Source organism: Vicia villosa, unplaced genomic scaffold (assembly GCF_029867415.1).
Source record: "Vicia villosa cultivar HV-30 ecotype Madison, WI unplaced genomic scaffold, Vvil1.0 ctg.001084F_1_1, whole genome shotgun sequence".
Taxonomy (NCBI): Eukaryota; Viridiplantae; Streptophyta; class Magnoliopsida; order Fabales; family Fabaceae; genus Vicia; species Vicia villosa.
This window is the reverse complement of record NW_026705476.1, coordinates 73,110-145,198: the sequence shown is the minus strand read 5'-3', so window position 1 is coordinate 145,198 and position 72,089 is coordinate 73,110. Positions and strand designations below refer to the sequence as shown.

Sequence of the window (72,089 nt, the reverse complement as noted above, 5' to 3'; positions counted from 1 at the left end):
TACTTTAATCTACTTGATGTTGACCCAAAATTGAGAGTTTTAGATTGTGCTTTGATTGTGGTTGACTTTTAGGTCAAACCAATTGATTGTGGGTTACCTGAACCATTGAGGGAGCAAAGCTTTGGATTTGAATCTTGAACTTTGAATCATTGTGAATGGAATATGGAAGGCAAATTTTGGGGTATGACACTTAGCATGCTTCAAACCATATTCATAACTGAGCGATTTGTCCTCTTGGCAATACCATTTTGTTGTGGTGTATAGGGTGGTACAATCTCACGCACTATACCCTCATCATCATAATACTTCCCAAACACAACCGAGGTATACTCATCTCCACCATCCATTTTAAGAATATACAACTTGTGACCATATTGCCTTCCCACCATGGACTTAAATCTCTTGAATACATCAAACACATCATATTTTCTTTTGAAGATATAAGTCCACAACTTCCTACTAAAATCTTCAATGAACGTGACAAAGTACCTATTGCCACCTAATGTGTCTACTTGCATAGGCCCACAAACGTTGGAGTACACCACCTCAAGATGTGCTTTGGTCCTATGACCTGCATCCTTGTTAAAACTCCCTTTGTGTTTCTTTCCCTTCACACATTACTCACACAACTCAGTTGGAATGTTAATGTGTGGCAGCCCGGTAACCATACCATCTTGTTGCAACGCTTTGAGATCACGAAAATTCAAGTGACCGAGACGATAGTGCCATAACCACTCCTATCTAATTGCAGCTGTAGCTAATCACCTATGCTCTAATACTTTCAACTCAACTCTGAAAGTCCTATTGAAAGCCATAGGATCCTTAATGATCAACACACCACTAGCATCGAAAACCCGAAATATCTTATTTTCCAAACATATGTTGTAACCTTTTTCAAGCAATTGTCCACTTCATTGATTTGCACAAACCAATCTTTTATCCCCGTCATATGTGTCGAACAACCGGAGTCCAAATACCATCCATCCTTGCCTTGGGTTCCATCTCAAACCGAAATTATCACATTTAGTTTTGAGCATAAATCTGTCCTGTTTTCTGCACTACTACAGCTGATGTCCCGTGACTTGCAGCTTCTGTCTAGCACCTCTGTATTGCCACCAAACTTCTCGGTAATCATCATTAAGAGTGTGTCTTCATCATCTACCTCTTTCCTTGCAACCTTGGCTTCGTCCCCTTTAGATTCCCACTGTTTAGCATCACACTTTTCTTGGAAATGCCCAAGTTTCTTACAATCTCTGCATTGTATTTTACTCATATCTCTCGGTTTTCCACCTTTCGCGTTGCTTCGATCACCATAACCATTGGAGTTGCTGCTCTCACCCTTTTGTCCCATTGAAACCTTTGAATTTTGTGAATCTCCTCCAACATAGTTCTGACTACGTTGCTTCTCTTTCGAAGCCCATTTTCCTTTCGAACCTTTACTCTTCTCATTGAAGCGAGCTTGCAAAGCTATCTCTGCGTTTGCCTTATAGTTTCCTCTCTCGCCCATTCTTTGTTCATGTGCTTTTAAGGAACTTTGAAGCTCATCCTTGCTCAACGTCGCAAGATCCTTCAACCTTTCAATAGCCACTATAATGTTGTCGAATCTTGATGTCAAAGAAAATAAGATTTTTGACATAACATTTTGCTCTAGAATAGTTTCTCCACACGACTTAATTTGATTTACCATACGCGTAATGCGCGTCACATAATCGTTGATCGTTTCCTTCTCTTCCATTTGCGTTAACTCGAATTGCCTCTTGTGAGTTTGTAACCTCACCACCTTCGCCTTCGCAGCCCCACCATAAGCTTTCTCCATACTTACCCAAGCTTGCCTCGTGGACTCGCAATCACTGACCTTTTCGAAATTATCACCATGAACGCAAGAGTGTATCAAGAAGAGAGCTTTGTAGTCTTTCTTCTTCTCTTCTTTGAATGTAGCTTGATGTGCAGCTGTGGGTTCATCCCCAAGAGGTGTGACACCATTGTTGACGATATCGAGAACTTCTTGATATCCAAACAAAACCTTCATTTGTTTTGACCATTTATCATAATTCTTCGAATCAGGAATCAGTAGGTTCGTAAGGATTCGATCATTGGTACTCATTATTGCAATGGAATTGAATCACAACCACAACTCTTGATGCCAAATGTTAGAACATACAAAACAATTAAGGTGTATCAATGGAGAAAATGTTCAATTGAAGAAGATGAAGATTAAGAAATTGAGAGAAAATAAGAGAGAGAGAGAGAGAGAGAGAGAGAGAGAGAGAGTAATTAAGGGTGAGTGAACAAATTGACATTAACAACAGTGAGGAGTAGTGAGTGATAGGAAAATAGCAAGTGTACTATTTTTGCCTATGTAGTAGTAATGGGAAAATCCCAAGTATCGAATCTCAAGGACCGCTTGATGATACAGAGTTTCACAACAATTTCAATTAAACAAAAAGTAATAGGGGTTTTTGGTTGGTTTTGCAAATAATGTAAGTAAGCAGAATATTAAAACGATGAACAGAGATGAGTAGGTTGCTAGGGGTCGGTGAATGATTCTCCCTGTAACAACTATCCTTCTCAATACAATAACATAGTTTCACAATTGGTTACCGGTTCTCAAGAATATCTAATCCTAAGGCCTTAGTGAAAAGATCTTTGACGTTACAACCTAATTACTATGTCCATAGATAATTATAATTATGATCAAGCATTCCAATACCAAGAATTTCTGGTTAAGATAAAATATCCCTAGTCCTAGGTGATAATTATTATCCTATGTTCTTACTCATGTCAATGAACAATTGTTGTCCAGCTAAATTTGTTCATACAATTACATTATCCGTTTGTCCGATGGTTAAGGCATAAAGAACAGATGTAAAACAAACCAATTATATGAAAACCAAATTGTTATTGCATCAAAGAAATAAAGTTATCACATTCAGAATCAAGATCACCCCCTAGCAATGGGGGGTTTAGCTACTCATAACAATAATAAAAATCATAATTTAAATTGTAGACATTACAGATAAACAAAGGGAATCAGATCTTCAATCGCGAATGCTCATGGAAATCTTCATTCCTTGCTTAGAATCTGAATTCTCCAGCCTCTCCAATGTATTTTCGCACCCAAAACTGTCCAACCCTTCTCCAAACGCAATCTGGTTCTTTTATTACTGTCATTCTGGGCTTTTCAGCAAAACAGGCCCAAAAATCATGTGCACACGCGTGTGGGCACGCGTTTGGTGCTGTGACACGCGTCCTGAGACGCGTCCTGGCAGGGGTAGGCATTTCTTTTGCAATTCTGGCTTCTGGGACGCGTGTGGGCACGCGTCTGGTGGTCTGGGACGTGTCTGGGCACGCGTCTGGTGGTTTGGGACGCGTCTGGGCATGCGTTTGCTCAGCAGACCTCAATATTTCACTTTCACACGCGTCTGAGGACGTGTTTGAGCAGCAGGATGTACTTTTACAGGCTCCACACGCGTGTGGAGACGCGTTTGGCCAGGCCATGTGCTTTTTCATCAGTTTCTTCATGTTTCGCACTGATTTTCTCCACTTCATTCATTTGAGTCTGCAAACAATTAAACACACAACTAAAACGTAAAATGCGGAATAAAGAAATAAAACACTAATTAAAATACTTAAAAAGCAACAGAAAATAATGGTAAAAACATGTGTAAAAACCACTGATCAGTGAGCCCCTTTTATAGTACAAAGTTACAAGTGATATAATCATCAAAAGCACTTAAAACATAAATAAAACAATTCAGCTTCAGTGTAACCGGGTACGGAAAACAGTGTAACCAGTTAGGCCACTACAAAGTCACTTCTGTTTTCTGGTATCCGGGCCGTAACTGGTTACGTAACCGGTTACGCCAACTGATGTGCTAAAAAACCAGTACATTCAACAAACATCCCAATAACATTCCTTCGCAAGACTAACCAAATGGATCCCGTTAATTACAACCGATGTGAAGGGTGCTAATACCTTTCCCTTACATAACCGACAAACAAACCCGCATTTGGTTGCAATGACAATTTCGTTCGTCTTTGAGGGTCATATTGATATTTTCTCTTTTTCTTTTAAAATAAATAAAGTCATGTGGTGACTCTGCTGTATATCGAATGTACGATACGCTCAGGTATTTTTTTTCCGCGCTACAATAGTTACACTTGTATTCTAAAGAACCAAGAGCAAGACTGTTACAAATAGATGTGGGTATACCATTATTGGAAGCACATAAATTAATATGTCATTTTCATATTTACTAAGCACGTAAAAGTTTCTAGCTGTTTGTATTTTTTGTGGCATGGGTTGTGTTGCACCCCAAAATTTGCCCACTTATTTATTACCCAACTTGGCTTTCATATCACATTTATATACATACCTCATCTAGGTCATCCATTCACATATCCATTCATTTCATTGCTACTGTCCCAAGAAATTGATAAAAACAAGCTGAGATTTGGGAAAGTTGTGCTCAAAGGAGAAGTCAGGTCTAAGGTTGATGTGTGAGACATCTCCATTGACATCTTCCTAAAATCAGGGTTTGAATATTTGCAAGTCAGGGCATTGGAAAGAAGATACAATCTCCAAATTCATCAGATCCCTCAAAATTAGGGTTTTGATCAAAGTCAACCCCGTTAACTTTTTGGGCAACCTGTAATCAGGAGATGATTTTCGAGTAAGAAATGTGTTTGTCTGGAGGAAACATTTACTGGATTTCTTTGGTTGAAAACTGACTGAGAATGGGATTGGAGATCGGTTAATCGGGAAATTTATCTGAGGCTGAAAAAGTCAAACAGTTGACTTTTTGGTCAAAATCTGGGCCAATATGCAAATGTTGACTTTTGGTGGAAATCGGTCAAAGAAAAGTCAAGGAAATGAATAAAATCATGTTTTAACTAAAATTTACCATTTTGGGAAGTTAGTTAAAATGAGAAAATTCGAAAATGGAAACTTCTACAGTTAGTGAAATTTCTGGAATTTTGAGAATGGTTGACCAGTTCACTTCGCGGCCTGATTTCACGTGGATCTATGCATTATTTCAGAAAATATTCAACATCAATATTGTTCATCTCTTGGAGATGAACAACTTTGCAGTTAAGTGTGTTTTTATTTGAAGCATGGATTGAGAGTTATAGGGATGCAAAGTATGAGGATTCTCACTGAATCAACTCAAGCTACCAAACAAGTTTTCTCGCTAGCGCAAGCATTTGAACAAACAGGTGGCGTGCCATATCTAAGCCCAAATCCAGGAAAATACAAGCACTTATTTGAATAAAATCCAATATCAACCTCTTGCCTCCTATGTCCTCTTTCGAATGGATCAAGAATAAAAGATTTTGGTTATGTATGGAATCAGATATCGAGCCTCAAAGTTATGCCCCTGCAAAATTAGGTTTTGACGAAAGACATCAGCCAAGGGTGGGTCGCGCGCTAGCAAAATGCAATATTGAGGTATCCAGTTCTAAGGCCAATTTGAATAAATTCCAGCCATTTTTACAACTCAAGTACAACATGGGATTTGTTCTATCCTAGCTCTAATTTCCAATGATGTCAAGAACGTGGCATTTGGTTGAAGGAACTGTGAGTTATAAAACCTCAAAGTCTTGCGTGTGAAAACTGCACATGGATAAGCAAGGCATGCGTATGTCTAATAGCAGCCATGCAGGGTGAACTTCCATGGTAATTCTCAAAAGCTACAAACATCTTCTTGCCTTGGTTCTAACACTAATCTTTTGTTCCCTTGTGAGATCTTTCCATTGACATAAAGAATGGATCAAATGGTGTGCTGGAGGTTATGTTATTGTGACCTGAAGTGGGCTGTATGATCAATCATCCACCAAAAGTATTGGCTCAGCTTCGCCGCAGTAAGTACCGGTCACGAGTCAGTAAGATTTCAAGCCTGAGTTTCCAGTAGTTGTAATCAGTATCTTGAAGGGTACTCAACAACAAAGTTGCTCATTGTCACACCTACTTCATGTTGATCTGGATGTTTCACTTTGAGAGTGATCACAAGCCAAGTTATTAGAGTTAGAAGGTGAACACGTGACAACGGATTCGAAAGGTATGCTAGCTGTCCAAAAATGTTCCACACAGTAATGAGTGCACATTTGGAGCAAGTCATGATGTAGCATAGTACGCTCACGTGATACGCCATAGTTATCCATACGACAACCCTACAAATAATAAAGCCACATGCACACTGAGTTTGAAAGGAGAATAGAAAAGCTACCCTACACCATACCTCACCATAACACCCTAACACCCTCACCCTATATAACTCAAAAGACCTTCACAACTCGAGGACCACTCTTCATTTTCCATATTCTTTTTTTTCTCCCTTCCCTCTACACATCACTCCCATGGTTCTCTCTCTCTCTCTCTCCAAGAAGTTAGTTACATCCTCCAACAAACTCAACCACCGTAACAAACTTGAAACAACAATCTTCATCTCCTTCACCAACCTTCCACTTCCATCATCATCTTCTATCTCTTATCACCACCATTACCAACCTTGGTCAAGCTCCAACAGTGATTCAACCATCATCATCAAGATCTCTACATAATCATCATCATCATCTCTCTCACTTTGCGAGCTCAAGATCAACAACCTACTGAGTTTACTTCCCATTCGAAGGAGCCTATCTCGAAGCTAACGTCATCATTCTCTCCATCGCTAAGGAAGGAAGCAGCAGGGAGTTTCTTGTTTCTTTCTGCTCAAGATTCGCAACAGGTAACACTCTAAGCCTTTTCAGCATCTGGTAGGGATTTGTATAGGCGTGGATTGATGTGTGCACTAGTTTGCAATTTGCTATGGTTCTCGAGTTTAATTTTGCTTGTACATAAGAGATTTGTCGCCTAGCCGTTTGCCTTAGGTGTCTGAGTTTGTGGCTTGATTATGAATGATTTAAGATGTGTGGCGTGCGTTTTAATGGAGGTTTGGTAGTAGTTAAGGTTTTACGAATGCGTTCGGTTTGAGCTTTAGAAGGGGATTCACTAAAAACTAAAGGTAGATCTGTGATCTACGTGAAAAAACGAGCCAGATAATGACGAAGTTTTTAATTTCTGGATTTTTTTCGTGAATCTCGGCCGCCGGAATGGTCGGAGAAGATGACCGGAGCTCTGCTCCAGCGTCTGTGTTATTTGTAGTTTCCTCTCCCGTCGGCATACGTGGAGTAGCGCCATTGGCTCATGTCCATGCAATATTCTTTCTTTTGTCTTATTCAAATGATTAATATGTGATATGGCGCATTTTGATTGGCTGATGTGTTGATTTTGTCTTTTTGTGACTTAAATGAGATAGGACCAATTCATATGTTTGTATAATTCTTGCATGTACGTTCACAAAAAACCATGTGATAATAACCATGTGTCACATTGAATAAATGAAGTGATTAATAAAAAGAGAATAAAAAGGACGATGGGCCATGATTTTTGTTTTAAGATCATTAGGGCCCGAATCAGTTTCTGATTGTACACCCTTTCCACTAATGCAGTCTCATGTTTAAGCATTTGGGCCTAGCCATAGCGCTTTTCACACCCCCAGTTTCAGGCCCAATGCGCCTATTAACCAGTTACCAGTTCATTTGCCTTTTGCTAATTCACCCCCTCTGCTGGTGATAAAAACAAATAAAAATAGTTTTTTTTAGTGCTTTGCTTGTTAATTGATTTTTGCCTAAATAAAAATTGTAAAAAATAGTTTTTTTGACTAATTAGAATTTTAGGAAATACTTAGTTGTTTTTATTAGATTATAATTGTTGATTTCCTTAATTTTTGATTGGTTCACTAATAAAAATACATAGTTTTCTAGTCTTAATTCTTTAAAATAGCTTTTAGGTTAAATAAAAATATGATTCGCTTGTGAATATTTTCCTCTTTAGTTTAGATTTTTAATTCTTTCTTTTTGTGAATAACTTCATATTTTGAGAAATGTCTAAAATACCCTTAGTTGTTAAAGTTGACTTTAGTCAACTTAAACAACTTTCTTCTTAGTTAATTCCCTTTAGATGTTAGGTTAATCCTTAATTAGGAATTAGACTTGTAGATTAGAATAACTTAGATTAGATATTAGATCTAGTTCCCCTTTTTCATTTCTTTTTTCTTTTCAACATTAAAACACTAATAAATAGAGATGTGAATCACACCTTACTAAAAGTGGGAGAGAAATGAGTGGGATTTATCCCCTAATCTGTTTCTCAATCACTTAGTGGGAGAGAAATGAGTGAGATTCATTCCTTAATCTGTTTCTCGATCACTACCTAATGGGAGAGAAATGAATGGGATTCATTCCCTAATCTGTTTCTCGATCATTACACATTTTCATGTGATTCAAATAGCAAATAAAATCCCCTTAAAAAATACCCAACCAAAAACACTTAAAACACTTAATAAAGGCTCTAATTAAAACAAAGTAATGAAGTGGTGCGAAACCTTGTATTGGGTTTTGTTCATCATGTAGTTACATAAAAAACACAAACCCAAGTTCATTCTGCTGCTTAAGAACGTGTTGAGTCCAGTCCAGAATTAGGCGTATAAGTCTCCAAAGGTTGAGCATCGTGGATTGTGACCTTAACCTCTGTTCAACTAAAAAACACAAAACAAATGGAAACTATGGAGCCGAACTACGGTAGCTCTGATTCCTGGTAAGGGATACGTAGGCATTGGGTCGCGGGGCCTAAGCGAGCACACTTGTAAATAATTCCTTTTTTTCCCCATATTTCTTTTGCATTCATTCGCATTTAGGTTTTAGACATAGATATACACCCTTTAGATAGAAACAAACATAGGTGGATACCATCGAGTACGATGGGCGTGAGGGGTGCTAGCACCTTCCCCTTGGGTAACCCGACTCCCATACCCTGTTCTCTGGTCGAAAGACCTTGTTCTTATTTGAGTTTGGTTTCTTGGTATTCCTTTCCCTCGATGGGATAAATATATTAGTGGCGACTCTGATCCATTTTTCGCGGTAGCGACAGCTGGCGACTCTGCTGGGGATGTGATAGACCTGTGCTGGTCCATTCTTAGCGAGTCGATCCTAGCCTTTGATTGTTTTTTTATTGGGTGTTTCTTTGTTTGCTTATATGTTTACATCCTATATGTATATGTTTGCATATCATGTTTATTTTCCCGCTTGCATATCGTGTTTACTTTTCGCATACATTTGGACTATATTATGGGTCCCCGTGGGGACCATATATTTTCTCTGTTTGCAGGTTGGGTAGGATGTTCTATGAGGTAAAAGGCCCAATACCCAGGCCAGAGTTGACACATAGGATACCTAGGATAGAGTGGATAGTCATCACGCCAATAGAATGTCAGGTTCTGTTGATTGCGATCATGAGACCCACGACCAAGTGAGATTCGAATGAGATATCATTGTTGGCATGTATTTGCAACAATGATAGTGTTTCAGGAGAATTGTTAACGGTGGAGACCTTTTGACCTACCTTGACCTAGCTTCACCTGTGAGTGGGGTGGGATATACATAACAGGTACCATTGGTGACTATTCTGTTCTGATGGTGACTATTGTTCTTATGGTTATGTGGTACCTATGTCGGACCTTTGATCTCATGACATCTGGCCTATATCAGTTATTTAGAGGATTGTATAGTGGTTACTCGGATTATATGGACCTTGATCCCATGTTTTTGCATTGCATAACATCATTACTTTATCCACTTCATTTGTGGGTGATTCTAAAGTCAATTTCCAAAAATAAAGAGGAAACGAAAAAAAAAAGTAGAAAAACAGAAAAGATGGAAAAGAAAAAAAAAAGATACTATATGCAACAAAAAAAAAAGAGAATAAAAGAGAAACAAAAGTTGATGAAAAGACTTTAGGATCCTTAGAAATGAGACATGCATTCATACTATCATTCATTTCATATTTCTCTCAGAAGCTTATTGGGGCCCTTTCTACTCAAATTCTGACTTCGGCAACAAATAGACTTCTCACCGCTATGTGCTTAAAAGTTAATAATGGAACAACTTCGTGAATATGTGAATGAGATGAGTACAAAAATGGGGATTAACCTGATCCAGTGTATGGAGGCTATTCAAGCATTTCTCTTTGACAAGAAGAATTGAGACAAGTTCCTTAGAGGCCAAATGACAATGCTAATCTCACCCATGATAAGGTCTTACAAATCAGAATGTCTAAAGTACTGTAGAGATTCCTATTACTGTTAAGGAGGGAACCCATCATGAGAATAATTTGGGAAGTGAAGTCTTCAAGTTTCCGATCATTGAAATAATAAAAAGATACCACCTCTTGAAGACGAGGTTGAAAGCCATAAAATATTGTGACTCCGTTGATTTAGACATTGTTGGATTGTGTCTAGTGCTTGATGTCAAGAGATGCAAAGGTCATTTATTCTCTCTCTGGATAGTTTGGACATGCAAGCCAAAGTGGTAATTGTAACGCCCCGAATTAATTAATTATTTAATTAAATTGATCGAGGATTTATTCATTGGAATTAGTCGAAGTCGGTATTTATCGGTATTATTCTAAAGGCGTAAATTGGATTAATATGTTGATTTGAGCAGTTAAGTTATGGTCAGATTAATTAGTCGGATTAGTCAGAGAAGTACAATTGCGAGTTAGTATTGGGCCTAGTTGTGTGGTTATTTATTTATGTGTGTTATTTGGCTTAATTGAGTAATTAAAGAGAGATTATGAATTGGGCCTAAGTGGAAAGAATATAACACAATGGATGGGTTATGGGTTAAGCCCATTAATGAGAAAAGATAGTAAGAGTTAGGGTTTTAGAGATTAAACCTCATAACTCATTTTGGGGAAAAAGAAGAGAAAGAAGAGAAAGAAGAGAGGAAGAGAAGAAAGTTATGGCATGAAGAGAGGGATGACTCCATTGAAGTGAAGATTTTGCTAAGGTAAGGGTGGGGTTCTTACTCTCTAAGGGTTGGCATGATGATGTATATGGTGGGTTAGATTGTATGTTATTCTCCATGGAAGTTGTGTGTAGAGATGTTAGGATTTATGAACAAATGTGTAAATTTTTGATTTAAAATGTGTTTTAATTGATGTTTGATGATTGTTATGATGTTAGAAGATCCATAATATGTGTTGTATTTGTGTTTATAACATATATTCCATTGTTGTTCATGATGGTTGGTGTTTTCAGCTTGATTGGGTTGAGTTTGGGGGTTTTTGGATGGGTTTCGTATGCTGTTTTCTGTGTTTTGGGGGTTTCTGAAATCGCCAGTTCGCGCCGCGAACCTCTGTTGGTGCCGCGAACTGCCTGGCAGAAAGTTAGGAATTTTTGAATACGCTCAGTTCGCGCCGCGAACCCTGTTGGCGCCGCGAACCCTGTTTTGCATAAATTTTTCCAAACTTTGAAATGATGTAACTTTTGATTCGTAACTCCGTTTTAGGCGCCGTTCGAAGCGTTGGAAAGCTAACGCAATGAACTATACCATGATGCAATAAAATGATTCATAGGATCTATTCTCCTATTATGTTTATTTGGATTAAGTGATGAACTATGTTGTGTTAACATGTGAAGTATGTTCTTTGCTATGAATCAATGTAACCATGTTGCGGTATAACTTGCTGTATGTTTTCTTATGATGATACAATGTTATTGAGATGATGATAAGTACCTTCCTTATGATGAATGAGATAATGATGTATGTGAAGATATGCATAATTGATAAAGATGTTGTATGCTATATGTGATTAATTGTGCGTATTTGATATGTATGAGTCGACGATGATGCCATGTGATGAATTAAGAATATATATGTCTTTATTAGGAAGTTGAATATAACGTGTTATGATGATTACTTGAATTAAGGATTATGAAGAATTTGTTGATGTTTGTTGTTGTTGTGCAATATAATGAATTGTTGTTGTTGTAACATGATGAATTGTTGTTTTTGTTGTAACATGTTGATGTTTGTTGTTGTTGTGCAATATGTTGAATTGTTATTGTTGCTATAACATGATGATTTGTATTATGTTGATAAGAATGAAGTTGAATAGATGTTGTATGTTGATATGATGTGATGACGTGATTGAGATGTGGTAAAATACTATGATACGGTTATTGCCATAGGACCTTGGCATTGAGTTGATGTTGTTTAGTTGATATGGTTATATTGTTTAAGTTGATTATGTCGTTCAAGTTAATTATGTCGTTTAAGTTGATTAAGTGGTTTAAGTTGTGTTTGTGGATGTGCATCATTTGAGTCGCATCCATTGCATTGTTTAAGACGGCCCTTGTGGCAAATGTTTGAGACGGCCATTGTGGCAAATGTTTGAGACGGCCATTGTGGCAAATGTTTGAGACGGCCCAATGGCAAACTGTTTGAGACGGGAGTTTTACTCCAATGGTACCACATGCATATGCATAAGTTTGAGTCACATTCGAGTCATTTTTGAATTGCATTTGAATTGTGTTTGGATTGTTGAGATGACGAGGTGTTTGTTGTGACGTGATAATGATATGTTTGTTGTGATGTATTTGATATCATACTTGTATATTTGAATATGTGATTAATGACATCGTTTCCGTTTTGAAAGTTGTATTATATTGATAAGTTGTTTTATGGTGAAACTTGTTGTGAGATGTTTTGTGATGCGAAGTGGTGAAATTATGTATGATCTATATCTCTGATATTATTTATCATGCATTCCTTTATATTGTAAGATATCTCACCCCTTTGCTGATATTTCCCCTACCATGGGAAATGGGCAGGTACTCAAGATTAGTCGTGGATGTTCGAGGTTATTGATGTGAAGTCTTTATGTTGCTTTATGGCTAGTCGAGTTGGTGTCCATTGCTCTGATACGTAGCACTCGGGGGGATTAGTGGATTATTACTTGATTGTTGTATTCCATGATGACATTTGTGTTAAGTTGAATTGAAAGGTGTTTATAAGTTTAAGTTGTAAGTGGTGAATGAAGTTTTGTTCCGAATGCTATGTATCTTTATTAAATGCAATATAAGTATGTTTGTTTGGTTAAGTCGAATTGTGACATCCCATCGTTTGATGAATAATTTTAAATGCACTCTGATTTTTGCTTATAATTGCAGGGTAGATTTGGGGTGTTACAGTAATCATCACTTGTACATATGTGGAAATTTCTTGGGGCTCCCGACCGAGGGATAAGCAAGACGTATTCTTATCTTAAGTATTACACCAGTCACATTGCTCGAATCCCTAAAGCATTACAAATTCTTGTGCAACTTTGTCAGAATCTTTTTCCATGTGGTAATCAAGAGTGTTTTGCAAAGGCATTTCTCGTTCTCAAGCTGTTTGTTATACCCCAAAATTTGCCCACATATTTTTCAAGAAAACTCCAATCTGAAAATTAAGGGTCTCATATAATCATGGATTTTTATTTCAACAAATATCCTGACCATATGAAATACTTAGTTTTTAGAATTTTTCTTATACAGTAATTTGGCTTGCAGTTGAATTTATTCTTACGCAAACACCAAATACTGTTTATTACTTCACACATGCTATTTATTTATTTACAGATAAATAGTACTGACACAATTGGTACAGAGTTAAATCTTTTTGCAGGCGCAGAATCAGGAAACTCAGACTGTACTGGTAACAGTATATTAGTTATTTATTATGTCTATGTTTTTCTAACAAGTCATGTAAATAAACTTTCATTTTTCACATAAAACAAAAACAAAAAACAACAAAAAAGAAAATTAACTTTGACTGTTGATTTTTCACTCTAACTGCTACATCAATACCTGAACAGTCAGTTGACAGCCAAACTGCTGGCAGTACAATTCTCAGTGTTTTGTACCATCAATCAAATCAATCTTTCACAATTCAAAATTCCAAGATTTTTGTTCTAGAAGTCCTCTGAATATCACGCGATTAGCAGAGACTCAACACTGCACAAAAATCAGGTACGCTTAACTGTCTCCTACACAAACAGTCCCTAATCAGGGTTTTTTCTTGTTTTTACAGGAGCAACAAGTTTTTGAGAGCTCAAATGGATTTCATACACATCCATATATCTCAAAGTACCATCATACAAATTTTCAAACTTCAATTCACTCAGACGCACCGTCAGCAGCTCAAACAGTCAACAGACGACCCGTTTGACCAAAAAAGTCAACAGACAGTCAAAAATGAAATTTTTTGTCAAAGTCCATATTTTGTCAAAGGATTCATCATTTGATCATTGGATGATCATAATTCATCAAGGAAAGATCAAAAATCAACAAAACCCTAAGATTCAAAATTAGGGTTTTTGCCTGAAAAGTCAACTCAACTTTGACTGATCATAACTCTCTCATCCTTCATCCAAAAAATTCAAACCAAAGCTTGTTTTGAAGGAAATTCAATTATCTTTCAAATGCCATTGATCCCATGGTCATTGGATTCACCATTTGAAAAATATGATCAAAGACATTACAGGTCATTTTCAAAGTCAACAAAAAGACACTTTTTTGAAAAGGACACACAAGGAGCTTCAAAAATCATTTTGACATGAGACCAAAGGCATTGGTTAGAGGACTCTTTGAGGTTTCCAAAAAGTGCAAGATCTCCTTCATATGACAAAAATTGAAGGATTTACACCTTGTTGAAGTTGGCTAAATTTTGGGAAAATACATGAAATCAACATTGATCAAAATGGCATTTTTTCCAAATGGGGCCAAGTTTTCAGCATTCAAACATCATTTCCATGATGATATGGGCCTCCCACGACCAAGACTAAGCCCATACCTTTTTTTATCCATTTTTGCATGATTTTATCTTATTTTAAGATTAAAATTAAAAGGAAAATGCATGGATAAATGGTAGCTTACAATTCAAGCATGACTCATCAAAGAATCTCCATTTTTCTGCAGCCAAATGAAGTACAAGGCAAGTGCATTGAAGGAGAGCAAGACTTGGTCAAGTTTTCAAAGATTTTTAATATTTAAAAATCAAACTTTCAACAAAGCAATCAATGCTCTTAGCTTCACTTCCAAGCAGCCCTTGGCCTATAAAAGAAGTGGAATACATCAACAACAAGAAGACCCACGAAATATAGCAAGAGTATAGCAAGAAAACTCATCAAATTTCTCAAAATTTCCATACACTTTGTAATTTTCAAATTCAATATTCCAATCAATATCAATACAAACCAATCATTCCAATCATCTCCTGGGATCTAATATAGTAAGTTAAGATCATAATTCATGGTTACATGTACATAAAACTCATGCTTTAAAAAGTTACATATTCATGTATTTTTCTAACTTTCGAATCTCATAACTAAGCATGTTTTAATGCCAACTAACGCTTCTAACAAGTTGCTAAGATGGTTTAGGGAAGATTTGAACCCTTACATGCAAGTCTTAACGTGAGAATACACATGTGCCATTCTTGAGGTTCCAAATATGTGAACTTTCGAATCCCATGATGCAGGCGTTTTTAGCCAAAACTAATGCCACCATCGTGTTCAGGAGGTCATTTTAAGTCGACCTGGGTGCCCCTTGTTTTTGTTAATGACCATTTTTGTAGGTTTTTGAAAGCATGAAAATCTGAAGCAAAATCCGCAGGTAAAGTTGTAGGAAAATCCGCAGCAAATTCCATAGGTAAATTGAAGAAGATGATGAATAGTGATGAGGACCCTTTGACTGCACGCGTGGCCTGTCCTCATCTTTCTATTCGCCAGTCAACTGAACGTGGGTCCCACGCTGGACTCTCAAAGTCAGCATGATCTCATGCTACACCTCTAATCACGTGTGCCATGTGACTCAAAATCTCAGCCCTTGATCTCCACTAAAAATCAATCCAACGCATCAGACAAGCAGCCCTATACCATGGACTCTCAGATTAACCACACCTGATCAGTATCCTTTTATTTTCTATTTTTATTTTAATTTCTTTGCAAAATTAATTAAAAATAGTTTTTAAAATCCAAAAAATACACAAAAAATATTTTTAGACTTCTAAAATAATATATTATTTTCTGAAATAAAAATATTTTATTTTCCTTCAAGATTTCAATATTTTGCATAATTAATTAGTATATATTTATATATTTGCTTTTTAATTATTCTAACCAATCAAAAAATCATAAAAAAAATTGTTCTTTATGTTAAATATTGTTTATATATTATAAACTAATTTTGTACATATTTTGAATAATTTTATCTTTAAGTTTTAATTATTTGTATAATTATTTGCATAATTATGTTTTAATTAACTTAAATCAATTTCAAATCAATTCCAAAAATTCCAAAAAAATTAGTTTTGTTTTAAAATTAATTGACAAATATTTTGTACATATTTTAAACTTAATTTCTAGGTTTAAATCTATTTTCATCTTTTTTATTCATTTTAATTTAATTAATCATGCATTAATTATAATTAAAACCAATCATAAAAAATCCAAAAACATGCCTTTTATTTTTCTTGCAATTTAAATTCCTAGATAAATGTATAGGATGTCAAATTCATGTAAATAGGCTAGTTTACATTTCCTGCACAATCGATGTAATAGCGTAGATTTACTTTCCGCACTTTACATTTCCGCATTTTAATTTCCAGCACATATAAACTGCGTGTATGTCAAAGATAAAATTGAACTGTTAGATCACTAACTTCAAAGATAAATATCTGAATTCAATCACAATCACACTTGCACCTCTTCAGGTAATCCCTTCTCATTCCTTTCAAAATCAAAGTCAAAATTCCACTGTTTCGAGTACAAAATCGAACCATGCGTTTGTATCCGGTGAAAGGATAGATTTTTAAAGGAAATAGGATAAAGACCTTACAACTCAGGGTAGACCTCCTAGTTTGCTTGCTCAAATCAAAACAAACAAAATTCTCATACACTGTTGTTTTTCAAAACAAAACTTTCAAAAAAAAAGACAATACTTTGTATACATCCAAACACGGATTAATACAAAGTTAACGTTCTTTTCAAAACATCTTTCGAAAGATAAACAAGCATTTTGTATACATCCACACACGGATCATTACAAAATTCAAATTACAAAGGTATTTGAAACCACATATGAGCAATTTCAGAGCAATTGAAAAGTGATCGAAAAACAAGTGAGCTAAGCAAACTTAAGAGCCCATGGATAACCATGGATACAAAGGGTGCTAACACCTTCCCTTTGTATAACCTACCCCCTTACCCAGAATTTCTTAAAGGTCTTTTTTCTGTTTCTTTTATAAACCTTTCCTTAATTGGATAAAATAAAAGGTCGGTGGCGACTCTGTGAATTTTCAAAAATGCGAAAGCATTAAGCGACAAAAAAGAGTCAGTTCACGTATCTCTACATATCAGAGGTATGGCCCGGAATTAAAAAAATCGGAGGTCCACAGAACTGGCGACTCTGCTGGGGAGATACTTTCAAAAACAAAATGTTTTCAAAAGGGGTTACCTTAAGAGAATAGGTCGATGTTTTCAATTGTTTGACTTGATTGCTCTATTTTTCAAAGGTTTGTTTGGGTATTTTGCTTGTGTGAAAGATTCTAACCCGAATCTCGATATACCTTAAGTATATGACAATAGACCAAGGAAACTGTACGGCATGTACCGATACGGTTAATCTGGTAGTCATCGTTAGTGCGATACTTTGGTTTATATTGATGTCCCTTGAAAATGATCAAGGAGTATATTAGGCTTCCGAAATGTCATTAAACACTAATTTGTCTTAGAACCTTTTTAGTTGAACTTGACTTGTGGCCTATTAAGTGGCTAGCTTTGAAATTGATCGAAGTTAGTTATCCTCGAGGAATATTTTGATCGGCCGCTCGAGCGCCGTATTGAGATGTTACTTCCAAGGATCATAGAACCCGAATACTATTCTAGGACAGGTTTTAACCAACTCAACTTCAGTGGGGAGGGTATTGTTAGAACAAGATTTGTTCTTATCAATTATCTTAGTTTTGATGATAAAAATAATATGAATTTTGCTTAAGATAATATGGTACTCTAATCCAATGCAATTTCCCTTTCAGGAAATATATAAAGAGTACGCATAATTCAGCGCTCAGAAGTTGTGTCTCAAATGGTTCAGCATGCAACATCAGAACATGGTCTGGCAAGACATCAGAAGATGGTCGAAGCAGAATCAGAACATGGGTCTATGGAAGCATCAGAAGAACATGAGATCAGAAGCACTGAAGATCAGAAGATGGTATCACGCTCAGAAGCACTTCAAGGTCAGAAGATCAGAAGATGCTATGCACCAAGCTGTTTGACTCTGATGATATTCAAACGTCGTATTCACAAACATCAGATCAGAAGGAAGTACACGTGGCAGACTACGCTGACTGACAAAAGGAACGTTAAAAGCTACTAAAGGCTACGTCAGTAGACACAGCGTGAACAAGGCTCGAGGTAGTTGACAAAAGCGTATAACATTAAATGCGATGCTGTACGGAACACGCAAAGCATTAAATGCATTCAACGGTCATCTTCTCAACGCCTATAAATATGAAGTTCTGATGAGAAGCAAGGTTAACGATCCTGAACAAAAACAATTCAAATTAACTTGCTGAAACGCTGTTCAAATCAAAACTCAGAATCTTCATCTTCATCAACTCACTACATTGCTGTTGTAATATCTTAGTGAGATTAAGCTTAAACTGTAAGAGAAATATCACAGTTGTGATTATAGCTTTTAAGAAGCATTTGTAAACTCTTGAATTGATTACATTAAGTTGTAAGGAACTAGAGTGATCGTGTGATCAGTATACTCTAGGAAGTCTTGGCAGTTGGCTGAGCAGTTTGTAACTAGAGTGATCAGGTTGATCAGAATACTCTAGAGGAAGTCTTAGGAGTGAACTAAGCCTAGAGTGATCGTGTTGATCAGTAGACTCTAGAAAAGTCTTAGGAGTGATCTAAGCAGTTGTTCCTGGAGTGATCAAGTTGTGATCAGAAGACTCTGGAAGACTTAGTTGCGGACTAAGTGGAAAACCATTGTAATCCGTGCGATTAGTGGATTAAATCCTCAGTTGAGGTAAATCATCTCTGCGGGGGTGGACTGGAGTAGCTTCGTTAACAGCGAACCAGGATAAAAATAATTGTGCAATTTATTTTTATCGTCCAAGATTTAAAGTTACACTTATTCAATCCCCCCCTTTCTAAGTGTTTTTCTATCCTTCAATTGGCATCAGAGCGCCGGTTCTAAGGTGCAAGCACTTAACCGTGTTTAGAAAAGATTCAGGAAGAGAAAAACGCTTCATTTAAAAGATGGCTGGTGAAACTCCGACACCTACACCTGCATCTACATCTGGCTCTGCTGAGCAATACAACGGTAACAATGGTTATACTAGACCGCCGGTATTTGATGGTGAAAACTTTGAATACTGGAAAGATAAACTGGAAAGTTACTTTCTGGGTCTAGATGGTGATCTATGGGATCTTCTAATGGATGGTTACAAACATCCAGTAAATGCCAGTGGCGTGAAGTTGTCAAGGCAAGAAATGAATGATGATCAGAAGAAGCTTTTCAGGAATCATCATAAATGTAGAACTGTTTTGCTGAATGCTATCTCTCATGCTGAGTATGAGAAGATATCTAACAGGGAAACGGCCTATGACATATATGAGTCCTTGAAAATGACTCATGAAGGAAATGCTCAAGTCAAGGAGACTAAAGCTCTAGCCTTAATCCAGAAGTATGAAGCCTTCAAGATGGAGGATGATGAAGACATTGAAAAAATGTTTTCGAGATTTCAAACTCTGACTGCTGGATTGAGAGTTCTTGACAAAGGATACACCAAGGCTGATCATGTGAAGAAGATCATCAGAAGCTTACCCAGAAGATGGGGTCCTATGGTGACTGCATTCAAGATTGCAAAGAATCTGAATGAAGTTTCTCTGGAAGAGCTTATCAGTGCCTTGAGAAGTCATGAAATAGAGCTGAACGCAAATGAGCCTCAAAAGAAAGGTAAGTCTATTGCATTGAAATCAAATATCAAGAAATGCACTAACGCTTTTCAGGCCAGAAAAGAAGATCCTGAAGAATCAGAATCTGAAGAAGAAGATGAACTGTCCCTGATCTCCAGAAGGCTAAATCAACTCTGGAAGACCAAGCAAAGGAAGTTCAGAGGCTTCAGAAGTTCAAGGAAATTTGAACGTGGAGAATCTTCTGATGACAGAAGATCTGACAAGAAGAAGGTCATGTGCTATGAATGCAATGAGCCTGGACACTACAAGAATGAATGTCCAAATCTTCAGAAGGAAAGTCCCAAGAAAAAGTTTCATAAGAAGAAAGGTCTTATGGCAACCTGGGATGAGTTAGAAGATGATTCAGAAGATGAGCAGGCTAACTGTGCGCTGATGGCGACAGAAGATGACGGATCAGAATCTACATCAGAATCAGATTCTGAAGAGGTATTTTCTGAACTTACTAGAGATGAGTTAGTTTCCGGTTTAACTGAACTTCTGGAATCCAAGTCTCAGATTTGTATTAAATACAAAAAGCTGAAAAAGCTATTTGAATTTGAAACAAAGAGGCTTGAATTGGAAAATTCTGAATTGAAAGATAAACTTTTAAAATTATCCAATGATGTTGGATCTCCTTCTAATTCAGAAAAATCCATTCCTAGTCTAAACCATATTCTGAAAGAATATGATTTAAGTTTCAGGAAGTTCTTATCTAGAAGTATTGGCAGAAGTCAGCTAGCTTCTATGATATATGCTGTGTCTGGAAACAAAAGAGTCGGCATTGGTTATGAGGGTGAAACCCCATACAAACTTGAACCTGTTGATGAAATGAAAATTACATACAAGCCATTGTATGATCAGTTCAAGTATGGTCACTCTCATGATATTAGGCACACTTCACATGCACAAAGTTTTCACATAACACACACCAAAAAGCATGTGACACAACCTAGGAAATATCATGAAACTCACATCAAGAATTATCATGCTGTTCCTCCTATTGCTTATAATGTCAACCCAAGTTCAATCAGAACTTGAGAAAATCTAACAAGAAAGGACCCAAAAAGATGTGGGTACCTAAGGATAAGATTATTTCTATTGCAGATATCCTTGGCTGCAAGAAGGACAAAGCACAACATGTCATGGTACCTGGACTCTGGATGCTCGCGACACATGACAGGAAGAAGGTCTATGTTCCAAGACCTGGTGCTTAAGTCTGGAGGAGAAGTCAAGTTTGGAGGAGATCAGAAGGGCAAGATAATTGGCTCTGGAACTATAAAGTCTGGTAACTCTCCTTCCATTTCTAAAGTACTTCTTGTAGAAGGTTTAACTCATAACCTCTTATCTATCAGTCAATTAAGTGACAATGGTTATGATATAATCTTCAATCAAAAGTCTTGCAAGGCTGTAAATCAGAAGGATGGCTCAATCCTATTTACAGGCAAGAGGAAGAACAATATCTATAAGACAGATCTGCAAGATCTTATGAGTCAGAAGGTGACTTGTCTTATGTCTGTTTCTGAAGAGCAGTGGGTCTGGCACAGAAGACTAGGTCATGCTAGTTTGAGAAAGATTTCTCAGATTAACAAACTGAATCTGGTCAGAGGACTCCCTAATCTGAAATTCAAATCAGATGCTCTTTGTGAAGCATGTCAGAAGGGCAAGTTCTCCAAACCTGCATTCAAGTCTAAGAATGTTGTTTCTACCTCAAGGCCATTAGAACTCTTGCACATTGATCTGTTTGGCCCAGTCAAAACAGCATCTGTCAGAGGAAAGAAATATGGATTAGTCATCGTAGATGATTATAGCCGCTGGACTTGGGTAAAATTCTTAAAACACAAGGATGAGACTCATTCAGTGTTCTTTGATTTCTGCATTCAGATTCAATCTGAAAAAGAGTGTAAAATCATAAAGGTCAGAAGTGATCATGGTGGTGAATTTGAGAACAAATCCTTTGAAGAATTCTTCAAAGAAAATGGTATTGCCCATGATTTCTCTTGTCCTAGAACTCCTCAGCAAAATGGAGTTGTAGAACGAAAGAATAGGACTCTTCAAGAAATGGCCAGAACCATGATCAATGAAACCAATATGGCTAAGCATTTCTGGGCAGAAGCAATAAACACTGCATGCTATATTCAGAATAGAATCTCTATCAGACCTATTCTAAATAAGACTCCCTATGAATTGTGGAAGAATAGAAAGCCCAACATTTCATATTTCCATCCTTTTGGATGTGTATGTTTTATTCTGAACACTAAAGATCATCTTGGTAAGTTTGATTCCAAAGCACAAAAATGTTTTCTTCTTGGATATTCTGAACGCTCAAAAGGCTACAGAGTATACAATACTGAAACATTGGTTGTAGAAGAATCAATCAATATCAGGTTTGATGATAAGCTTGGTTCTGAAAAACCAAAGCAGGTTGATAATTTTGCAGGTTATGATATTGACATATCGGAAGTTGTTGAGCCAAGAAGCAACGCATCAGAAGCAGAGCTTCTCAGAAGCAAAGAATCTGAAGATCAAGTATCAGCTTCCCTGGAGGATCTAAGCATATCTGAAGAACCATCTGTCAGAAGATCATCCAGACTCATCTCTGGTCACTCAGAAGATGTCATTCTTGGAAAGAAGGATGATCCAATCAGAACAAGAGCATTCCTTAAGAACAATGCAGACTGTCAATTAGGTCTTGTATCTTTGATCGAGCCAACTTCTGTTGATCATGCTCTAGAAGATCCAGACTGGATAATTGCTATGCAAGAAGAACTAAATCAGTTCACAAGGAATGATGTTTGGGATCTTGTTCCTAGACCAGATGGATTCAATATAATTGGTACAAAATGGGTCTTCAGAAACAAGCTCAGTGAGAAAGGTGAAGTGGTAAGAAACAAAGCCAGACTGGTGGCTCAGGGTTATAGTCAGCAAGAAGGGATTGATTATACAGAAACCTTTGCACCAGTGGCCAGGTTAGAATCTATTCGTCTACTAATTTCTTTTGCCACTCAACATAACATCACTCTCTATCAAATGGATGTTAAGAGTGCCTTCTTAAATGGTTATATAGATGAAGAAGTTTATGTCCATCAACCTCCTGGTTTTGAAGACTCTATGTCTCCTAATCATGTTTTTAAACTTAAGAAATCATTATATGGATTGAAACAGGCTCCCAGAGCTTGGTATGAACGCTTAAGTTCTTTCCTTCTGAATAATGGTTTCACTAGAGGAAAAGTGGACACTACTCTCTTTTGTAAAACCTTTGAAAAGGATATTTTAATTTGTCAAATATATGTAGATGATATTATTTTTGGAACATCTAATGCTACACTTGGAAAGGAGTTTGCTAAGTCTATGCAGGCTGAGTTTGAAATGAGCATGATGGGAGAACTCAAGTATTTCCTTGGAATACAAATAAATCAAACATCAGAAGGAACATTTGTTCACCAAACCAAGTATGTGAAGGAACTTCTGAAGAAGTTTAATCTTCTGGACTGCAAAGAAGCCAAAACTCCTATGCATCCAACATGCATCCTAGGTAAGGATGAGGTAAGTAAGAAGGTAGATCAGAAGTTATACAGAGGTATGATTGGATCTCTTCTATATTTGACTGCTTCTAGACCTGACATTCTGTTCAGTGTTTGTTTGTGTGCTAGATTCCAATCAGATCCTAGAGAATCTCATTTAACTGCTGTTAAGAGAATTCTAAGGTATCTGAAAGGTACTACTAATGTTGGTTTAGTTTACAGAAAATCTAAAGAATACAACTTAGTAGGATTCTGCGATGCTGACTATGCTGGAGACAGAATTGAAAGAAAAAGTACTTCAGGAAGTTTCCAATTTCTTGGAAGTCATTTGATCTCCTGGTACAGCAAGAAGCAAGCAACTATTGCTCTATCAACAACAGAAGCAGAATATGTCGCGGCTGCTGGTTGTAGTACACAGATGCTCTGGATGAAGAGTCAGTTAGAAGATTATCAGATATTTGAGAGTAACATTCCTATATTCTGTGATAATACTTCTGCTATATGTTTATCTAAGAATCCTATTCTTCATTCAAAAGCTAAACATATTGAGATAAAACATCATTTCATAAGGGACTATGTTCAGAAGGGTGTTATTTCTTTAAATTTTGTTGATACAGACCATCAATGGGCTGATATCTTTACAAAACCCCTGGCTGAAGATAGGTTTAAGTTCATTCTGAAGAACATCAGTATGGATTTATGCCCAGAATGAGAAGATGAGAAGTTCTCATGTATGAGTATCTTCTGAAATGAATATGGAACATTTTTTTAATCAGAAGTTCTGATTGAAATCTTTTAGAAATTATGATTCGGTTATTACTAACGTTTCATTGTCTAAGTTGATTCAGAACCTCTTTTAAAGCAAAACAGCTGTTACGTTTTATCTCGGGATGGTAAACCTGTCGTTACTATTCATGGATAAGCGCGCGTGCAGTTGAAGGGACGCCGACCATAGGTAACTGTGCTAGTCACCTCATTTGTCTTCATTATCTCTCCTCACGTCACGTAACATTAAATGCTAGTCATCATTCGTTTCATTTTATTTTCTTTTAAATACTCTTCAAAATGGTTTTTTGGTCTTTGTAGTTTCCTTTCCTTGTTGCATCTGTTTTCCTGCATTCCTTTCTTGTAAACTTTTTTGTTTATCAATGAAAAAGTTTCTTTGATTTACATTCCAGTGATTCTTTTGTCGCTTTATACATCTGAATTCTTTTTAAATATTCTTTTTGATGTTATGACAAAAAGGGGGAGAAGATAAATGATAAATGATTTGATTAAATCTATCAGTTGCTGGGTAAAGGCTCCCACACATTCACTAACAAGAACTGCAAGTTCTATATGGTTTAAGTGTTTTGCAGGTACAGAAAAGTGAAGTGAATCTTCAGAAGCAAACACTAGAGGCAAAACCATAAGAAGCGTTATTCTGTAAAAGGAATAAGCTCTTGGAAACTGAAGCAAGCTGAGTGCTGTCAAGCTTCAGAGATCAGAAGCAAGAAAGAAGAATGAATCAGAAGCACTGATAATAGAATTTGAATATCATTGTCTATCCTGTTCTGACTAAATTCTATTTGCTCTGATACATATAATGTTATGGCTCTGATACATTATTTGCTCTGATACATTATTTCAGCCTATATGGCTCTGATACATATAATGTGCTCAAACATACATTTTATGTTCTAACTCGTTCATGCTGACTTTTGTCGTTTAGTTTTTGTTCTGTAACATTTCAGGATGTAGAGATGCTCTGATGATGCTCTGGTACATTCAACAATGTTCTGATACAAATCTAGCATGAAGTGATGTTGGTAGACATTCAAAGTTCTGAAGCTGTCCTGAATGGAAGCAGAAATCAGAAGCTGTGAATGTTCTGAAGATCAAAGAAATTCAAGTTCTGAAGCTGTCCTGAATGGAAGCAGAAGTCAGAAGCTGTGAGTGTTCTAAGGAACTAAAGAAATTCAAGTTCTGAAGCTGTCCAATGGAAGCAGAAGTCAGAAGCTATGAATTCTCTGAAGACAGAAGCTTATATGATCGTCTCTACCGAAATAATCAGGGAAGTCTTTTATCAAAGTTCTTCGAGTATTTATTTCAGGGGGAGATTATTTATCTCAGGGGGAGATTGTTAATCTCAGGGGGAGACATATTCATATGCTTATGCTATAGCTGTGTAATTTGTCTTTTGCCGTCTACTCTTTCTGATCGCAAATTCATATCATTTATATATGTTTTTGTCATCATCAAAAAGGGGGAGATTGTTAGAACAAGATTTGTTCTTATCAATTATCTTAGTTTTGATGATAACAATAATATGAATTTTGCTTAAGATAATATGGTACTCTAATCCAATGCAATTTCCCTTTCAGGAAATATATAAAGAGTACGCATAATTCAGCGCTCAGAAGTTGTGTCTCAAATGGTTCAGCATGCAACATCAGAACATGGTCTGGCAAGACATCAGAAGATGGTCGAAGCAGAATCAGAACATGGGTCTATGGAAGCATCAGAAGAACATGAGATCAGAAGCACTGAAGATCAGAAGATGGTATCACGCTCAGAAGCACTTCAAGGTCAGAAGATCAGAAGATGCTATGCACCAAGCTGTTTGACTCTGATGATATTCAAACGTCGTATTCACAAACATCAGATCAGAAGGAAGTACACGTGGCAGACTACGCTGACTGACAAAAGGAACGTTAAAAGCTACTAAAGGCTACGTCAGTAGACACAGCGTGAACAAGGCTCGAGGTAGTTGACAAAAGCGTATAACATTAAATGCGATGCTGTACGGAACACGCAAAGCATTAAATGCATTCAACGGTCATCTTCTCAACGCCTATAAATATGAAGTTCTGATGAGAAGCAAGGTTAACGATCCTGAACAAAAACAATTCAAATTAACTTGCTGAAACGCTGTTCAAATCAAAACTCAGAATCTTCATCTTCATCAACTCACTACATTGCTGTTGTAATATCTTAGTGAGATTAAGCTTAAACTGTAAGAGAAATATCACAGTTGTGATTATAACTTTTAAGAAGCATTTGTAAACTCTTGAATTGATTACATTAAGTTGTAAGGAACTAGAGTGATCGTGTGATCAGTATACTCTAGGAAGTCTTGGCAGTTGGCTGAGCAGTTTGTAACTAGAGTGATCAGGTTGATCAGAATACTCTAGAGGAAGTCTTAGGAGTGAACTAAGCCTAGAGTGATCGTGTTGATCAGTAGACTCTAGAAAAGTCTTAGGAGTGATCTAAGCAGTTGTTCCTGGAGTGATCAAGTTGTGATCAGAAGACTCTGGAAGACTTAGTTGCGGACTAAGTGGAAAACCATTGTAATCCGTGCGATTAGTGGATTAAATCCTCAGTTGAGGTAAATCATCTCTGCGGGGGTGGACTGGAGTAGCTTCGTTAACAGCGAACCAGGATAAAAATAATTGTGCAATTTATTTTTATCGTCCAAGATTTAAAGTTACACTTATTCAATCCCCCCCTTTCTAAGTGTTTTTCTATCCTTCAGGTATCACCTATCAGCTCCATGCAAGCCTTTAAACCTAAGGCTAATGTTTGATTTGTTTTTGTGTGCCACATGTTTGCATCATAAGCATATCATTTTTGCACCAAACACTTCAAGGATCAAAGAGTTTACCTTTGTTTTTGCAGGTAATGGCTCCCGCCACCAAAGATTACATCCGAATCAACATCTCAACGGTACCATCTGAACTAAAAGACTTAGTGTCAGAATTCCCCAGGAATGTTCAATTCACTGAAAGGCATGGTCACCTACTCCATTTGGTTACCTCAAAATTTGAAGAAGACATGACACGGGTCCTGTTCCAGTTCTTTGACCCTGAACATCATTGCTTTACCTTTCCTGATTACCAGTTGGTACCCACTTTGGAAGAATTCTCTGAACTAATGGGATTGCCTGTTCGAAATCAATTACCTTTCACTGGTTTAGAAAGGATTCCAAAACCTGAAGTCATTGCTGCTGCTTTACATCTGCGAAAATCAGAAATCGAGTCCAATTGGGAAACAAAGAGTGGAGTTAAGGGTTTGCTTGCCAAGTTCTTGTTGGAAAAGGCTCGACTACTGCTAGAAAACAAAAGTTATCCAGCTTTTGAGGAAGTTATGGCACTTTTGATCTATGGGTTGGTTTTATTCCCTAATCCCGACCAGTTCATAAGTGTACACATCATCAACCTTTTCCTAATCCGTAACCCGGTACCAACCTTGCTGGGAGACATTCTACATTCTCTACACACTCGTACCATGAAGAAGCGAGGAACTCTCATGTGCTGTATACCACTACTGGCTAGGTGGTTTACATTTCATCTTCCCCGATCGGTGTTGAGAAATGAACAAAGAATGCATTGGTCTCGCAGGATTATGTCTTTGTCTCATTCAGATATCCGGTGGAACAACTTCTTTCAAAGAGACATTACTATCATTGATCATTGTGGAGAGTACCCTAATGTGCCACTCCTTGGCATCAAAGGAGGCGTCACTTACAATCCCTCTTTAGCTCTACGCCAATTCGGATATGCAAGGAGCAACGGTCCTCATGACATGATTATCCATGGCATTGTGTTTGATTACGAGAATGATTCTCATAGACACCGACGAAGGTTCATACATGCATGGGGCAGTGTCTATAGAATAGAAAGCAAAACTCTGGGGCAATGGAATTCTATTCCTATGGAACCCTACCTCAGATGGGTCCGCACTCATGCTCAGAAACTCCTTATGCCATATCCTGCTGTTCTACCTGTGACTATTGAACCAGAGGTCGAAAGATATGAACCTCAAGTTATTCTACACCCGGACATGCCAACTGACCTAGAAGAGTTGCAAAAATCTTGGGTTCAACTCAAAGAGGAAAGAGACACCTTCAAATCATACTGTCAAGACTATGAGAGAAGGATATTGGAGCTCACCGGACAGCTTCAAGAAGAACAGCAGATCAACACATTCCTGGGGGCAAAGAGAAAGCGTCCACGGGAGACCTGAAGGATCATTTATTTTATTTCTGTCTTGTAAGCCCAAATGAGGCAAAGAAAAAAAGAAGCAAAAAAAAAGAAATAAATTGATTAACTAACGTTTGTTTCTTCTTTAACAAATCTAAACTCTAAGATCCTTGAAACATTGCACACACATTTCACTTCATGCATTGCATATACATTTCATACATTGCATTCATATACATTGCATATACATTTCATACATTGCATACACATGGCATCCAGTCATACACATTGCATAACAGGTTCACATGACGGATTTCTCATCTTCTCGCTGTTTATTTCAGTCAGAAGAGATGGAATCCGAAATGAGCATCAAGAATCTCGAAGCACAGAATGCCCAAGTTCAAGTGGCAATTCTGGAACTGGCAAAGGGGCAGCAAGAACTGAAAGCCCTGATAATCAAGAAGAAAAAGAAGCCCAAAGGATCTGTAGGCGTGAGTCACCTGAAAAGGAAGATCAAAATCCCAGTCAAAAAGTTCAAAAAGCCACCGATCCCTGAAACAGTCGGTGATGATGAACAAGAAGACAATCAAAGCAACCAGGGTTCTGCTAAACCCTCTCTCTCTTCAAATGAAGAAAATGATCATTCTGGGGACGAACCGGATAATGAAAAATACCAACAGCTGGAAGACCGTATGAAAGCTATGGAGATACAAAAAATACCTGGCTTAGATTTCAATGATCTGGGGCTCATCTCGGATGTTGTTATCCCTCCAAAATTTAAAGTTCCTGTCTTTGCAAAATATGATGGAGTTTCTTGCCCGAAACTACATCTGAGATCCTATGTGAGGAAGATACAACCTCATACAACGGATAACAAATTGTGGATTCACTTCTTCCAAGAAAGTCTGTCGGGTACACAACTCGAGTGGTACTACCAGCTGGAAAATACCAAGGTTCATACTTGGGAAGAATTAGCTGCTGCTTTTTACAAACAGTACCAATACAATGCTGATCTTGCGCCAACCCGTACTCAACTAAGGGGCATGTCTATGGGACCAAAAGAAAGTTTCAAAGGATATGCACAAAAGTGGAGAGATATGGCTGGAAGGGTTCAACCACCCTTATCTGATCGCGAACTAGTTGACATGTTCATGGGCACTTTAACTGGCCCTTTCTATAGCCATTTGCTGGGAAGCTCATCATCAGGTTTCACTGACCTGATACTGACCGGAGAACGTGTCGAAAGTGGCATTCAAAATGGAAAAATTCAAATAGGTTCCTCCTCTGGTACTACAAAAAGGCCCATCAGCGGGAGAAATGAGGTCAATGCAACACAAATTCAGAAAAGTCGCAAAAGTGAGCAGCATCAATCTGTAGGGGCAGTTCTGATCTCCACATCTGCACCTCAAAAAGATCAACAGCCAAAATATACGCATCGACCAGATGCACCAAGAAGAAATTTCACCAAAATCAACATGCCAATTTCTCAGGCATTGCAGCACTTGCTAAAAGCAGATCTGATCACCTTAAGAGGTCCTCCAAGGAATGTCAACACTTCCTCTCCGAATTATCGCCCTGATGCGACATGTGCCTATCACTCAAACTATCCAGGACATGACGCAGATCACTGCTGGGCCCTGAAAAATAAAATACAAGATATGATAGATGCTGGTGAAATTGAGTTCGATCCTCCAGAAACTCCAAATGTCATCACTGCACCTATGCCAAAGCATGACAAAACTGTTAACGCTATCCTGGACACTGTTTACATCTATGATGTGAACGAATTATCAACTCCACTCTGCGAAGTCAAAGGAAAGCTAATCCGAGCTGGTTACTTTCCAGGGTGTGACCCCGACTGCTTTTACTGCTCCTGCCTGCCCAATGGTTGTGAAAATCTGAGGATGGGAATTCAAAAATGGATGGATCGCCGTATCATTATGTTTGAGAGGCTCCCTTCTATGGACGTGCTGTGCGAAGTCTTTGCAAACGGGATAAGAATAGAGGATGTCTCAGTGATCTCCAGCTTACCATTCAAAATCTCTGCCAAGACTCCATTCAAAATTTCTGCTACACTCAAAGTGGCATCAGTAGTCATTGCTAGTCCAACTCCATTTCCATACTCCTCAGACAAAGCTGTCCCATGGGGATATGACACTAATGTTTACATTCATGGAGTTAAGCAGGGTACCTCGACTGAAGAGACCGCAAAGTTAACTACTCCAACTGTGGGTAATATTGTGGGTACCAGCAAGATCACGAGAAGTGGAAGAATCTTTTCACCAGAAATTTCTCCAAATGTTGCTGCTGGTCCAGTCCGAGTCCCAGTTCCTAATCAAAATGTCAACGCTCGAGGCAAAGAGCCACAAGTTGAACAAATTCAAACCCCGGTGGAGATCACTGCTGAGGATCCATCAAAGCAAGAAATGGAGGAAATATTGAAAATCATCTGCAAGAGTGATTACAATATTGTTGAGCAACTGGGGCACACTGCTTCAAAAATCTCAATGCTATCTCTGCTAAAATATTCAGAAGCTCATGCCAAAGCTCTGATGAAGTTCCTGAAAGCTGCGCATGTGCCTCAAGAGATCTCAGTCGACCAATTTGAGAATTGTGTTGCCAATCTAACCGTGAGCAATGGTCTCGGTTTCTCTGATGTGGATCTAACCCCTGCTGGGAAAAATCACAACAAAGCCTTACATATCTCCATTGAATGTAATGGCACCACTCTATCTCATGTGCTAGTAGATAACGGTTCTTCTCTGAACGTGTTACCGAAAACAGTACTAGAAAAGCTTGACTTCGAAGGAATTGTGTTACAACCAAGCGATGTTGTGGTAAGAGCCTTTGACGGGTCAACCAGAACGGTATACGGAAAAGTGAATCTCCCAATCAGAGTGGGTTCTCAAATCTTTGATTCTATCTTTTACGTAATGGAAATTCACCCAGCCTACTCCTGTTTACTTGGACGCCCTTGGATACATGGGGCAAACGCTGTAACTTCTACCCTGCATCAGAAGTTAAAATATCCAGTAAAAGGAAAGATTGTCACAGTCTATGGCGAAGAGGAATATGTGGTTAGTCACCTAAGCAATTCCAAATATGTCGAGTTGGAGGACGAATTCATCGAAACTCCATGCCAATCATTTGAGGTGGTCTCTCCAGATGTCTCTACCACCAAGCATATTCCTGCTACTCCAACTACAACTATGGCTTCTCTCAAAGATGCCAAAGCCATGATTGAACAGGGTGATTGCACAGTATGGGGACAGCTTCCCGATATACCCTACAAATCTGACAAGCTAGGCCTGGGCTATGATAGTGAAAATCAAAAGAATGATCAAAGTCCTCGTTCTGGAGGATTAATGTCACACTTCGTCAGCCAAGAAGTAAACGCTATTGAAGATGAAGGAGTGTTCTTGAACCATATCATTCAGCCATATCCAGATGAAATTCCACCCATTTCCATGGGAATGTGGGATGCTGTGGGAGAACCAAACGGCGGGTATAATTATCAGTATGCCGAACCTCAGAATTCTTATATTGCTATGGAGGACCTTACCCCGACTGGATGGGGTGATGAAGTTGGAAATGATCAAATTTTCACAAGTCCCGCCACTGAGCAATATCAAAATCCACCCAAAGAAGTATGGGACACGCTAGGAGAACCCAGCGGCAAATATGACTATATGGTGAAATATTCCGCTCCTCCGAGCTCACAAATTGCCATGGAGGACATTGTCCCAACTGGATGGGATGAACATTACGATGACAATTTCGCTCTTGAAAAAGCCAGGGAAATACCAAATAACGAGGGTTGCTTTCTGTCAGCATACACTCCTCACCAAGATGCACAAGTCTCTATTCAAAACATCATCCCGACTGCATGGGACGGCCTTATCGAGCATCTCGCTCAGCCAACAGAGATATCTCAGCCTGGGCTCTCGTATCCAGCAGAGTATATCCCTTATCCCGAAGGATCACCGGCTCATTTTCCCACTAATGAAATCAATGCTGTGGAAGATGAAAAAGACAACTGCAACTGGAACAGCTGGGTACCCCCTGCTCACAACAGTGGATTGAACAACTGGAAAGCTGAGGATGTGATCTCCTTTGACCAGGAGTAAATGCCATTTCCTGTTTTCTTTGTGTATAATGTGCAAAGATAAAAGTGGTTCCTGAACAATCGAACCATGAGCTTGAAAAGCCGTGTGCCTTAGCACACTGGTCCTTCTATAAGGGCTTATCATATCATGATCATGTGCATTCAATAAAATCATGGGACGCTTGCATATTTAAATTTTGTGATCCTTTTTCCTTCTTTCTTCGCTTTCTAATAGCTATGTTTTTTCTTCACACATACTCACATAATTAACTTGCAGATTCACATACACTCTGGATCCAGTCAACAACGATTCTGCTATTGCCCGTCATGACTTTGAAAATCCGATCTACCAAACTGAGGACGAAAGTGAGGAAGATTGTGAAGTGCCAAGAGAACTTGCAAGGCTGCTAGAACAAGAAGACAAGGCCATACAGCCTCACGAGGAGCCAATTGAGGTCATCAACTTGGGCAGCAACGAAGAAAAGAAAGAAGTCAAAATAGGGGCTGATTTAGAACACAGCGTCAAGCAAAGACTGATTCAAATGCTGCGAGACTACGTCGAGATATTCGCCTGGTCCTATGAGGATATGCCAGGCCTTGACACGGACATCGTAGTTCATCGCCTACCAATCAAAGAAGGTAGCACTCCAGTCAAACAGAAACTACGAAGGAGTAGGCCTGATATGTCAAAAAAGATCAAAGACGAGGTTGAAAAACAGTTCAATGCCGGATTCCTAAAAGTTGTAAGTTATCCTCCTTGGATAGCTAACATCGTCCCTGTACCTAAAAAAGACGGGAAAGTCAGAATGTGCGTGGACTACAGAGATCTGAACCGGGCAAGTCCCAAAGATGATTTCCCTTTACCACACATCGATGTACTGGTTGACAATACCGCACAATGCAAGGTATTCTCCTTTATGGACGGATTCTCAGGGTACAATCAAATCAAGATGGCACCCGAAGACATGGAAAAAACAACCTTCACAACACCCTGGGGAACCTTTTGTTACAAAGTAATGCCCTTTGGTCTGAAAAACGCAGGAGCAACCTATCAACGTGCAATGGTAGCGCTATTTCATGATATGATTCATCAAGAAATAGAGGTGTATGTCGATGACATGATTGCAAAATCCAACACCGAGGAAGAACATTTGGGTCATTTACACAAGTTGTTTGACAGACTCAAGAAATACAAGTTGCGACTGAACCCAAATAAGTGTACCTTTGGAGTAAGATCCGGCAAACTCTTAGGTTTCATCGTCAGCAGCAAAGGTATTGAGGTTGATCCCGCCAAGGTTAAAGCCATTCAAGAAATGCCTATACCTCGTACCGAGAAACAAGTCAGAGGATTCTTGGGACGTCTAAATTACATCGCCCGATTTATTGCCCACATGACTACTACTTGTGTGCCGATCTTCAAACTGTTGAAGAAAGATCAAGTGGAAAGGTGGAATGACAAATGCCAGTTAGCCTTTGACAAAATCAAAGAATATCTCCAAAAACCTCCAATCTTGTTGCCACCTGTGGAAGGCAGACCTCTGATAATGTACCTAACTGTGTTAGAAGACTCAATGGGGTGTGTACTAGGACAACATGACGAATCCGGCCGAAAGGAGCACGCAATCTACTATCTTAGCAAAAAGTTTACCGATTGTGAAACAAGATACTCACTACTCGAAAAAACTTGTTGTGCCTTAGCTTGGGCAGCTCGCCGACTAAGACAGTACATGCTAAATCACACCACTTTCCTAATCTCCAAGATGGATCCCATCAAATACGTGTTCGAAAAACCTGCTCTCTCTGGAAGAATAGCGAGATGGCAAATGATCTTAACAGAATATGACATTCAATACACTTCACAAAAAGCAATCAAAGGAAGTGTGGTAGCTGATCATCTGGCTCATCAAGCAGTGGATGATTATCAAGCATTGAACTTTGACTTCCCAGACGAAGACATTATGCTAGTCAATGACTACAAACAACCAGGACCAGAAGAAGGACCCGAGCCAGGATCCCGGTGGACTATGGTTTTTGACGGAGCTTCTAATGCACTTGGCAATGGCATCGGAGCTGTGATCATTTCCCCCGCAGGAGGTCATACACCATTCACTGCCAGGTTATGCTTCAATTGCACTAACAATATAGCCGAATACGAAGCATGTATTCTGGGTCTTAAAGCTGCAATCGATCTAAGAATCAAATTCCTGGAAGTCTACGGAGACTCGGCCTTGGTAATCTACCAAGTCAAAGGGGAATGGGACACAAAGCACCCGAATCTAATTCCTTACAAAGAATATGTGCTGAGTTTGATTCTTTACTTCGAAGAAATCACTTTCGAACACATCCCACGCGAGGAAAATCAACTAGCTGATGCTTTAGCTACCATGTCATCCATGTTCAAAGTCAGGTGGGACAACGAGGCGCCTATGATCACCATCTACAGGCAAGATGAACCATCCTATTGCAATGAGATCAATACCGAAGGAACCGAGGAAAAACCATGGTTCCATGAAGTAAAAAGATATCTCGAAGCTCAGGAGTACCCTGAAGGGGCATCCATTAACGACAGAAAGTTTCTAAGGAGATTTGCTGCCAAATTCTTTCTAAGCAATGGAACCCTATACAAACGCAACCATGACTCGACTTTACTTCGCTGTGTAAACAAGAAGGAAGCGGAACAGATCATGGAAGAAATACACAATGGTACCTTCGGTACTCATTCCAGTGGACATACAATGGCTAAAAAGATCCTGAGAGCAGGTTATTACTGGTCTACCATGGAAACAGACTGCCATCATCACTCCCGAACATGTCACAAATGCCAGATATACGCTGACAAAGTACATGTACCTCCAGTTCCATTAAGCGTCCTGACGGCTCCTTGGCCTTTTGCAATGTGGGGTATTGATATGATTGGAGAAATCAAACCTACTGCCTCCAACGGACATCGCTTTATCCTGGTCGCTATTGACTACTTCACAAAGTGGGTAGAAGCAGCTTCATTTGCTTCTGTCACCAAAAATGTGGTGGCCCGGTTCATCAAATACAATCTCATTTGTCGGTACGGCATCCCTGAACGGATTATCACGGACAATGGCACAAATCTAAACAACAGAATGATTACTGAACTTTGCACACAGTTCAAAATCAAGCATCATAATTCCTCTCCATATCGACCAAAGATGAACGGCGCGGTGGAAGCTGCCAACAAGAACATCAAGAAAATCATACAAAAAATGACAGTAACCTACAAAGACTGGCATGAGATGTTGCCTTTTGCTCTTCATGGTTATCGCACATCTGCGCGTACTTCAACAGGGGCAACTCCATTCTCCTTAGTCTATGGTATGGAGGCAGTTCTTCCAATTGAAATTCAGATTCCTTCCCTAAGGATTATGAAAGAAGCCAATCTAGACGAAGACGATTGGATTCAAACACGGTTGGACCAGATAAACTTGATTGATGAGAAAAGGCTCGCAGCTATTTGTCATGGTCAGCTATACCAAAAGCGTATGATCAAAGCCTTCAACAAAAAAGTCAAAAGTCAAGCATACCAAACTGGTGGCTTGGTTGTCAAACGCATCATCTTACCACAAGGTGATCCCAGAGGCAAATGGACTCCCACCTACGAGGGACCATTCATAATCAAGAAAATATTCTCCGGCGGCGCCATGTTGCTTACCACCATGGATGGCGAGGATTTCCCACACCCTGTGAATGCTGACATAGTCAAAAAATACTTCTCTTAAAAAAAAAAAAAAAAAAAACAGCTCGCTAAGTTGAAAACCTGAAAGGGCAACTTAGGCAAAAATGAGCGTCTCGGTGGATTGAAAACCCGAAAGGGCGGTCCAGGCAAAAATTAGAGACTAAACAAATACTATCCCGGTAGGCTGAAAACCTGAAAGGGCGGCCTAGGCAAAAGTTAGGGAATGAAGCATACAACTGTGTTCCGTTCAGCTGCCTACTCACCATCAAGATTCAACACCTCAAAGACACCGATCAGTCTAATCACTTTCTTCCAACAAGTGAGGGATGAGATGCTCGAAGACAGATTGGCAATAGCAGAGTTGAAACTTGACTGGATCATTTTCACATAGCTATTTATCTTCATAAATATTTTTCAAAACTTTCTGACAGTTTCCTACTTCTAGGATTGTTGTCTCCCTGTGCTAACCCGCCTATCATGGCTCTTTTCAATGCAGCTCTTTCAAAAATCACTATTTTCATTTTTTTCTGTTTAAATACGTAAGCATCCCAATGATAATTTTGAATGAACATATGCATTTGAATATGATTGATGTTTACCAGGAAAAACAGGAATGGCATTCAGGAAATGTCCCGATCATCTGGACATCATTCCATCAGAAGGAAATCACCAAGAGAAACGCATTTCTCAGCAAATTCCTCAAAAAGATTTTCTCTTCAAAAGAAGTCTTATTCCCCAGCAGGTTTGTTCCAGATTACTATCTTCAGAAGGTGTGATCCCCGCACCCGGACTTGGTCAGATAGTGCATCGGAGGATTATGCATCTTCCTCATTCCCATTTGAAAGGGCATCAGAACTTCCAGTTACCTTTGGTTCCCCAAGCAGTAGTCAAAGATCCTTCAACGGGATACCCGGGTTCTCAAAGAATTTCCCCAGACGAGGGTACTCAAGCAAGACAAAAGATCATCAACGATCACAATACATTCATGTCCAGCTGACTAGTGGGAATTTATTTTTCCAATTAGAAGCTTGACATCACATTCATACATTCATACATTCATACATTCACATATTCATATTCATACATCATACATCATGCATCATACATCATACATCATGCACAACATAACATGCATATTTCTCCGGGAATATCTCACATTTACATGCATCATAAACATTGCATATCACTAACTTGATTTTTCAGGTAGGCAGATATCTTCAACAAAGATGTTCTCAATCACATGCAGTGTTCACCTGAATTCCATGAACGGTTCTCTCAGATATAATCAAGCCAAAGATTCATTCTGATCACTCACCAACTCAAAAACAGACATCACAGATCTAAAGTTGATACCTCAGACGGTTCCAGAACGATCTAGCATTACAAATCTAAAGCGATACCTCAGACGGTTCCAGAACGATCTAACATTGCAGATCTAAAGCGATACCTCAGACGGTTCCAGAACGATTTAACATTGCAGATCTAAAGCGATACCTCAGACGGTTCCACAATGATCAACTTCCAAAATCTAAATCGGAAAAACTTTGGACAAGTTCCGTAACGATTATCTTCCAAGACTTAAAGCGGTAACCTTGGACGGTTCCGAAACAGTCAACACAAAGACTTTCAAATCCTTCATCAAGATATAATCAATGGATTCATTCTGATGAACAAACCCTCAACCCATTTACCAGGTGGCATCTGAAAGCCCATCTCAGGTAATGTTTCAATCTGCCAACAACATTTCGCAGACGACATTCAAATGCAACTTCCAACATCTCTTCTGATCAAGGTAAGTGCAAATTTTCAGGGCATCTAAATATTCAATCATCTTCTACCTTCAGATTTCAGACAATCTCTTCAGGTTTAAGAAGATTGAATAGGGGAAACTGTTATACCCCAAAATTTGCCCACATATTTTTCAAGAAAACTCCAATCTGAAAATTAAGGGTCTCATATAATCATGGATTTTTATTTCAACAAATATCCTGACATATGAAATACTTAGTTTTTAGAATTTTTCTTATACAGTAATTTGGCTTGCAGTTGAATTTATTCTTACGCAAACACCAAATACTGTTTATTACTTCACACACGCTATTTATTTATTTACAGATAAATAGTACTGACACAATTGGTACAGAGTTAAATCTTTTTGCAGGCGCAGAATCAGGAAACTCAGACTGTACTAGTAACAGTATATTAGTTATTTATTATGTCTATGTTTTTCTAACAAGTCATGTAAATAAACTTTCATTTTTCACATAAAACAAAAACAAAAAACAACAAAAAAGAAAATTAACTTTGACTGTTGATTTTTCACTCTAACTGCTACATCAATACCTGAACAGTCAGTTGACAGCCAAACTGCTGGCAGTACAATTCTCAGTGTTTTGTACCATCAATCAAATCAATCTTTCACAATTCAAAATTCCAAGATTTTTGTTCTAGAAGTCCTCTGAATATCACGCGATTAGCAGAGACTCAACACTGCACAAAAATCAGGTACGCTTAACTGTCTCCTACACAAACAGTCCCTAATCAGGGTTTTTTCTTGTTTTTACAGGAGCAACAAGTTTTTGAGAGCTCAAATGGATTTCATACACATCCATATATCTCAAAGTACCATCATACAAATTTTTAAACTTCAATTCACTCAGACGCACCGTCAGCAGCTCAAACAGTCAACAGACGACCCGTTTGACCAAAAAAGTCAACAGACAGTCAAAAATGAAATTTTTTGTCAAAGTCCATATTTTGTCAAAGGATTCATCATTTGATCATTGGATGATCATAATTCATCAAGGAAAGATCAAAAATCAACAAAACCCTAAGATTCAAAATTAGGGTTTTTGCCTGAAAAGTCAACTCAACTTTGACTGATCATAACTCTCTCATCCTTCATCCAAAAAATTCAAACCAAAGCTTGTTTTGAAGGAAATTCAATTATATTTCAAATGCCATTGATCCCATGGTCATTGGATTCACCATTTGAAAAATATGATCAAAGACATTACAGGTCATTTTCAAAGTCAACAAAAAGACACTTTTTTCAAAAGGACACACAAGGAGCTTCAAAAATCATTTTGACATGAGACCAAAGGCATTGGTTAGAGGACTCTTTGAGGTTTCCAAAAAGTGCAAGATCTCCTTCATATGACAAAAATTGAAGGATTTACACCTTGTTGAAGTTGGCTAAATTTTGGGAAAATACATGAAATCAACATTGATTAAAATGGCATTTTTTTCCAAATGGGGCCAAGTTTTCAGCATTCAAACATCATTTCCATGATGATATGGGCCTCCCACGACCAAGACTAAGCCCATACCTTTTTTTATCCATTTTTGCATGATTTTATCTTATTTTAAGATTAAAATTAAAAGGAAAATGCATGGATAAATGGTAGCTTACAATTCAAGCATGACTCATCAAAGAATCTCCATTTTTCTGCAGCCAAATGAAGTACAAGGCAAGTGCATTGAAGGAGAGCAAGACTTGGTCAAGTTTTCAAAGATTTTTAATATTTAAAAATCAAACTTTCAACAAAGCAATCAATGCTCTTAGCTTCACTTCCAAGCAGCCCTTGGCCTATAAAAGAAGTGGAATACATCAACAACAAGAAGACCCACGAAATATAGCAAGAGTATAGCAAGAAAACTCATCAAATTTCTCAAAATTTCCATACACTTTGTAATTTTCAAATTCAATATTCCAATCTGAAGGATAGAAAAACACTTAGAAAGGGGGGGATTGAATAAGTGTGACTTTAAATCTTGGACGATAAAAATAAATTGCACAATCATTTTTATCCTGGTTCGCTGTTAACGAAGCTACTCCAGTCCACCCCCGCAGAGATGATTTACCTCAACCTGAGGATTTAATCCACTAATCGCACGGATTACAATGGTTTTCCACTTAGTCCACGACTAAGTCTTCTAGAGTATTCTGATCACAACTTGATCACTCCAGGAACAACTGCTTAGACAACTTCTAAGACTTTTCTAGAGTCTACTGATCAACCTGATCACTCTAGTTACAAACTGCTCAGCCAACTGCTAAGACTTCCTAGAGTATACTGATCACACGATCACTCTAGTTCCTTACAACTTAATGTAATCTATTCAAGAGTTTACAAATGCTTCTTAAAAGCTATAATCACAAACTGTGATATTTCTCTTATCGTTTAAGCTTAATCTCACTAAGATATTACAACAGCAATGTAGTGAGTTGATGAAGATTCTGAGCTTTGATTGAATAGCGTTTCAGCAAGTTTATTTTCGTTCAGAGTTGTTAAGAATTGGTAACCTTGCTTCTCATCAGAACTTCATATTTATAGGCGTTGAGAAGATGACCGTTGAGTGCATTTAATGCTTTGCGTGTTCCGTACAGCATTGCATTTAATGTTATACGCTTTTGTCAACTACCTCGAGCCTTGTTCACGCTGTGTCTACTGACGTTGCCTTTAGTAGCTTTAACGTTCCTTTTGTCAGTCAGCGTAGTCTGCCACCTGTACTTCCTTCTGATCTGATGTTTGTGAATACGACGTTTGAATATCATCAGAGTCAAAACAGCTTGGTGCATAGCATCTTCTGATCTTCTGATCTTGAAGTGCTTCTGTTGCGTGATACCATCTTCTGATCTTCAGTGCTTCTGATCTCATGTTCTTCTGATGCTTCCATAGATCCATGTTCTGATTCTGCTTCGACCATCTTCTGATGTCTTGCCAGACCATGTTCTGATGTTGCATGCTGAACCATTTGAGACACAACTTCTGAGCGCTGAATTATGCGTACTCTTTATATATATTTCCTGAAAGGGAAATTGCATTGGATTAGAGTACCATATTATCTTAAGCAAAATTCATATTATTGTTATCATCAAAACTAAGATAATTGATAAGAACAAATCTTGTTCTAACAATCTCCCCCTTTTTGATGATGACAAAAACATATATAAATGATATGAATTTGCGATCAGAAAGAGTAGACGGCAAAAGACAAATTACACAGCTATAGCATAAGCATATGAATATGTCTCCCCCTGAGATTAACAATCTCCCCCTGAGATAAATAATCTCCCCCTGAAATAAATACTCGAAGAACTTTGATAAAAGACTTCCCTGATTATTTCGGTAGAGACGATCATATAAGCTTCTGCCTTCAGAGAATTCATAGCTTCTGACTTCTGCTTCCATTGGACAGCTTCAGAACTTGAATTTCTTTAGATCCTTAGAACACTCACAGCTTCTGACTTCTGCTTCCATTCAGGACAGCTTCAGAACTTGAATTTCTTTGATCTTCAGAACATTCACAGCTTCTGATTTCTGCTTCCATTCAGGACAGCTTCAGAACTTGAGTTTTCTGGATCTTTTAGAACATTCACATCTTCTGATTTCTGCTTCCCTCGGATAGCTTCAGAACTTTGAATGTCTACCAACATCACTTCATGCTAGATTTGTATCAGAACATTGTTGAATGTACCAGAGCATCATCAGAGCATCTCTACATCCTGAAATGTTACAGAACAAAAACTAAACGACAAAAGTCAGCATGAACGAGTTAGAACATAAAATGTATGTTTGAACACATTATATGTATCAGAGCCATATAGGCTGAAATAATGTATCAGAGCAAATAATGTATCAGAGCCATAACATTATATGTATCAGAGCAAATAGAATTTTGTCAGAACAGGATAGACAATGATATTCAAATTCTATTATCAGTGCTTCTGATTCATTCTTCTTTCTTGCTTCTGATCTCTGAAGCTTGACAGCACTCAGCTTGCTTCAGTTTCCAAGAGCTTATTCCTTTTACAGAATAACGCTTCTTATGGTTTTGCTTCTAGTGTTTGCTTCTGAAGATTCACTTCACTTCTCTGTACCTGCAAAACACTTAAACCATATAGAACTTGCAGTTCTTGTTAGTGAATGTGTGGGAGCCTCTTTACCCAACAACTGATAGATTTAATCAAATCATTTATCATTTAATCAAATCATTTATCATTTATCTTCTCCCCCTTTTTGTCATATCATCAAAAAATAGAAAAGATTCAGATGAATAAAACAGAACACATGGAGGAAGAAGATGATGTCATTAAGGTTCAACCATTGGGTACAGAAGTACAAAATGAAAAGATCAGATGCACAGAAACAAAACAGATGCAAAGAAAAGAAAGAAACAGCATAGACTCAATCTAAGATGGCCCTAGTCTTGACAAGATCTTGGCCAGCATCTCTTTCATCTCGTTGTTGTGTCCTTCTTGCCTCTCAATGAAAGCATCATACTTGTCATTGCGTGAGCTTTGCTCATCCTGTCTCCTCTGAATTTCTTCCAGCGTTTTTGCAAGACGAGAAGGTTCATCAGAAGAAGCTTCACAGCTTTGATCCACAGGAATGACAACTTGATCTGCAGCTTCCATAGAAGTATCATTTGCTGGGATATCCTCAACAGGGTCTGATTCAGCAACATGATCTTCAGCATCTGCTTCTTGCATAGAAGCATCTCCATATTCTGCAGCAGGAATTTCCGAGTCTCCATTCTCAAGTGCCTGAAGAATGGCAGCTAGATTCCTTGGAGCAGAAGGACCTTCAACTTCTGGTGGGTCAACAACTTCTGGAATGACCAAGTTTGGATCTTTCTCAGACGGGTTTTCCCTCAGATAGTCAAAGAGAGTCTTGAAATCTCCTAGCAGAACAGGATAATCAGGAACAAAGATAACCATGTCCCTGCATGGGTTTGCTTCCATTGCAGCAGTCAGTCTCAACTGTTCCATCTCATCCACAAAGGGCTTCTCCTCAGCAGCAACACAATTTCTGAGAGGATGAATGAGGAGGAAGAGGTGGTGTAGGTCTTTGAAGAGGGGGTTGATTGAGGGGAACCGTCAAGGGGTTGATACACTTTGAGAGGGTCATAGGAGATCCTAACTCTTTTAGGTTTGGTTTCTGGTTCAGCAGATGCCTTTCTCTTTGGTTTCCTATCATTGTCTTGATTCCCAGAGCTTGACGATGGATTCATGATGAATTTTCAGATATTGGAAACTGCTAGGGTTTATGATATGAAAAGAGAGAGAGAGACGAAAAAGAAACCGAATGCAGAGAGAGAGAAATATGAGAGGGAAAAGAAACGTTTGAAGAGTATAAAAAGAAAACTGAAAGAGAGTAAATGATGAAAAGCATTTAATGTTACGTGACTTGAGGAGAGATAATAATGACAAAAGACGTGATTTGCACAGTTACCTAAGTAGACGTCCCCTCAACTGCACGCACGCTTGTCCAGAAATAGTGAACACGTGTTTACCATCTGGATAGCCAGTTATAGCTGTCTTGCTTTTAAAGAGATTTTGAATCAACTTAGACAATAAAACGTTAGTAATAACTGAATCACAATTTCTAATTGATTTCAACCAGAACTTCTTATAAAAGTAATTTCATTTCAGAAGATACTTATATATAAGAGTATCTTATCTTCTCATTCTGGGCTTGTTTCTGAAGATTTATTTTGTCCCGATTATATTAAATCCATCTGGTCTAGGAACAAGATCCCAAACATCATTCCTTGTAAACTGATTCAGTTCTTCTTGCATAGCAATTATCCAGTCTGGATCTTCTAGAGCATGATCAACAGAAGTTGGCTCGATCAAAGATACAAGACCTAATTGACAGTCTGCACTGTTCTTAAGGAATGCTCTTGTTCTGATTGGATCATCCTTCTTTCCAAGAATGACATCTTCTGAATGACCAGAAATGAGTCTAGATGATCTTCTGACAGATGGTTCTTCAGAAATACTTAGATCCTCCAGAGAAGCTGATACTTGATCTTCAGATTCTTTGCTTCTGAGAAGCTCTGCTTCTGATGCATTGCTTCTTGGCTCAACAACTTCTGATATGTCAATATCATAACCTGCAAAATTATCAACCTGCTTTGGTTTTTCAGAACCAAGCTTATCATCAAACCTGATATTGATTGATTCTTCCACAATCAATGTTTCAGTATTGTATACTCTGTAGCCTTTTGAGCGTTCAGAATATCCAAGAAGAAAACATTTTTGAGCTTTGGAATCAAACTTACCAAGACGATCTTTAGTGTTCAGAATAAAACATACACATCCAAAAGGATGGAAATATGAAATGTTGGGCCTTTTATTCTTCCACAATTCATAGGGAGTCTTATTTAGAATAGGTCTGATAGAGATTCTATTCTGAATATAGCATGCAGTGTTTATTGCTTCTGCCCAGAAATGCTTAGCCATATTGGTTTCATTGATCATGGTTCTGGCCATTTCTTGCAGAGTCCTATTCTTTCGTTCTACAACCCCATTTTGCTGTGGAGTTCTAGGACAAGAGAAATCATGGGCAATACCATTTTCTTTGAAGAACTCTTCAAAGGATCTGTTCTCAAATTCACCACCATGATCACTTCTGACCTTTATGATTTTACACTCTTTTTCAGATTGAATCTGAATGCAGAAATCAAAGAACACTGAATGAGTCTCATCCTTGTGTTTCAAGAATTTTACCCACGTCCAGCGACTATAATCATCTACGATGACTAATCCATATTTCTTTCCTCTGACAGATGCTGTTTTGACTGGTCCAAACAGATCAATGTGCAAGAGTTCTAATGGCCTTGAGGTAGAAACAACATTCTTAGACTTGAATGCAGGTTTGGAGAACTTGCCCTTCTGACATGCTTCACAAAGAGCATCTGATTTGAATTTCAGATTAGGGAGTCCTCTGACAAGATTCAGTTTGTTAATCTGAGAGATCTTTCTCAAACTAGCATGACCTAATCTCCTGTGCCAGACCCACTGCTCTTCAGAAACAGACATAAGACAAGTCACCTTCTGACTCATAAGATCTTGCAGATCTGTCTTATAAATGTTGTTCTTCCTCTTGCCTGTAAATAGGATTGAGCCATCCTTCTGATTTACAGCCTTGCAAGACTTTTGATTGAAGATTATATCATAACCATTGTCACTTAATTGACTGATAGATAAGAGGTTATGAGTTAATCCTTCTACAAGAAGTACATTAGAAATGGAAGGAGAGTTACCAGACTTTATAGTTCCAGAGCCAATTATCTTGCCCTTCTGATCTCCTCCAAACTTGACTTCTCCTCCAGACTTAAGCACCAGGTCTTGGAACATAGACCTTCTTCCTGTCATGTGTCGTGAGCATCCAGAGTCCAGGCACCATGACATGTTGTGCTTTGTCCTTCTTGCAGCCAAGGATATCTGCAATAGGAATAATCTTATCCTTAGGTACCCACATTTTCTTGGGTCCTTTCTTGTTAGATTTTCTCAAGTTCTGATTGAACTTGGGTTTGACATTATAAGCAATAGGAGGAACAGCATGATAATTTTTAATATGAGTTTCATGATATTTCCTAGGTTGTGTCACATGCTTCTTGGTGTGTGTTATGTGAAAACTTTGTGCATGTGAAGTGTGCCTATTATCATGAGAGTGGCCATACTTGAACTGATCATACAATGGCTTGTATGTGAGTTTCATTTCATCAACAGGTTCAAGTTTGTATGGGGTTTCACCCTCATAACCAATGCCAACTCTTTTGTTTCCAGATACGGCATATATCATAGAAGCTAGCTGACTTCTGCCAATACTTCTAGATAAGAACTTCCTGAAACTTAAATCATATTCTTTCAGAATATGGTTTAGACTAGGAGTGGATTTTTCTGAATTAGAAGGAGATCCAACATCATTGGATAATTTTAAAAGTTTATCTTTCAATTCAGAATTTTCCAATTCAAGCCTCTTTGTTTCAAATTCAAATAGCTTTTTCAGCTTTTTGTATTTAATACAAATCTGAGACTTGGATTCCAGAAGTTCAGTTAATCCGGAAACTAACTCATCTCTAGTAAGTTCAGAAAATACCTCTTCAGAATCTGATTCTGATGTAGATTCTGATCCGTCATCTTCTGTCGCCATCAGCGCACAGTTGGCCTGCTCATCTTCTGAATCATCTTCTGACTCATCCCAGGTTGCCATAAGACCTTTCTTCTTATGAAACTTCTTTTTGGGATTTTCCTTCTGAAGATTTGGACATTCATTTCTGAAGTGTCCTGGCTCATTGCATTCATAGCACATGACCTTCTTCTTGTCAGATCTTCTTTCATCAGAAGATTCTCCATGTTCAAATCTCTTTGAACTTCTGAAGCCTCTGAACTTCCTTTGCTTGCTCTTCCAGAGTTGATTTACCCTTCTGGAAATCATGGACAGTTCATCTTCTTCTTCAGATTCTGATTCTTCAGGATCTTCTTCTCTAGCCTGAAAAGCGTTAGTGCATTTCTTGATATTTGATTTTAATGCAATAGACTTACCTTTCTTTTGAGGCTCATTTGCGTCCAGCTCTATTTCATGACTTCTCAAGGCACTGATAAGCTCTTCCAGAGAAACTTCATTCAGATTCTTCGCAATCTTGAATGCAGTCACCATCGGACCCCATCTTCTGGGTAAGCTTCTGATGATCTTCTTTACATGATCAGCCTTGGTGTATCCTTTGTCAAGAACTCTCAATCCAGCAGTCAGAGTTTGAAATCTCGAAAACATCTTTTCAATGTCTTCATCATCCTCCATCTTGAAGGCTTCATACTTCTGGATTAAGGCAAGAGCTTTTGTCTCCTTGACTTGAGCATTTCCTTCATGAGTCATTTTCAAGGACTCATATATATCATAGGTTGTTTCCCTGTTTGATATTTTCTCATACTCAACATGAGAAATAGCATTCAGCAAAACAGTTCTGCATTTATGATGATTCCTGAAATGCTTCTTTTGATCATCATTCATTTCTTGCCTTGTCAGCTTTACGCCACTGGCATTTACTGGATGTTTGTAACCATCCATCAGAAGATCCCATAGATCACCATCTAGACCAAGAAAGTAACTTTCCAGTTTATCTTTCCAGTATTCAAAGTTTTCACCCTCAAATACCGGCGGTCTTGTATAACCATTGTTACCGTTGTATTGCTCAGCAGAGCCAGATGTAGATGCAGGTGGATTTGTCGGAGTTTCACCAGCCATCTTTTAAATGAAGCGTTTTTCTCTTCCTGAATCTTTTCTAAACACGGTTAAGTGCTTGCACCTTAGAACCGGCGCTCTGATGCCAATTGAAGGATAGAAAAACACTTAGAAAGGGGGGGATTGAATAAGTGTGACTTTAAATCTTGGACGATAAAAATAAATTGCACAATCATTTTTATCCTGGTTCGCTGTTAACGAAGCTACTCCAGTCCACCCCCGCAGAGATGATTTACCTCAACCTGAGGATTTAATCCACTAATCGCACGGATTACAATGGTTTTCCACTTAGTCCACGACTAAGTCTTCTAGAGTATTCTGATCACAACTTGATCACTCCAGGAACAACTGCTTAGACAACTTCTAAGACTTTTCTAGAGTCTACTGATCAACCTGATCACTCTAGTTACAAACTGCTCAGCCAACTGCTAAGACTTCCTAGAGTATACTGATCACACGATCACTCTAGTTCCTTACAACTTAATGTAATCTATTCAAGAGTTTACAAATGCTTCTTAAAAGCTATAATCACAAACTGTGATATTTCTCTTATCGTTTAAGCTTAATCTCACTAAGATATTACAACAGCAATGTAGTGAGTTGATGAAGATTCTGAGCTTTGATTGAATAGCGTTTCAGCAAGTTTATTTTCGTTCAGAGTTGTTAAGAATTGGTAACCTTGCTTCTCATCAGAACTTCATATTTATAGGCGTTGAAAAGATGACCGTTGAGTGCATTTAATGCTTTGCGTGTTCCGTACAGCATTGTATTTAATGTTATACGCTTTTGTCAACTACCTCGAGCCTTGTTCACGCTGTGTCTACTGACGTTGCCTTTAGTAGCTTTATCGTTCCTTTTGTCAGTCAGCGTAGTCTGCCACCTGTACTTCCTTCTGATCTGATGTTTGTGAATACGACGTTTGAATATCATCAGAGTCAAAACAGCTTGGTGCATAGCATCTTCTGATCTTCTGATCTTGAAGTGCTTCTGTTGCGTGATACCATCTTCTGATCTTCAGTGCTTCTGATCTCATGTTCTTCTGATGCTTCCATAGATCCATGTTCTGATTCTGCTTCGACCATCTTCTGATGTCTTGCCAGACCATGTTCTGATGTTGCATGCTGAACCATTTGAGACACAACTTCTGAGCGCTGAATTATGCGTACTCTTTATATATATTTCCTGAAAGGGAAATTGCATTGGATTAGAGTACCATATTATCTTAAGCAAAATTCATATTATTGTTATCATCAAAACTAAGATAATTGATAAGAACAAATCTTGTTCTAACACAATCAATATCAATACAAACCAATCATTCCAATCATCTCCTGGGATCTAATATAGTAAGTTAAGATCATAATTCATGGTTACATGTACATAAAACTCATGCTTTAAAAAGTTACATATTCATGTATTTTTCTAACTTTCGAATCTCATAACTAAGCATGTTTTAATGCCAACTAACGCTTCTAACAAGTTGCTAAGATGGTTTAGGGAAGATTTGAACCCTTACATGCAAGTCTTAACGTGAGAATACACATGTGCCATTCTTGAGGTTCCAAATATGTGAACTTTCGAATCCCATGATGCAGGCGTTTTTAGCCAAAACTAATGCCACCATCGTGTTCAGGAGGTCATTTTAAGTCGACCTGGGTGCCCCTTGTTTTTGTTAATGACCATTTTTGTAGGTTTTTGAAAGCATGAAAATCTGAAGCAAAATCCGCAGGTAAAGTTGTAGGAAAATCCGCAGCAAATTCCATAGGTAAATTGAAGAAGATGATGAATAGTGATGAGGACCCTTTGACTGCACGCGTGGCCTGTCCTCATCTTTCTATTCGCCAGTCAACTGAACGTGGGTCCCACGCTGGACTCTCAAAGTCAGCATGATCTCATGCTACACCTCTAATCACGTGTGCCATGTGACTCAAAATCTCAGCCCTTGATCTCCACTAAAAATCAATCCAACGCATCAGACAAGCAGCCCTATACCATGGACTCTCAGATTAACCACACCTGATCAGTATCCTTTTATTTTCTATTTTTATTTTAATTTCTTTGCAAAATTAATTAAAAATAGTTTTTAAAATCCAAAAAATACACAAAAAATATTTTTAGACTTCTAAAATAATATATTATTTTCTGAAATAAAAATATTTTATTTTCCTTCAAGATTTCAATATTTTGCATAATTAATTAGTATATATTTATATATTTGCTTTTTAATTATTCTAACCAATCAAAAAATCATAAAAAAAATTGTTCTTTATGTTAAATATTGTTTATATATTATAAACTAATTTTGTACATATTTTGAATAATTTTATCTTTAAGTTTTAATTATTTGTATAATTATTTGCATAATTATGTTTTAATTAACTTAAATCAATTTCAAATCAATTCCAAAAATTCCAAAAAAATTAGTTTTGTTTTAAAATTAATTGACAAATATTTTGTACATATTTTAAACTTAATTTCTAGGTTTAAATCTATTTTCATCTTTTTTCTTCATTTTAATTTAATTAATCATGCATTAATTATAATTAAAACCAATCATAAAAAATCCAAAAACATGCCTTTTATTTTTCTTGCAATTTAAATTCCTAGATAAATGTATAGGATGTCAAATTCATGTAAATAGGCTAGTTTACATTTCCTGCACAATCGATGTAATAGCGTAGATTTACTTTCCGCACTTTACATTTCCGCATTTTAATTTCCAGCACATATAAACTGCGTGTATGTCAAAGATAAAATTGAACCGTTAGATCACTAACTTCAAAGATAAATATCTGAATTCAATCACAATCACACTTGCACCTCTTCAGGTAATCCCTTCTCATTCCTTTCAAAATCAAAGTCAAAATTCCACTGTTTCGAGTACAAAATCGAACCTTGCGTTTGTATCCGGTGAAAGGATAGATTTTTAAAGGAAATAGGATAAAGACCTTACAACTCAGGGTAGACCTCCTAGTTTGCTTGCTCAAATCAAAACAAACAAAATTCTCATACACTGTTGTTTTTCAAAACAAAACTTTCAAAAAAAAAGACAATACTTTGTATACATCCAAACACGGATTAATACAAAGTTAACGTTCTTTTCAAAACATCTTTCGAAAGATAAACAAGCATTTTGTATACATCCACACACGGATCATTACAAAATTCAAATTACAAAGGTATTTGAAACCACATATGAGCAATTTCAGAGCAATTGAAAAGTGATCGAAAAACAAGTGAGCTAAGCAAACTTAAGAGCCCATGGATAACCATGGATACAAAGGGTGCTAACACCTTCCCTTTGTATAACCTACCCCCTTACCCAGAATTTCTTAAAGGTCTTTTTTCTGTTTCTTTTATAAACCTTTCCTTAATTGGATAAAATAAAAGGTCGGTGGCGACTCTGTGAATTTTCAAAAATGCGAAAGCATTAAGCGACAAAAAAGAGTCAGTTCACGTATCTCTACATATCAGAGGTATGGCCCGGAATTAAAAAAATCGGAGGTCCACACTGTTGCTTCATATCGTGTGTCATCTCCTCCCGAAATTTCCTCCTCAGAAGCCTTTGCTTGTCAATAAAGACAGAAATAATATGGGAAACGAACCGATGTAATTTCAGTGCCTTATGCTCAGTTATATCCCTGATTGTTGGTATTTCAGTTGGTGTTTTGGGTCTTCCTCACCACATATAGCTCTCCTGAGTTCGATGATGATGTAATATGTAACATCCCGAATTTAATTATTTGGCTAATTAAATTAAAATAAGGATTTATTTAATTTGGACGAAGTTTGATAAGTAATTGGATCGTCGGTGTTAGTAAGAAAACGTGTTCGGATTATTAAGTAAAGTTGGGATTTATCGGTTAATCGAAGAATTAATAAAGTGGAATATGTTGGAGAAATAATATTAGAAATAATATTATTATTGGATTTTTATTTAATTGAGATAAACTCGGATTAATTGGAAAATAATATTAAGGGTAATAATATTATTTGTTGGAGCATAATTATTTATTTGAACTACTCTTTTTCATCAATTGGTCCTAATTAGTTAGGAAGTGGAATTATATGGGTTAAGCCCAATATGAATAATATAGTAAGGGTTGGAAGAGTAGAGGTATCATAACTTTGTTCATTTGCAAAAGAAGAGGAGAAAAGAGACTAAGAGAGGAGAAAGGAGAAAAAGCTAGGGGAAGATCAACAAGGGAGAAAGCTAGGGTTTGAAGCACATTGAAGAGGTAAGGGGGAGAATCCTTATTATTATGGGTTAGTATGATTGGGTCAATGGGTAAATTGACATGATTAGGTTTTGCTGTTGTTTGAATTCATGAAAAATATTATTGAATCGTGTCATTGCTGCTGGAAATTGATTTGGTGGATATAAATGGATTTTGGTGTGTTTCATATAAATTGGAAAACAAATTTGAAATGAATTGAGTATGCGTAGTGTTTTTGTGACGTCGTCGTACCATTGAGACGGCAGTGCCAATGATGGACTTGTATCGTGACGGCCGGCACTAGGTCCGGTGAAGTATTAGCATATGACGTGCGGCATTGTGTGATGCTTTCAATACATTTAGTTTAATTAATGTTTTCATTTCATGAGATGTCAATGTGGTGTTCTATCATTTGTTTTCTTTTTCAATATTCCATGCTATCATAAGATTACTTAAGTATGTATATAAATATAAGGTGAGATATTAGATAATTGATTAAGCAAGAGGGCACTCTCAAAGTTATTGAATGTGACACTACTAGTACTAGCTTTACACCCATACTGTTCTGAATAATAAATTGAATGGCATAAAGGTTGGTTCCTCTTATAATTGATATTATTTATTCACGTACAAATGTTATTTCTATAATACAAAAACAGTCCTGTTTGACCGAATAGTGGAATTAAGCGGTATAATTAGTTGTCCGGAATTTAATAAAAATTTACGTGGTAGCTATTTTTAATTAGTAAATTAATATGGTGGTGTTATTTTGTTGAAAATGTGATATTTACGAACTGACCGAAATAGTGTGAATTTAAATATTTTTTTATATTAAAATGTTGGTTTTGTAATAGAAAATGAAATAGTAAATTGGAACTAGTGTAATTATTAATTGGTTAATTTACTTAATAGTTGAATTAATTTCATTAAGTATAATTGATTGGAATATAATAGATATTGAATTGATTATTTGTTTGTCGGTAACTTACGGTATTTTGGAAAGTTGATCGTAATTGTATTCTTGGTCAAATACTAACGAATTGATACTTGGTTTGGAAGCGTATTCTTATATTTTGTTGACGATATGAATTAACATGAGATAGTATGATTTACTAGTGTTAATTGTATTTTGTGAATCATAATTGAATATTGTTTCTACTATGTGGATTGATATCAATGTGTTGTGAATGTTGTGTACAATTTGATATATTATTCATAGAGTTGAATTATTATGGGTATGCGGTAAGTTAAGATTGATGAGGTAATCTTAATTGCATAGTTGGTTGGTAATTGTACATTCATTCATGGCATAGTCGGCTTTATTGTGGAAGCGGTGAAACTGTGGGTTCACATGGTGATAGACGGTGATCCTTGATTGGAAATAGACGTAGCATACGTTAATCCTTGATATGGATTAGGCGTAGGGGCTTTGATCTTGTCCGAATCGGAAGCGTGGCTTGGATTCTAGATATTGAATCGGAAAGCGGTGAAACTTTGGGATCACATTGAGGTACCACATGCATAGTGTCACATATCTTGCATTGAGTCACATTAGAGTTATGTGATAATTGAATATGTGAAATTGATGTTGTTGTGATACGTGTATGAGCTTGATAATTGAAATGGGTGATGTTTGGATACATACTTGGTTTAATGTGTGAATATGTGATAATTATAGTTATGTGCATAGTTGGAAAATATCGTATCGAAATTGGAATATCACACTTTTATACTTGTTGAATGCTTAATATATGTGAATATATGGAATAGTATTATTTTACATGATTAGCAAGGTGTGATAGATTCCTATAATTGTTGATTTAACCATTATATCTTATTATACTTTCTTCATAATGATTCGTATTCTCACCCTTCTATTTTAATTTTGCCCTCATTTGGTGACATGCAGGTTCTGGAGATAGTAGCTCGCGTGTGATCTTAGTCAGAGTTTCTTCCGAGTTTTTTGGAGATTAGGAAGTAAGTCGACGCTCTGGTCATGTAACACTGGGTAGACTAGTTATTTGAACTCATGTTTCTATTCGGTTATGTATTACGTTTGATTTGAGAACATGTTATGTTACTACTTGTTGTTTGATAGGCTCTTAAGCCAAATATTATGAATTATGTTTTAATTTATGTTGATATGATTATTGAGACTTGATCATGGTATGGGACATGGATCATTTTATGAAACACATGAGTATATAGTAGTTTCCGCTGTGAATGCATATTCTGGATAAAATATGATTAATTGAGAAGTGTTATTTGAAATGACCAGGTGTATCATATATTGTAAGTAAATGCTGTCGGTTTTTAAAGGCTTTTAGTTTTTGAAAACATCGATGTGACGCCCTTTTGTTATATGCATGCTTATTCTCTGATTATATGCTTACTTATTTTGGGGTTTAAAAGGGGTGTTACACAATATTCTTTCAGTCATGATGGTGATTACCGTTCTAACATCTATGCTTGGGGCTCCCGACAGAGGGATAAGCAAGACGTATTATTATCTTGAGTTGTGCACCATTTGCATTGCTCGAATCCCTAAAGTAAGGTAAAAACTTACAATTCTTGTGGAGTAGTCTGAAGTGTTCTGTAATACCAAACGGTAAGGCTAGGTGATTACCATGCTGGGGCACCTGGCCATTTAATTGAAGATCATAAGACATTCAAGGGCAAAGTTCAGGTCCTCGCTGATTTCAGAACAACCACATTCACTCCAAGAGGTTTAAGCTTATATTGAAGTCTCAATGGGGTATCAAAACTGCAGAAAATATTCAAGAGCAATAAGTCCATACAGAGTCAAGTCTCCTCAATAATGGCTAACAAGTCTCTATTGCATTCTCATTTGTAACATTTTATTGTTTGCTTAAGCATTGCTAACATGTAGAAATTTGTTAATTTCTGAATGAAAATCATAATACATTGTTTATGTTTGTCTTGAAGTAATCCATTCGTTTTCATTCATAAAAGGTTTTGGCATTACGATACCAACTTTTACTAATCCTTTGCCTAGGCAAAAAGCTTAGAGAGAATGATGAAAAATAAAAACGCAAAAATCTCCAATTGTGTGCTTTTGAATAAAACCCTACTGATGATGTACAGGCATCGTTTCAAATCCCCAAACACAGGAGATATAAGGGAGATAGACCCTCGTTAACCCCTTTGAGCCTTGAAGTAGGAGTTTCTTTTCTGGAAAAAAAACCCTCATTTTTAACCTTGGGGCAGGGTAGTGTTCAGTTAATCTAACCGAGTGTTCAAAACTTATAAAGGATATGCATCTAAGGGTACAACAATGGTTATCCTTCAAAAGGTTGAGAAAAGTCAAAACCCTGATGGTTATCCTTCACTTACCAAGAGGACAAAAGATGACGATACCACAATGGTAATCCTTCATCAATCATGGAATGAGGCAGTCGCAATCACTTCCAACGAATCAAAGACAATGCGAGGTCACACGACTTGTTCAAAAAAAAAAGAGAAAAAAATGATGAAAAAAAATGGCAAAAAAAAATGATGAAAAGAAAAAGGGATGAAAGAATATAGCAATAAAAAGAAAAAGGATGGTGAAAATAAAGAAAGAACAAAGTCGTGTGATAATGAATCAAAAGAGTAAAAGGTGAGCGACTGCCAACTGTTTCGAAATTCCTTGTGAGGGATGAGCACCCACATTGAGTTAATTGAAATTAGGACTGGAGGACATCACGGAGGGGGTGGGTACCAAATAATTTTGAGCCTAAAAATCCTTTGTTTCTGAAAACCATGAACCAGGCCAAGTTACAACCCTTAAAAGTCTTAATTGAAGTAGGGATTATTTCGAAAACACACTCTGAAGAGATAGCGTTTATATGACTCCCAATGAAGCATAACACATATCTATGTTGGTATTGTATGCCCGCCTTACATTTCATTCACAAGAGGTGGCCACCTCATTGCATAAAAAGTTTTTAAACTTCAAGACTAGCATAGGCTTTGCATTAGAATGATCATTCTCAAAATTAACATTCTTTTGCATACAAAACATTTGCTTAAACATCAAGGAAGTTTCCATGATGAGAATCAGCAAAGAGATTAATCATGTCAAAGTAAAGAGACTTGAGAACTCCGTAGAGTAAAAAGCAATCACTTTAGAGACTGATTATCAAAGCAAGTTGTTTGAAGGCTCCATTGAGCATGTGCAGTTTGATGCCCTCGTTGTTTGATCATTAAGGGACAAGTTCCTGAGAACTCTGTAAAGCCTGATCAGTTTGATATTGTCGTTGATTGGCTACCCTGAGGGGAAAGGGTTGAATGCTCCATTGAGAAAATCAGTTGATACCTTCTTTGATTGATTACCCTGAGGGGAGAAGTCTGAATACTCTGTTGAGTAGATGTATTTTAATTAAGTACCCTGAGAGAAGAGTTTGAAGACTCCATTGAGCATGATAAATTTGCTTCCATAGTTTGGTTGACTTCAAGGGATGTAAACTTGAGGATTCTGATAAGATATACATAATCAAGGGCAGTCACGACAGGGAATCTCTCCCAACATCAGTCAATCATGGTCAATCAAGTCGAGGAATCTCTCTCTTGATTTCAATCAATCTGAAGTAGTGACGTCGAGGAATCTCTCAAGCTCACTCAATTTGGGGCAGTTGCGTCGAGATTCGACGAATCCCTTCAAGGACCTGATGATTTAGAGGGACCATTTCAAATGCTTGAATATACTGGGGCAGATTATCTCAACTGATTGTGGTGTAAGGATCCTTTAGAGGCAAATGTCTTCATAAATCAGATACCTTCTTAAGTCAGGCAGTCAGGGGCATAATCTTTTTGGTTTGTATTGAAGGAATCGTCATTCACTTGTAAAGTGCAGTTGGCCATCACAAAATGGAGAAGTATCATAATGCTTTCCCCAACAAGTTACTCTCTCCCCAAGTATAGGAGTTTATTTCTCCTGAGAGTTGGTTCCATTCCTCAAGCCTAGGAGTTTATTTCTCCTGGAAAAATCTCTCCCCGAGTATAGGAGTTTATTTCTCCTGAGAGTTTGTTCCATTCCATGAGCATAGGAGTTTATTTCTCCTAGGAGTGTTCCAATCCTCCCAACAAGGGTTCCTTATCCGGATTTCTAATCCCCACCATGGTGAATTGAGGGAATCTCCTCAAGCTGAAAATTCTCCAAGCAATGGCACATGGTGAAAACTCATAATTATTCTTCAAGTCAACAATCCGAAGTATATCCTGCAAGTTAAAGTCCAATGTCTATTGGCACCCCCACAGAGTTCTTAACACTAAGGGGATTCTCCCTGGTGTTTACCTATCTCGAGGTCAGAGACGAAGCTCGATCGACAAGTCAGCGGAATATTCTCTAAAGGGCCCTCGTTATCTCTGCATATAGTAATCATTACATTCACCTTGCATCTACAAAAAACGCTAGCATTTCCATGAATATGGAGCATTACGCCATGAAAAAAAATCAAACATGCATAAGCCAAGTTTACTTGTGCTCCAAAGGCACAAGTTAATATACATCCCCAGAAGGAGTCTCACTTTCTCTCCTAGTGTGGAATGGATACAGAGTCATTCTTCATCAAGATCATTACATTTTTTGGTTATTTCCCGTTTGTTGAGCTCAATCGTTTGGATAACCCATACTTCGTGTGTGGCAATTCAAATGATTGTCACTCTTGTAGAATTACACCCCTCCTTTTGGCATGAGGGAACCATGTAGTTCTTATGTTCCGTATGTAAAAATACCTCTTTCAAAATCCAGTGTTTACTGGCATCATCTAATAGAGTCTGGTCGTCACTAGTCCTCTCTTTGTATTCACTTTTTGTGAGTCCCCTTACTGCCTTTTGCATAAGGGATACCTCTTGCTTCTTACAAGTTTGCCTTGGTTATTTTCCCGTATGCTGCGTGCATATTAGAGTGCGAATGAGGGTGGGCATTCAACCCATCTCATTTTTCAATCATTGGGGTAATCATACTTGGTGTGTGGCAACTCAAATGAATGCCACTCTTGAAGAGTACACCCCGCCTTATGGCCTGAGGGATCCATGTAACTTTTATGCTTCACAAGCATCAACATCTCCGTGAATGTTCAGTGGTTATTGTCATCCGCGTGTCGAGTCTAGTCGTTACTAGTCTTGTTTTGGTTATTTTCCCGCATGCCGCGTGCATAATAGAGTGCGAATGAGGGTGGGCATTCAACCCATCTCATTTTTCAATCATTTGAAATCCATACTATGTGTGTGGAAATTCGAATGATTGCCACCCTTGAAGGGTTACACTCCGCCTTTTGGCCTGAGGGATCTATGTAATTCTTATATTTTGCAAGCATCAATATCTCTGTGTTTTTCAGTGTTTACTGACGTCTACTGGTCGAGTCTAGTGGTCACTAGTCTCCGTGGTTATTTTCCCGTTTGCCACGTGCAATTGAAGTGAGGGTAATATCGCACATCTCGATCATTTGGATAACCATACTTGGTGTGTGGCAATTCGAAGGATTGCCACTCTTGAAGAGTTACACCCCGTCTGTTGGCCTGAGGGATTCATGTAATTCTCGTGCTCTGCAAGCACCAGTGCCTTCTTGAAAGCCCAGTGTTTACTGGCATCCCCTGATTGATTCTAGTCGTCACTAGTCTTCTTCGGTCAAGTCCAATGATTATTGGCATATCTTTTCAGATATAGAGTCACCCTTCGGCTGTGTCTCTTTTTTTTTGAAGTCTAATTGAGGTTAGCAATTTGGTAAGATTCCTCTTCGGCTGGTTTCTTCCTTTTGGAGTCGTCCTTCAGCTACATCTCTTTGTTCAAGTCTAACTGAGGTTAGCAAATTAGGATCGGATTCCCCTATGGCTGGTTTAATCCTTTATCGAGTCACCCTTCGGCTGTGTCTCTTTTTTGAAGTCTAACTGAGGTTAGCAATTTGGTAAGATTCCCCTTCGGCTGGTTTCTTCCTTTTGGAGTCGTCCTTCGGCTACGTCTCTTTGTTCAAGTCTAACTGAGGTTAGCAAATTAGGATCGGATTCCTCTTCGGTTGGATTCATCCTTTATCAAGTCACCCTTCGGCTGTGTCTCTTTGTTGAAGTCTAACTGAGGTTAGCAATTTGGTAAGATTCCCCTTCGGCTGGTTTATTCCTTTTGGAGTCGTCCTTCGGCTACGTCTCTTTGTTCAAGTCTAACTGAGGTTAGCAAATTAGGATCGGATTCCCCTTTGGCTGGTTTCATCCTTTGTTGATTCACCCTTCGGTTGTGTCTCTTTTTGAAGTCTAACTGAGGTTAGCAATTTGGTAAGATTCCCCTTCGGCTGGTTTCTTCCTTTTGGAGTCGTCCTTCGGCTACGTCTCTTTGTTCAAGTCTAACTGAGGTTAGAAAAATAGGATCGGATTCCCCTTCGGCTGGTTTCATCCTTTATCGGGTCACCCTTCGGGTGTGTCTCTTTTTGAAGTCTAACTGAGGTTAGCAATTAGGATCGGATTCCCCTTCGGCTGGTTTCATCCTTTATCGAGTCACCCTTCGGTTGTGTCTCTTTTTGAAGTTTAACTGAAGTTAGCAATTTGTGGTTAAGATTCCCCTTCGGCTGGTTTCTTCTTTGTTCACGTCTAACTGAGGTTAGCAATCTGGTTAAGGTCCACCTTCGGATGATATCCTTTGATAATACTCAATACTCTTTGCTGTACCATAAAATGTAAATTTTGATGGTACTTTCGGGGTATTCAATCCACTCGCACCTTAAATGTCCGAAACTCAAGATGTTTGTACATTCAGGTCCAAGAAGATTAAATAGGGGCAGATGTTGCACCCCAAAATTTTCCCACTTATTTATTGCCCAACTTGGCTTTCATATCAAATTTATATACATACCTCATCTAGGTCATCCATTCACATATCCATTCATTTCATTGCAACTGTCCCAAGAAATTGATAAAAAGAAGCTGAGATTTGGGAAAGTTCTACTCAAAGGAGAAGTCAGGTCTAAGGTTGATGTGTGAGACATCTCCATTGACATCTTCCTAAAATCAGGGTTTGAATATTTGCAAGTCAGGGCATTGGAAAGAAGATACAATCTCCAAATTCATCTGATCCCTCAAAATTAGGGTTTTGACCAAAGTCAACCCTGTTAACTTTTTGGTCAACCTGTAATCAGGAGATGATTTTCGAGTATGAAATGTGTTTGTCTGGAGGAAACATTTACTGGAGTTCTTTGGTTGAAAACTGACTGAGAATGGGATCGGAGATCGATTAATCGGGAAATTTATCTGAGGCTGAAAAAGTCAAACAGTTGACTTTTTGGTCAAAATCAGGGTCAATATGCAAATGTTGACTTTTGGTGGAAATCGGTCAAAGAAAAGTCAAGGAAATGAATAAAATCAAGTTTTAACTAAAATTTACCATTTTGGGAAGTTAGTTAAAATGAGCAAATTCTAAAATGGAAACTTCTACCCTTAGTGAAATTTATGGAATTTTGAGAATGGTTGACCAGTTCACTTCGCAGCCTGATTTCACGTGGATCTATGCATTATTTTAGAAAATATTCAACATCAATATTGTTCATCTCTTGGAGATGAACAACTTTGCAGTTAAGTGTGTTTTTATTTGAAGCATGGATTGAGAGTTATAGGGATGCAAAGTATGAGGATTCTCACTGAATCAAGTCAAGATGCCAAACAAGTTTTCTCGCTAGCGCAAGCATTTGAACAAACAGGTGGCGTGCCATATCTAAGCCCAAATCCAGGAAAATACAAGCACTTATTTGAATCAAATCCAATATCAAACTCTTGCCTCTTATGTCCTCTTCCGAATGGATCAAGAATAAAAGATTTTGGTTATGTATGGAATCAAATATCGAGCCTCAAAGTTATGCCCCTGCAAAATTAGGTTTTGACGAAAGACATGAGCCAAGGGTGGTGTGGTGTCGTTTTTTTTTACCTCCCCGTTTCACTTGGGAGGACGGCACGCTAGACCCTTCACGCGAAATTTGGAAGGAGAATGCGCCCGGGATGGGATGAATTTTGTTTCAGTTCTTCCTACGATATCACACGAACTTTTTAGTTGTCCTAATGGGTAGGAGAGGGGAAAAAGATCTCAAATTAACCCTAGGAGTTTGCTAAGTGTGGGGATTCACCAAGACTAGAAATTCTTGAGTCCGGGGGGTCGGTTATACATAGTGAAGAGTTTAAGCACCCTACATATCCGTAGTACTCTACGGGAACCTTCTCTGTGTCAATGTGTTTGTGTTTGTTGCTTGTTATTGGGAAAGTTTCTCCTTTGTGTTAGGAGAAGGAATTGATTTGATTTGAAAGAAAGACAGACTGACTGACTGACTATTTTTGGTATTTTATTAGCTCGCTGAGATTCCTTGTGAACCTCATGCCTACATATCCCTAATGGAAGTCAGAGCTTAATGTAGTTCGGGGAACTAATTAGGGAAATTAAAGATTTTTACAGTAAAGAGACATGAAATCATCTTTACAGAGAGGTATTTCTACTATTCCACCACAAACATTTTAAAAGTGACAGAAAAACTAAAATGATGTTTCATTAAGAGAGGGACCCCACTTGGTTGATCAAGCATGACAGTCATGTGTCTCTTGAATGAAAGATTCTCAACCAAATTAGGGAAAGTTGTAGAAGTCTGGGTTGTGTGCCAGATCATGTCTTTCATGAGTCCTAAATGGGAGAATGTTTGAAATGATTGTTTGTTTGTGGTGAGATAGGAGAAATACCTACCTATGAAGATGAGCTATGTCTATCTCCTGTTTGAAAGATTTGATTTTGAGCTGGCTTGAATGAGGCCCAAGCTTGAGGCTTTTTGATTGATTTAGTATTTATTATGGAGGATGATTTTACTAGGGATTGACTTGAATTAAGAAGTCTTTGTGCTCTGTACAAAGCCCAGAATTGAGGTTGACTCTAGTTGGAGAGTGTTTATTTGATGGACTTAATTTGGTGTTCTGTTCAAAGCCCAGAATTGAGGCTGACTCTACTTAGGGAGACTCTATTTTATGCCTTGTATGAAGCCCAAGGTTGTGGCTCACTTTTAACTAGGGAATTCATTATTTCATGCCTTGTATGAAGCCCGAGGTTGAGGCTGACTCTTTGGGGAGTTTTACTCTACTGGAAGATTTATTTATTAAAAGACTGTTTTTTTGAAGGCTAACCCTTTCCAGGGTTTTTGACTTAGCTGGGGAAATTATCCTTCGATAGAATGAATTTTGGAGGCTAACCCTTTCCAGGGGTTTTGGATTTAAAGGAGTGATTTTGGAGGCTAACCCTTTCCAGGGGTTTTTTGACTCTTTTTATTGACTGAGATTGGAGGCTGACCTTTTCCAGGGGTTTTTAATGATGGCAGAAATATTATCTAATTGAGACTTCTTGTTTTAAAGCCCAAGATTAAGGCTGACTCTTGCTGAGGATAAGCAAATATGGATCCTAGACTCTGCTAAGGAAGATTGATGAAGATAAGGGTGACAAAGACTGTCCATGTCTTTCATTCCAAAAGGTGTGCTCAATATGAGATTGAGACAATCTTAGCTTGTTTAAAGTCTGCTTTAAAGAAAGGAAGAAACTCACAAGGGTAGGTTGAAAGGTAACTAAAGACCTGTTCCTATGTTTATAAGAAACCTGTTGGGTCCTTGTATACAAGCTCAAGAGGAAGCTGGAAATGCTTTTAAGAAGCCTGTGGGTCCTTGTACAAAGCCCAAGAGGAGGCTAATCGAGGGTCATCGAGGGTCCTTGTTATAGCACAAGAGCAGGCTATGTGGTTTTGAACTTATTTTGTCTCTAAGCAAATGGGTAAGAGGTTTCACCGGGAATAATTGGTCTTGGGTGGATGTGTCCTAGTTTTTGGATTCTAAGGTTTTTGCCAAGATGTTTCACTGGGAGTAATTCATCTTGGGGGTTTGAACTAAAAGATCTCTAATTTGGAAAGAGCCTTCACCGGGAAGACATTCTAAATCCTAGGTCATAGTCCTATAATATATATATATATAGTTTAACTGTCCTAAGGTTTGCACTCAGACATAGTTCTAAACATTATATGTACAGCTCTATATTTGACAGTAATTTAAATGAAAACTGTAAATTGAAAGCTATAAAGCCTAACCTGGATGGAGTGGAGGCCTTTGAAGAAGTATGTACAAAACCTTACCAGCAGTTGATTGATAACAGTTGAATATTTATGATAAACAGTTAAAGGTTTTTGAAAACAGAAGAAGTGAAGATGGACATAGGTCACATAGGTATCTGAAGAGTTTCATCGGGAATAATGCTCTTCAAATACGAGAAGAATGTTTTGAAAACAGAAAGAGGATTTTGTAAATACAGTTTTTGAAAACAAACTAAGAAAAGAATGAAGGTGTTGGGTCTTACACTCTATTAGAGGCCCACAAGAAAATGATTTACTGTTTTTGAAAACAGTTAAGAAGATACGAGGTTCTGTTGTTTGAAAACCTCGATCGTCAGTTTACTTCGAAGTTTGAAAACAGTTTGAGTTTTGACAAAAGTCAACTTAATCAAAGTAAAGACAATATCTATACCTAATTAAGACCTAAATGATTAGGATTTTACCACTAAAATATTTATGAGATATTAGGTTTTGGAATGTCAATGAAAACATATATTAAATATATTTTAAAACATTTAAAACAACATCATTTTTAACCTAATAAAAATATATAAAATAAATAATATTTTTGTGATTTTTTTGATTATTCATAAAATATATATATTAATCAACAAATGTGTGAAAAATGAAGTTAAAATAAATTAATTTGATAGGTTAAATAATTAGTTAAATTTGTGAAGAAAAATTAAAGAAAATAGTGATAAGAAGATGTTTTGGTCTCACCATGGTTTGAACCCACGCCCTTTATGTTACCAGCCCAAAACAACACCACTGAGCCAACGCGCGCTTGGTGACAAGGTAATGGTTCCATTGCAATACATATGTTGTTCAGATGCATAGAAGCAAAAAAAAGAAATAAAATCAAAAGGTCTGGGGCGAGGGAGATTCGAACCCCAGACCTTGGGCACGCGCAACACACAAACACTCTCTACCACTGGGCTATAACGATTTAGTTATTTATGAAATAAACACCATTCAAAATAAAATAAACTTAAGCCCTGAATTTGAATTTTGCGCGCCACCACCATTGTCATCTTCAACCTCAAGCTCTCATATTTTTGAAATTCTGAACTTCCTCAATTCTCAACCATTTGCAAAGATGTAAAGACCAAACTTGCTCTAAATTCACTCACGATTCTAGATATATAACTAACATAAATTTATATTAACTATATCTACTGAATTAAACAAAATACGTGAAGAACCCTAAAATTTGAAATTTAAATTAAATGGCTATATTGAAGTATAAATGACTGATGATAGAGTGTTTTTAATCCTCTGATGATGCTGAATGAAATGGTATTGAGTTTTAACCAAAAAGGTACACGAATTAAAGAGGTGGAGTTGAGAAACTTACCTCTGAAAATGGAGGTCGTGAGGATGATAGAGAACACCTGGGCTTGTATGAATGATCCTAAAAGCTTCCTTGGGACTCAGTGATGCTAACTGAATACTTATTGTGACTTGAATCCTTCTGAATTGTTCTACCTGACCCCTTCGATTTGAGCTTCAAGTGATCATGGAGGATGATGAATCTGCAGTTACAGATGAGCTGCAACCATCTGAATAGCTTCACTAACCCCTAAGGAACGTGTTTGGATGATTGGCTTTGCTTGACACCTTCTGAATTACTCCATGGACCTCCAACTGCATGAGCTCCAAAGTGATAGCAACAATGGTGTTCCTCCTCCTACAGAAGTGATTCAGGTGCTTGGATCACCTCAAATGAACCCCCTTGAGATGTTGGAATGCTTACTTTCCAAAGAAGAGCTCTGGTTTGAAGAAAACGATTCTTCTTGCCAAAGAACTTTGAAAAACCATAAGCATGAAAGAGAGAAGGAGAAAGCAAGGAATAGAGTTGCTTTGGTGTGCTGAATATGAGGAATTACACTTCTATTTATAGGCCACGAGCTCAATACAATTGCAGAGAGTGAGCTTGCTTAGCGAGGTTAACTTGGTTCCTTGGCGATGAAGGAATTCAAGGAATATCCAAAATGTGATCATTGCATTTTTGAGCTAGCTCCCTATCCATTGATTCCATCTGATCTTAGGGAACATTTCTGATGCAGAATGAGCTCTAATTGGTTGGTGAGAAAATTCCTTTGATGATTCATCCATTTGCCATAAATTCCCAAATGTAATCATTACATAATCACATGTTCTTGTTTTGGGAATCTTCATCAATCCTTATGCCATGGTGAAAATGAATGCATGGCATGTTTGCAGATGTGTTATGGGTCGTGTAGCATCCATAAATGAGGCCATATGCACAAAATTGCAAAGTTCCAAAATGATGCATGACCTATAATTTTACTTCATGAGGCCAACTTTGAACAAGCATAACTCCTAGCTCAAAATGAATTTGGAGAAGGTTGAGCACAATTTGGAAAGCCCTAAACATCTACTTCATTTGATTAGTTTGGGGTTTCTTCGGAATCATTTGGGAAAATTGTGAAAAATGAGCCCAAAGTTGGAAGAAAACTAAGTTAAAAAACACTTAGAAAAATTTCTAAGTTTTTATGACCTAAAGCTTCAAAATTCCAAATCTCTTAAATGGTTGATTTCTTGAAAAAAGTTGTATTGTAAGATGTTGTTTTATTTTGCAAGATCTACAACTTTCATGTTGGAAGTTTTTTGAGTTGTGTAGGTGAAATTTTGAGTTCCCACAATGCCCTTAAAAACCCTAATTCCCGACTTTTTGATCCTTGGTGAATTTTCTTGAATTCCTTTGGTCAAATGACTTTAATAATCATATATTGATGATATTGATCCTTAAAAGTCATGATTTGACCAAAAACCCTAAAAGTCAAAGGCGATCCTATACAGTTGACTTTTTCAGATGAAGTGAGATTTTGGACTTATGTGATGAATCAAGTTCTTCTCCTCAAATGGATGATATGAATGGACTATGTTGAGGTAATAGAATTTCTTGAACCATGTTTTGAGTTTTGGATCCATGTCCTGATTAAAAGTCAACTGTCCAGGTGAATTAGGTCAAAAACCCTAATTGTCGACCAGATGAAATTGATGACTGTGGATCTTGAATTCGAGTGTAATGCCCAATGGATCTTGTTATATGAATCCTTTGAAGATGATTGAAGTCTTTGACAAATGTCCTAGAGCTTTTTAGGGTTTCCCGAAGGTGATCCCTGATTATAGTCCTTGATGGGCTCCAAACCCTAGTCTGGTGACCTGAGCAAACCTGAGCTCAGATGACTGGGTGTCTAATCAATCATAGGTGAATAAAAATGAAGCTTTTGAGTCCTATGATTGTATCAGAGGCTAATCCTTCTATTGATTGATCCTTTGCCTGATTTCTTTTGTTTTCTGACCATCCTGAATTAAATACCAGATGAACAAGTAACTGCTCTGGGTATTTGTTTTGATTTGATGAAAATTCTGAAGATATGACATCTCAGGGGGTCAATAATTAGGGTATGACAGATGCCCCTATTTAAGTTTCTTTTATCCGTAGGGAGAGAGATTGATATCTCGATCTCTCCTACGTGAAAAAAACTTAAATATCAAAGAATGCCCGAATTTTGGACGTTCCTGAGATGTTGTAACGATAAAATCTTTGCATGATTTGATTCCGACGTCGCGCTTGGCGGGGGGTGAGGAGAAAAACTCCTGTAGAAACACGTTATGCGGATTCTGGTAAATGGATGACAATGTATAATGCGCAATCCATCTTCTTTAACTAAGTGTTGATACTTAGAAAAAGGTAAGCAACTTCCCCTCTTTTCAGATGTCTGTATCTCGAAACTGGTCTAAGTTGTGATAATCTCCCCTCGAACCGGATGTCTAATCACGGAACTGGTCTCAGTTATAATAACCTCCCCTCGAACCGGATATCTAATCACGGAACTGGTCTCAATTATGATGATAAACAACCTCCCCTCGATCCGGATATCTAATCACGGAACTGTTCTCAGTTATAATGATGATAAACAACCTCCCCTCGAACCGGATATCTAATCACGGAACTGGTCTAAGTTGTGATAATGAACAACCTCCCCTCGAACCGGATATCTAATCACGGAACTGGTATAAGTTGTGATAACCTCCCCTCGAATCGGATATCTAATCACGGAACTGGTCTCAGTTATGATTTGGACAATATCTCAAATAAAGAGAAAATTCCCAAAGGTTTGTTTCCTCACCAGACTTCTCACCAGTGCTTGATGGAGATATGCCGTCTGATGATTGATAAGAAACTTCATCATGCTTTCCTTTTAACTCAAAGCTCTTGAAGGAATGCCATATGATCATGCGTCCTTTTAAGGGGCTAATGACTTTGCTTGAAGGCGGATGAACTGTTTTCCGAAGGAGGACCATCGTTGGTCGATCCGCTGGGGAATAACAAATTGCTTTCTGGGATGGCAACTGTCGTTCATTGTCTTGTGCTGAGGAATCTGAACTATCTTTCCGACGGAGATTGTTATTCATTGACTTCGTTGGGGATTTGCCCAACTTATTCGAAAAGATCGTCGAGTGTTACTCTGCGGGAGAATCTCAGCTGGGGAATTCCAAGAGTGAACAAACTATCTCTTTGAGGGAGACATACCATTTGTTGACTTGCTGGGAAATTCGGGTGTATGAACCTTAAGAAGAAAATCCTTCTACGTCTTTGCAGGGGAACCTCGAGTATATGCCCAAGTGACTCGGGCATTAACATAATCAAAGCCTAACTAGACTATGCTAACTACGCAAATATGATGTAAGATAGTATGCATGAATATTATGATGATTATAAAATGTAAAGTGAATGTGAATAGAATTGTCGCGGATGTGAAATCCTATGATACGACTTGAATCTTGTGATGATCAGAAGATGTCTTCTTCTTGCAGTTTGAACTCTGTTGGGGATAACTGGTCATCAGTTGCCCACTATTCGAATTGAGCAAAAAAATTCGAGGTGATGATTCGTCATCAGGTGATGTTCGTAAAGCGACCTTATGGGGAAATCTTGGTTCCCGGAGTCTCAACCGTTCTCGGAGCAACTGTTTGCATTCTTCCTATTATTTGTAAACCCTAGAAAGAAATTTCACCTTCATTTTTGCAAGTAAATTCTTTTTATTTTATGAAAACATTTTGTTTCAAGAAAATGACTGTTTAAACTTAAAACGCATTTTAAGAAACTGAATAAGACTTGATTGCAAAGAAAAGGCACAAAGCTCAAATTATTATTTATGAAATGGTAACCAGCCAAATGCTTGATTCCATGGAGTATTCACAAAGTTGCAAATTGGTAATTTTCGGGAAAAGGACTACGATGAAACGTAACGACCGTTATTTTTCCCATCCACTCTGAATTGCGCTGTATTCGTGCTTCATAGAAGATGACCTACTGATGATGAATACTCCGCTATGGATTTCGAATGATCAAGTTTGTCCTGAACACAGTTACTTGCCATATATCCCTAATTTTTGCGTAAACTAACCCTTTCGGGTTTTAAGTCTACCGGGATTGATTATATATTTTTTTATGTCTCTAACTTTTGCCTGAATCGCCCTTTCGGGTTTTCGATTCACCGAGACGCTCTTTTTTGCCTAAGTCGCTCTTTGCGAGTTTTCAACTTAGCGAGCTGTTCTTTTAATTATTTAGGTGAAGTATTTCTTGATTGCGTCGACGTTCACAGGACGGGTGAATTCTTCTCCATCCATAGCCGTGAGTATTAAGGCTCCTCCTGAGAAAGCTCTCTTGACCACGTATGGGCCGTCATAATTGGGAGTCCATTTCCCTCTCGAATCTGTGAGAAAAGATTGAATCTTTTTGAGTACAAGGTCGCCTTCTTTGATTGTGGGAGGCCGAACCTTTTTGTCGAAAGCTTTCTTCATTCTTTGTTGATATAGCTGTCCGTGGCATAAAGCTGTCATGCGCTTTTCTTCGATTAAGTTCAATTCATCGAATCTGCTTTGACACCACTCGGCTTCTGTTAATTTTGCCTCCATCAAGACTCTCATTGATGGGATCTCAACCCCTATGGGTAGGACTGCCTCCATGCTATATACAAGGGAGAAAGGAGTTGCTCCTGTCGAAGTACGTACAGATGTACGGTAACCATGAAGAGCAAACGGGAGCATTTCATGCCAATCTTTGTAAGTGATGACCATTTTCTGAATGATTTTCTTTATGTTTTTGTTAGCTGCTTCTACAGTTCCATTCATCTTTAGTCTGTAAGGAGACGAGTTGTGATGTTCAGTCCTGAATTCTTCACACAGCTCCTTCATCATTTTGTTATTCAAATTTGACCCATTGTCAGTGGTTATCTTGCTAGGAATGCCGTAGCGGCAGATGGTGTGATTCTTGATAAACCTGACGACAACTTGTCTCGTGACGTTTGAATACGATGCTGCTTTGACCCACTTGGTGAAATAGTTTATGGCTACTAAGATGAAGCGATGTCCGTTGGACGCTTTTGGCTTGATCATTCCAATCATGTCGATTCCCTACGTGGAGAAAGGCCAAGGGGAAGAGAGTTTGTTGAGAAGAGATGGTGGCACATGAATTCTATCGGCGTAGATCTGGCACTTGTGACACCTCTTTGCATACTGGTAGCAATCTGACTCCATCGTCAGCCAATAATATCCTGCTCTCAGTATTTTTCTTGTCATGGTGTGTCCATTGGTGTGAGTACCAAATAAACCTTCATGTATTTCTCTCATGAGTATTTATGCTTCTTTTCTGTCAACGCATCTGAGTAGGACCATGTCGAAATTTCTCTTGTACAGAACATCTTCATTCAGGAAGAATCTGCCAGCTAACTTTCTCAAAGTCTTTCTATCTTTCTTTGATGCCCCAAGAGGGTACTCTTGTCTTTGAAGAAAGTTCTTAATTTCGTGATACCACGGTTTGTCGTTGATGATTGCTTCTACTGTGAAAACATGAGCGGGCCTATCCAGGCGCATAACATCGATCCGAGGAACATCATACTAATGATTTATCCTAATCATGGAAGAGAGTGTGGCTAATGCATCAGCCAAGTTATTTTCTTCACGAGGGATGTGATGAAAATCTACCTTGTCGAAGAATGGTAACAATCTTCTCGCATAGTCTTTGTAACGAATTAGCCCTGGTTGGCGTGTTTCCCATTCTCCTTTGATTTGATTGATGACCAAAGCAGAATCTCCGTATACATCCAAGTGTTTGATTCTTAGATCCACGGCTTCTTCGAGACCCATGATGCAAGCTTCATATTCGGCCTCATTGTTTGTACATTTGAAAGTTCATCTGGCAGTAAGTGGAATATGGGTACCTCGAGGAGTAACAATGATTGCCCCAATTCCTCGTCCATAAGCATTGACGGCTCCGTCAAAAATTAAGCCCCATTGGGATCCTATCTCAGGTCCTTCGTCTGGTAGTGGCTCTTCGTAGTCTTTCATCTTGAGGTACATGACGTCCTCGTTCGGAAAGTCAAAACTGGTTGATTCATGACCATTGAGTGGATGGTGAGCCAGGTGCTTAGTTAGGATTCTTCCCTTCACAGCTTTCTGTGCGTGATACTCAATGTCATATTCTGATAACAACATCTGCCAACGGGAAATTCTCCCAGTTAAAGCAGGCTTCTCAAAGATGTACCTGATCGGATCCATATGGGAGATCAAACAAGTAGTATGTCGAATCATGTACTGGCGGAGACGCTTGGCAGCCCAAGCCAAAGCACAACAGGTTTTCTCGAGCATGGAGTAGCGGGATTCACAGTCAGTGAATTTCTTGCTCAGGTAGTAGATGGCATGCTCTTTTCTTCTCGTCTCGTCTTGCTGTCCAAGGACACAACCCATGGAATCTTCTAAGACGGTTAAGTACATTATCAAAGGTCTTCCTTCCACTGGAGGAGACAGGATGGGTGGTTCGAGCAAATATTCCTTAATGTTGTCGAATGCTTTCTGACAATCATCTGTCCAGACGCAACTTTGATTTTTCCGTAGAAGTTTAAAAATTGGAGCACAAGTTGTAGTCATGGGATATATGAATCTCGAGATGTAATTCAGACGTCCAAGAAATCCTCTAACTTGTTTCTCGGTTTTGGGTGAAGGCATTTCTTGAATTTCCTTGACTTTGTCTGGATCTACTTCAATTCCTCGTTTGCTGACGATGAAACCAAGGAGCTTTCCTGAGTAGACACCAAAGGTACACTTGTTGGGATTCAGGTGAAGCTGAAACTTCCGTAAGCGTTGAAATAACTTTGTCAGATTCTGTATGTGATCTTCCTCATTCTCTGATTTGGCAATCATATCATCCACATAAACTTCCACTTCCTTATGCATCATGTCGTGGAAAAGTGTAGTCATAGCTCTTTGATAAGTTTCCCTTGCGTTCTTTAGTCCAAAAGGCATAACGCGGTAGCAGAACATTCCCAGGGGGTGATGAAAGCCGTTTTCTCCATGTCTTTAGGTGCCATCTTGATTTGGTTGTATCCTGAAAATCCGTCCATAAATGAGAAAACTTTGGATTTTGTTGTACTGTCAACCAACATATCAATATGTGGTAAAGGAAAATCATCCTTAGGGCTAGCTTTGTTCAAATCTCTATAGTCGACGCACATGCGGACCTTTCCGTCTTTCTTAGGAACGGGAACAATGTTAGCTAACCACTAAGGGTATTCTGAAGTGACGAGGAAACTAGCGTTGATTTGCTTTTGAACTTCCTCTTTGATTTTCATAGCCATCTCCGGATGAGTTCTTCTCAATTTTTGCTTGACCGGAGGGTACTCTGCTTTTAATGGTAAGTGATGCTCCACTATACTGGTATCCAACCCTTGCATATCCTGATAGGACCAAGCGAAGACATCTGAGAATTCTTTGAGCAGCTGTATCAAACTCTCTCTGATCTCTGAACTGAGCGAAGCTCCAATCTTAACCTCTTTTCTGTTTCCATCGGAACCAAGGTTAATAATCTCTAGAGGCTCATTGTATGGTTGAATGGCCTCTTCCTTTTGTTGAAGTAACCGTGAAATTTCCTTTGATATTTCTTCGTCTTCTTCTTCCTCTGCCTCGAATACAGGAAACCCAAAGCTTAGAGAAGTCATACAATCGTACGTTTCAACGGGGTGTTTTATGATTAATCTGCATATGTGTGATAAGTTTTATTTAGACAATAAGGGAAGACTCGGTGTATGCAGTTAATGCAATATTCTGATGTTTTTTAGGATTACCAATTTCCGAAAAAAGAAAAGGGAAAAACTAACGAAGGAACAAAATGACATTTTTATTTATCGACATTCATTTCTTGAAACAAAGACCCTATAAAACAAAACTCTATTACTTTGGGCGAAGCAAAGAGGGACATTTTCCTAAGAAATAGTAAAATGCAAAGCCCTATGAAACATCTCTTCATCCTGGGCTATGGTGAGAGGACAAAATAACGGTGAAAGTTCCTACTTAGGAGTGCGAACAACAGTTGTAACTTCAATAGCTGTCCAATAGTGGCGAACCCCATTTTGTACCAAGTAATCTGGAACCTTAGGCTTAAGCTGGCCTGCGGTAGGTCTGGATTTACTAACCACTGTCTTTGCAACACTCAGACGATCTTCTTCTACTT

General features: G+C 38.0%; 1 protein-coding gene across 1 annotated transcript; it reads right to left on the bottom strand.

Annotated features, from left to right (window-relative positions):
• Window positions 1-200: 200 nt before the first annotated feature.
• Window positions 201-2,104, bottom strand: LOC131633199 (uncharacterized). The gene is made up of 3 exons (XM_058903912.1): window positions 1,773-2,104; window positions 1,010-1,604; window positions 201-608 (listed from the first exon to the last, which is right to left on the bottom strand). The coding sequence occupies exons 1-3, from the start codon at window positions 2,102-2,104 to the stop codon at window positions 201-203; spliced, it is 1,335 nt and encodes a 444-aa protein (XP_058759895.1).
• Between the last annotated feature and the right edge of the window lie 69,985 nt (window positions 2,105-72,089).

Excerpts from the sequence above, each read along its gene's own strand:
- LOC131633199 (XM_058903912.1), bottom strand. The coding sequence starts at position 2,104 with ATGAGTACCAATGATCGAATCCTTACGAACCTACTGATTCCTGATTCG. Across the intron at positions 1,605-1,772 it reads GCGAAGGCGAAGGTGGTGAG|ATTCGACAACATTATAGTGG; the intron begins GTTACAAACTCA and ends TTTGACATCAAG. Across the intron at positions 609-1,009 it reads AACTAAATGTGATAATTTCG|GGAAAGAAACACAAAGGGAG; the intron begins GTTTGAGATGGA and ends TAATGTGTGAAG.